At 33.4% G+C, this 72089-nt stretch overlaps 1 protein-coding gene and 1 pseudogene across 1 annotated transcript; both read right to left on the bottom strand.

The window, feature by feature from the left end:
• Positions 1 to 11753: 11753 nt before the first annotated feature.
• Positions 11754 to 37311, bottom strand: LOC118199155 (uncharacterized). The gene is made up of 3 exons (XM_035370957.2): positions 37000 to 37311; positions 22311 to 25020; positions 11754 to 12430 (listed from the first exon to the last, which is right to left on the bottom strand). Exons 2-3 carry the CDS (start codon positions 24997 to 24999, stop codon positions 11868 to 11870), a joined length of 3252 nt encoding a protein of 1083 aa, XP_035226848.2. The 5' UTR covers positions 25000 to 25020; positions 37000 to 37311; the 3' UTR covers positions 11754 to 11867.
• Positions 37312 to 59384: 22073 nt separating this feature from the next.
• Positions 59385 to 59528, bottom strand: LOC146996807 (5.8S ribosomal RNA; annotated as a pseudogene).
• Between the last annotated feature and the right edge of the window lie 12561 nt (positions 59529 to 72089).

The following is a 72089-nucleotide window of genomic DNA, read 5'->3' on the forward strand; positions in this document are numbered from 1 at the left end:
ACGAAAGAATTCAATTTTTTTTAACCATTTTTCAGCTTGCTGTGATAAGTAATGGTAAAATTTGATAAAATACGTTGTCTTTTTTGTAATAGATGAAATAACAAACAGTTATGAATGGGATGATTATCATGAATATTTTGTAAATTATTGATTGAAACCAGACTTTTAAGGTTAATAGATATCGTGAATAAGACAACTAAAAGTCATGGAAAAGGCATTAACTTGTAAATTATAAAGCAAGTTATGAAATTTATAAAATTTTATAAATTCTTGATTGGGATTTATGCAAATTACATTAATAATTTAATGCGCGGAAATAAATGAATAAATTACACAAAGAGGAATCTGAGTACGTTAACAAGGATTACCACTGCTGACAAAAGTGGTACTCTAGTGTAAGAATAATTTGTAATATTAATGAGCTTTGCCAGTTTTAACATCTGGATGCCACTACGCGATTCTGTGATGGGAATTAAAATTCTGTAAGTACATATCCAGTAAGACGAAGATTCTAAAATGCCATCAGTTGTAAAAAAATATCACATATTGCTAACAAATGGGCTACTGAAGTTATTAAAAATAGGCTTGTACAGTCTTGTATTATTAGAAAGCACACAGTATCCATTTTTAAAAGGCTATAGAAGAATTATTTTCTTATCTTGTGAAACAAAACAAAAGTTAGAAGCAGAGTTTATAACACCCTTTTATTTGAACACAAAGAAGTAACAATGATCCATCTTGGGTTTACACAAGCCAACATTTCTGGCTTAACATAAAAATGTAATAGATTATCCTAACGGCTCACAGGACAATTCAAACGCGCAGGAAAGGCTCTGGTTTGTAGAAAATAGGCGAGAGAAACTTAATGGCTAAAAGCACTCAATGGCACAGAATCAAATCGCTAATAAAGCTCAACAGAATCATCACGATACAACGTGGCCTCAAGTAGGCAGATCATGATTAACTTGCGAAACCTTCGCTCTTTTTTCAAATAAACGCACGCTATCACGTTTATACATTCTGGCATGAAAGGCGTGGGTGAAAAGAGAGTGGCAGTAAAGTAATTTAACTTAAAATTAACTGTTAGTTAAAAATAAATATAAATAAATATATAAATCTTCACGGGCTTCAGAATGGCGGGAAAAAAAGAAAAACCCTACCCATTCAACACAAATAAGTCTTGCATCTATTGGTTATAACTTAATACTATATTATTATTAAATTATCATTATCCCTGCGATAAGAAGTTTTTTAATGTTTTAGTTAAAAAAAAGTCTAGTTCCTTTCGTCAATGATATTTTGAACTCAAACATTTTTCACTAAGGTTGTTTTCGAGGCTTCGTTAAAGATAGTAATCTGATAATAACAAATCAAAAGACTATAAGTATTTAAATAAGTACTTCCCGTAAATTTTTGTAAATTTTTGCAGTCCTTCCTCTGCAGTAAATGGCTTCTTGAGATAAAAATGTTAGCCCTCCCTCTTAAATGTGCAATTAATACAAACGTTGTGTTTTGTGGCAGTAAACGAAAGTCTAATCAACTTGCTTTCTACTTGCTTGATGGTCAACCACGAACTTAGCACATTCTGTTCTTTTATATCAAATTTCCTAAACTTACGCTGTTTTCGTACTGGAGCTGATTGGTTCTAACACAATTTTAAATAACACAGACCCGGTAAAAACTTAGTTTTTACAGCTACCACAGCTGCAAGTGAAACACATATATACTTTTTACTAGCTACTAAATATCTTCAGTATTCATATTACTGGGATTAAATCCTTATCTATATTCCCTTCGTAATTCCTTTAATACTTTATTATAACGCTCCCCCAACCGATGTGCTGCGGCCTATGGGTGTGTCGCGAGAAATTCATGATTATGGTGCGACGGTACCGGAGAGATAGGCAGCCGACGGATATACGAACATATTATATGTGTGCAGGCCTATGGCCCGATTCATCCGTTAACCGCTCTATAAATAATTTCCTAAAAAGCCATAACCCTGATGTTCCATGGCATGAATGTTTCAAAGAAAGGAGATGGAAGAATAATGGAGACCTCTCTACCAAGCAGTGAGGATTTCTGAGAGGCAGTTCGAGGGGTAGCACTTCAGAAATGCAAACAGGAAATTAATGAAACAATGGAATGACAGAAGTGTTCACCACACTATTGACAGGCGGAATCAAAAAGTGAAATCAAACTACCTACAACACGAGTACGCTCATTAATTCTATAAAAAGTTCAAAACTAAAAATTAGGAATCAAAATTATGGTCACCTACCGAGTGGTCTAATAAACTTCTCATCTTCCTATATCGATATATATAGCATATACTCGATATATATAGCATATCACGTAATTGATTATCGATAAGTAATTTACAATAAATTAGGCTGCTGAGTGGTTTTCGTTTCTCTTTTTTGCTGTTTTTCTAGCTACGCACATGTGAAAGTGACCGCAAAGAAAGACGTCATTACTCCCTTTCTCACATTCTGCATCTGCGATTCAGATGATCATTACTCTGCTTCAATTTCAGCTCCTCTGTTACCGTGAGAGTAACAACTGAGCGTTTCAAGAGTGAGTTATTTTTTAAAAGCAGCGTTCAAATGGCTGTTCAATGTTTGCAAAGTAATCTGTATAAAATACGTTAACTGTAATGTTTTACTGCGTCTTTTTCTGAATGGGGATTTTAACAAATGTAATAGTTTGTGGAACAAAACGTGAATTAACATTGAACATTATTTGTTAAAAAGGATGCTTTTGTCTGGTATGTTAGCTGCAGATATAATAGTCATACAAGAAGTACCTTCGCATGATAAAATAAGCATTTGTGCTCATTCTTTCGTATTGCATTTTCTTAGCACTCACGAAGTATCTGAGACATTTTTGAGTAATGTACGTCGATATTACGAATTACAAAATGATTAATATGTAATTCACATAGCTTAAGCTTGGAAAGGTAGATTTTATGTCTAACAGGCAATTTTTTAACACAATTTTGCATGTTCCGTTAGTTTGGATACTTCAATTTGATGGCCTCGATTATAATGTAGCACGTTTAATTTCCCGTGATTTATAGCCTTTTTTTCCAGTTATTTCCTCCTTTTCACTCCCTTTTTTTCGGCATTCTGCCTACGTTTTAATTTTATTGAATTTAATTATCTGTTACTGATAATAATTTACTATTAATAATGGAAATTATTTAAGCCAGAAAATTTATCAGAATGGCTAGCCCAAGAAAATGAGCAGAAGAAAAGGTTTTAGGCACAGCACAATCGTAGATTATATAAAGAGAATTATCTGAAGTTTTCAGATGCTCTGATAACATTTTTGTACTTCAGAGTCTCATATACTTAAAAAAGTTATCAAACGGGGAGCAACAGTGACAAATAAATTATATCAACATCATTATATCAAGCATCTTAAGGAATTTAATTCTTTTAAACCTCTTCCAACTCAAATTTATACGCAAAGTTCTTTCATGAAATCAGACACAATGTTATCTAATCAAGCTCTATAACCAAGTTACAAAGTCTCGAGATCGATAGCAAAAACCAAAATGTTTTATACAATTCAGACCCACTTATTTTACCAAGTTTATGTGGAAATTGGCAAAATTATTCTTGAAACCGATGGAAATTTGTGAAATTAAAAAATGTTCCATACAGGTTTATGAATTAATGGATGTTAGCACCTGTTGTCAGCTTTTTCACTTTTTCGAATTCTTGATAAGAATGGTGTGAGAAAGCGCAATTTATTCTGCAAAGAACATTAGAAATAATGAATTTGAAAAGAGTTTAATAAATACCTTGATACAAACTAAGTTTCAAGGAAACGTCGCGTACGTTTATGTACTCATAAGGAGTGGTTATTATGGGAGGGAGAGTCAGAGGCTTTCACCCGAAGCTGATCTGAAAATGCTGATGTTCAACTAATACATTCTTTCTTTCTTCCTAGCTATCATGTCAAATAGTTTACTTCTAGAGTTAAAGTTCACATTTACTGACATACCAAAGATAGTGAACGTGGTAAAGTAAACCACATAAATTTGCCCCCCCCTTTTTTTTTTTTTTTTTTTTTTTTTTTCAATTTTATATGATGAAATGAGATCACAGCATCAATCTTTGTTGCTCCATACTGAAGCCCGTTGGCTGTTAAGAAAAACAGTTCCATGCTAAGTCCATGAGTTGAAAGAGGAATTCTAAATATTTTTATCAGTAACTCTCAGAATTTAATTAAGTTGGAAGACAATTACTGATTGGAAAAACAAATATTCCACTTCGTTGAATCATACACATATGAGGATATATTAAGATTAAGTCAACCTTAAAAATTTATGGATTATAAACTAAACTAAACTTGTAGATGAACTCTTACATATGTTTGAAAAAACATTTGATCACTTCTTTAAATTAACGAAGACAAAGAAATTCCGTTGGATTCGAAATCCATTAGAACTTCATTAAATCACGTGGTATTCGATTTATCAGTGAAAGATTTGTTTTGGCTTGTCAAAGTATTCGAGGGTTATCTGTGTAACGGAAGAGATGCTTTCCTAGAAGGACTTTCTAAGCGAAAGTGCTGCTACTGTGCTACTGTGGTACGGGTGTTTTTTCTAATGGTGGTAACATCGTATATTGTTAGTAGGCTGATACTTGGATGGAAGCTTAACATGATGTCTGTCAGACAACTAAATGCATATTTAGTGGTTTCTTGTTTTCTTTAAAGTTGGGGAGCACTATAACACATGAAACATCTAAATGCTGAATAAACTCATACCTGGTTGTGTTACCAGTGTTTTACAGAAATGTTTCAGGAAAATGTCCGACTCAAGGCAGATGGTGTTAATGTTAATGCAATGAACGATTCAAGGCAGATGATGTAATTAATGTTTTGAAACAGAATATCTGATATTTCTTCAAAACATAAAAAAACTCAGACTTATTTTATCTGCTATAAATTAACTACAAATATGATACTTTCTAAGGAAGAAATACGACATAATATAAGTTATGTTATGTATATGAAATATATTTTATTTGTAGCATATTTCAGAACTGACCCCTTTTTTGCTTTACTAAATTAGTTGATTACAGTAAAAAATAATAATAAAATAACTAATACATATAAGGTTTTATTGAAAAAAATATTTAAATGCTCTTAATTTTATTACTACCATTAAAAGGAATAATAGCAATTTTTAAACATCATTTGTCAAGTTTAATGAGAGAAATTAAATACTTAATTTTAAAAAAATTAAGCAAAGTGACGTAAATAATTTTAAAATTTGGAAACACCTTTGTCAAAATTACTTAGAGCGATGTAACTGAGGTCATAATGGTGGTCAATTGCCCGTTTTAAAATTTTGCTACGAAGTTTTAGTTTACCATTCTCGTAAACATTTACTTAATTATATGTCAAACTAATTTGTTGTAGAACAGATAATAATAAAATATACCGCAAAAATTTTGACCTTAATTAAATATTAACTTACCGTTAAAAACATTATTTTCGGTATAACTAAGTTTTAATCTTTAAATCGGAAAAAGAGACATCCAAATTGTATGTTAAAAGTTTTTCAGTATTAAAATTATGTCCTTATTACTCACTAGATGGCGACACTAAATTCATATTCGCAGATTGAAACATTTTTGAATAACATTCGTTACAATGATTTATTTCATCGATTTTATCCCATTTTCATTAATTATTTAACGCTAGCTCTTTTTATAAATTTTATAAAATGTAAAATCGGTGTTTTCATTAAATATAAAATCGGTTATCTCATATTATTATACTGAAAGATTTTACTTCATTTCATTAATAGATGGCGCCACTCACTAAATTAAAATTTCTTTTTCGGAGAGATTCTTTTTGAAAAAAGGATAATTTATTTTTTCTCTAACACCTCTACTTTAATAGCGATTGAGAGGATTAAAATTAATGTTACAGAAGGGAAAGCTGTAATAAGGCTCTTCGTTCGCTGGTTTAATAGATGATTGATTGGTTTCTAAGCCATATTCAAACATTAAGAAAGAGCGTAGTGGAAGAGAAACCAAAAGGATTACGCTTGTTTTGCAGATGTTGACAAGTATAATCTCAGCTATAAAAAGTCAAAAATGTGAAAAGGAAAAGTTAACTTTTAAAGGATATCTCTCTCTTTTTTCTCTCTCTCTCTCTCTCTCTAGCACGTATGAAATGTGCTAAGCGTATTAAGTACTTCCAGTCGCAAACCCTTCAGCTTTCTTCTCGAACTAGTTTTCTATAGTATACCTCGTTTAAAAATTCTTGGTTTAGAACAAAAGCTGTTAGAAAAAAGTTTGCATTTTGAACCGAGTACAAGCATAACACAATTTTTTTACTTTTTTGTTTAATCCGGCAATCCGTGAAGGGTATTTCATTTTCATAATCTCGAATTAAGAATTTATCTTAAATCTCCTAATTCAAGTCAAGATGTAAAAAATTTCAAAATAATTTATTCTGCATTTCATTAGCAGCTGTATTAAAAGGGCATTTATAATACACAGTAATATTCTATAAAATAAATTTAAATAAAGTGTTAAAATAGGTCGGACAATAATATTTGTGTTTGAAAACAATGATCAAATTACTATGAAATCGATTTTTTTAAATAACTTAGGACGAAAGTTTTTCTAAAAAAATTAGCTAAAGTTACAACTACTCCTTTATGCTCAAAATACTCATATTTGTTACTTATATAATAATTATACATATATTATTTAATCACATTAATTATTATCATATTAATTAATTAATTATAGTTACATTAACTATACACATATTATGCAAAAATACCTACACTGGTATACAATTTTTAATGTAAACTGTCTCTGACATTATTTATAAATACAGTAATGTATACAAAATTATGTTTCTGAAAATAAAAGTTAATAGGAACCTTTTTTTTGTCTCTGTCGTTCAGAATGAATAGTTTTAATAAATCTGTTAAAACTGAAATTAAAATGGCTTCAAAAAGTGATTTTAGAAAATCAGAGAGTTTACTAGAAACAAATGTCGAATGAAGCTATAACTCACCCGTTTTCTCGGCAGATACTAAATATCTAAGATTTATAGATTTATTATTTAAAGACTAATTAAAAACAGCTGTTCTTATTCCAAACTAATGATAAATTCTTGGCATTCAGATTAATGAAAGCACCCGGGTTTCAACCCAATTTTCGAATTACATTAAATAAGCTTTACTATTCCGCCCCTGAAAATTAAAATAACTGAAATTAAACTCTCAGTTGAGCTTTTAACATATTTGATGTCCAGATGCGAGATATCATTTGAGAAACAAAAATTACTTATCACAAAATTTGTCCAAAATATACCATATTAATATCTTAGACATTATAAATTATTTAAACTTAATAGAATTTCATTGACAGATAAGTTATTAACACTTCTTTTAAATTTTTCAAAATTCGTTTTCATGAATGACAATTTAAGTACGAGTAATATTTTTTATGTAAGTGTTTTAGATAGTACTCATTTTGGCTAAATTCTGTACAATCTAACCAATTCTTTAACTTGTAGAGAGATAAATAAACCATATCTTATACTGTTACATTAATTTATAATTTCTATAGATAATCAAGTGAAAAATTGAAAAAAAAAGTATTACAAATTCAAATCATAATTTAATAAAATAAGAAGTATTAACTTTTGTTTCTTCTGTAAGCAACTAGTAATTATATTCTGACCTTACTTATGAAATATATTATTTTATTTATTACTGTCTATCCATCAGTATCGGAGACTACTGGAACATTTTATTTACTTAACATTTCTTCTTTGTTTTTGTAATACATAATGATTTAAATATAAGAAACGAACTCTATATTATACATGGTGTTTTCTAATAAGTACTATGTTTTAAATATGAATGACTAAGGACTGACATTAAGTAATTGAGCTTGGTTGGCTGTATTAGAGAGGAATAAAAATTGTATCAAGAACAAGAAGTTTGCCCTTCGTGAATAATAACATGATGATATTTGACTTTAAAATTTCCTTTAACATAGATCAGTATTTCATATGTGACTGCTTCCAATGCATGTTCATTAGCATTACAGAAATATGGAATTATTGAAGGTGATGTAAATGACTCTCATTTGTTATAAATCCTCGCAAAAGCAAATCATGATGATTAAAATAAGGCAGATATGGAACCTGTCATTGACCCAGGATAATTACAATCGATTATAATTGTCCTTCAATAGTACATCATATTCAATAGAATTATTTGATTACAACAAGGTACAGTAAGGCTATCTGCCTAAAGAAGTGGATGCCTTCCTAAATGAATTTCTACAGAAAACCGACTTATATTCCTGTTACATATAAAGAAATCTATGAAAACTCCCATACAGCCGACCTATTAGTTGAGACTTTGAAACCAGGTCAAGCTACCAGTGTTTAGCAATCTTATTCATTCGGTCACTAGTGGGCTTACCTAATAAGCAAATAGTCCTCAATGCTTATAGACATTAGAAATTGACTACGGCTTGGCAGACATCCTGTAGATTCGAAATGAATGAACAGAAATTGCCTAGATTTTTGAAAATCTTCTTGCGTCACGTCGAATACGTATATTTCCCGTAATAGAGTAGAAGTGACTTGTAGACATGTGTTGAAGCAGTGTTGCATTTTTTTCTGGCAACTAGGCGTTCTGGAACCCCTAATGGCGCTTTGTTCCAGAAAGCATTTATAAAAGATAATGGATTTTTGCTTGGTATTCGAGTCAAAATACCGTAATGAAAATTTACTTGAATAAATACAGAGTTCATTCAAAATTCGATAACATCCTTAAAAATAACTTTAAAAACAAAATCCAGATTGTTCGTATTTACATGAAGCGAATCCAGCATTAATCTTATATTTGCTACGTAAATGAAAACATAATTAAAAATCCTGTATAATCACATGACATGTGCATATATGTAATAAATTTGATCATGCGTTTAAAGAGCCTTATTAGAGATGCTACTTCATTAGGGGAAAAAAAAGGTAATTATTGCAATAAGATGAACTCAGAAAAGAAATGATTAAAATTGCAATCAATTTTAGTGGCGCCATCTAGAAAATAAATAACTAAAAGCAATAGATCGCATACTACAAGATTACCAAGATCTAATACCTTTTTAAGAATAAAACCATTATTTTGTTTTAATGAATGGAACGACTCCATTTATATACGGGGAACTGAAAGAAAACAAAGCTTGTAGACGTCTTTCCCTGATAAATACAACTTTAAACCATGAAAACATTTTGCTTCTTGTTCCTCCGTTACTTAAATGTTACGTTAAAAGTACTTAACTGGTTTCCTGTTGTTGTTCTAAAATATAAAGTAGTTCTATGTCTGAAAAGGAGAAGGTTGTTTGTTCTCTGCTATCTTCTAGCAGTTAGTGCTTCCAAGATTTGTCTTAAAACACGTCCATTCTAAACATCACTGTATGCCCGCGCATTGGATGAAATTTTAAGGGGGGGGGATTTAGGAGATAAAATTCACTCTGAAAGGGTGAAATTTATTCCATCGCATGATGTGAAGCACATGGCATAGTAGGTTCCCAAAACTAAAATATATCCCTGATCTATAACAAGTTTGGATTCGGCTATGAATACTAAACTTTTCTCCCTTATTTCCTTATCCAGCGAGAAATAATAGTAATGATTCCCAATTCAAAGATTGTAAGAAATACTTTTAAAACGACAGTAATTTAGACCATAGTGTATATATATTTACTTGTTCGGCGGATTTTTAGCAACACACAGTTACTTTACAGCAATGAAGTACACACAACATTTTGCTTATACAACTGTCTTTTAAAACTCATTGCTCTATTATACACATTTTATGCATTGTAAGTAACAAGTAACAGAAAATTGCATGTTGAAAGACAATATTGTTACCAGTAGATAATTTGTTTTAAACATGAATGACTAAGGACTGACATTAAGTAACTGAGTTTGGTTGGCTTTATTGAAGAGGAGTAAAAATTGCATCAAAATTGCATGCATTTTTTCTTATCCTATTCTGATCAACAGCCTCCGCATAGGATAACAAATTACCAGGCTGTGTGAGAATCGTGCGAGTGTCTGAAATTAATGAAGTCATTAGAGAGTATAAGAGAAACTTCATCGTGATGGAATGAAGCATGACACGTAGGAAGCAAGCATTTCAAATCATCAAGGTGCTTAGAACATTGTACCGGCATTTGAAATTTCATCACCTTAAAAATGGTGGCTATGTAAGTATTAAATCAAGGTAGTTAAGGAAAATCGAATATCTTTTGAAAAAGATATGTCTGCAGTTACGAAGGGATGATATGAAGACCGAATCGTAATTGCAGAGCGTCTTCCTTCCTCATTTCACAGAATAACGGAGAATATTTTCGTACGCTCGTCTGAGAGTAGATTTTCTACTTTATGACGCCCTTTTCCTTTAAACATGCTATACTGTAATTAACTAATATAGAAAGGATGGATTTTGATGCCTTAGGACCATATTTCTTCTAAAACATGAAAGTGCAGAGTATTCTGATTGCATTGCGCGACTTCCTTTTGCAACAAATGAAAAAAAAAAAAAAAAAAAAATGCAGCATAAAATAACACTGAAATACGCAATGCGTTATAATTTCCACAAACGGAATCTCAAAATCTTTCATACCGTAAAACCGTCCACGGAATAATTTAAAAGATATACAATTCAGCTAGAATATTACCCTAATACGATGACTGGTCATGGTTTTTTCCATTTCCTGTTCTTTTCTTTTTAAAGATTATTTTCTTCAGCTTTCAACTTGATAAGTACAGTATTTGTCCTAGTCATTACGATTTTTGAGACAGCAGACGTGAAAAATGAGCAATGCCCTCACCGGGAATCGAACCTGGACCTCTCGAACACTCGCCGAGAGTTGGCTGCCGCTACACCACAAAGGCATGCAGAAAGGAAGGAGAAAATACTTTATAACATATACATGCGTTTCGAAAAATGTCTATATTGTTAAGAATGATAGAGAAAAAAAAATCCCAGTACAGAGTGGCAGGGACATTTTGAGATTCCAGTCAAGAAAATGGGTCCGAAACTTGGCAGGGAATTTGATTCCCAGTTCAATAGAAAGTACTTGTTAATAATTTTACTTGTTAATTCTTGAGCAACGTTGAAAGGAAAGTTTTTGTTCGTCAGGAAATTTTGGTAATTCTTAAGATATGGTCCACTGTACGTAAAAGAATTTGCAAACCATGGAATAAGAATACGTGCGAAAAAAAGGGGGAAAGCATTTGAATGGTGTTATTTTCAATACTACATAAACATTTGTTTTTATGTTTATAAATACTACATTTAATTCTCCTCATTTTTACACTGAAATTTGTTAATAGGCATAATTCATTTATGTGTAACGTAAGTTTTAAAACCATCAAACTTAGTTTCTTTCCAGGACGCTAAATGTACTGTTTCAAAATTTGTAACATCATCCATTTCAACTAAACTGTGAGTGCATGCTGTACTTAACGCTCAGTTTTTTAAAATTTTCCAGAATAATATTTTCAAGCACGTTTTCAGTCATTCGGAATAGGAGGATTTTGATAGCTAAGATGTATAACTGTCGTTAGAAAAAAACAGATATACTGCAATACATATTTAGAGAATTAATAGTAGCTAATTACCCAAACATTTAAGTGAAAAATACCATATTTATAAAATTATTTTTCTTCTGAATCCACAATTCATTTTTAATCACAAAGAAATAAAATTTTATTTTTAAGTTCATGTATATGTTTATGAAATAAATCTTTTAAAAACACTCATGTAAACATCTCCTCACGTACAATATTCAGTATCACAGATAGGAATATAAAACTGTCACTATCATACATAAAAAGAGCAAGATAACGCTACTGTGAAACGAAATGTTCAATCGATCAGCTTTGCCAACAGGTCCAACATCGGTACACTGAGATTTGAATGCTTCTCGATCCGTTCCTAAAGAATCCACAGCAACAAAACACAAATGATATATTTCTTTTGGTTCTAGATCTCTGAAAATATATTCCCTTTTATTATAAGGTAGCTCCTCTTCTGCCACCAGGGTGCCAGTGAGATTTCTCAAAGTTGCCTTGAAGCCAGCAATATCCTCTCGAGTTGCCACATACCACACCACTCTCAAACCATGATCTTTAATAACTTCACTGCCGCGAATTTTTATATCCGGCTTCAGGATATTTTCCGCCTCGAAAGCCACGCCCTTGCACACGAACTCGTCAATGTCCATAGATGTCAAAAAACGTCCGGTGTATAACGGAGGTCTGTAACAAGTGACTTCATCCCAAGAGGTCGAGTTAGGTTGATTGCTCAACCATGACCGCAAAGGACGAAGGTGGCAGTCACAGGATAAAAGATTACCTGTCAAGGAAAAAAAAGTGATGATAAATGGTAGTGTTAAAATATTTAGCTGAGCAAACAAATGTTACAAAATGCACAACAACACGTTATAAACTTTCGAAAATATTTTTAAGTGTATTTTACCACTCACAGTTCTAGTGAAAAAAATTACCGTTCTAGTATGCGTAATCTATGTTAATATTCCAATTAAAGTTCCATTATAACAATATTTTATTTAGAGACATTCAGAGAAACTGTTCCTCTACTTCTTAAACTCAATCGCTATTCTTTCTCAAGTAGTTGAAAAAACATTTTTACACCCTAGTTTTAGCTTCCAAAGATTTGCTCAATGGACTTCAAGTATCTCAAAGATTCAAATATTCATGTAACAAGTCTTCTTACAAACTAATGTTTAAAAGTCTGAAATCACTTCCGTAAACGATTTTTTAAATTTTATTTCCTGCTTACTGATATTCAAGTTATATCAGCTTAATTTACGAGTATAACTCCAATAAATTAATTACATATTACAGCGAAAAAAAAATGTTTTGTAAAAATGACTGAACAAAAACAATTTACATATTCTTTGTATGTGCTGCCCCTCGTTTCTTTATTTATTAGGCATTTATTCGTTATTTTATTACTCTAAATATTTAAATCTAGCATGAACTGAATTATTATACTGATTAATGAACGTGCTCTAAACCTTGCGTACATAAATTACGTAATGAAGTAAATAGTAGTAGTCATATATGTGCAGCTTTAATGTCATTAATTACCAGGATTCAATTATGGTTATTTTTTTTACCTTAAAAGCATTTGTATTTATATGCCCTTATTCCGTATTTCTAAGAGTGATGGGACAGGGATCGAATCCCGGAGCAGGCATGGTTATAACTGTCCATCCCTTCATAGGGGCAACATGTTATGTACTTAGGACCACCTTGGACGGCGATACACGAAGCAACACGTTTAGATACAGAGTTCATGACACTACGGATGGTGTCCTGAGCAACGGCTCTCCGTTCCCTGTCAACCAATTGCCACAGTTAGTCTTCTGAACGCGGCAATGGTAGGGTTTGCAAACGGCGTCCAGTCACATCCCAAATGTGTTCGATTGGTGAGATATCAGGAGAGGCAGAGAAGCATCTCTACACCTTGCAGGGCACGTTAGTTGATGACAGCAGTGTGTGGTCGGGAGTTATCCTGCTGATAAAGGGCACTGGGCACTCCCAGAAGGTAGGGGAGTGTCACGGACCGCAGCACATCCATGTATCGTGTTCCGGGCACTCTGACGGGCCAACGATCATCCATGTTGGCCCGTCATAGTGCCCGTAATACGTACCAGAGGTGAACTGAACTTATAGGCAAGGTTTATCATTCGAGAAACAGCAGCGTGATTCATCTGAGAACACGACCCAGTGCCATTCCGCCGTTCACATCGTTCGAGCCCGGCACCATTGCAGACGTTGGCGTCTATGATATGGAGTCAATAGCAGTCTTCTTAACGGACGCCACGAGTGCAGGCCACTTGCCACCAATCGACGGCAAATGGTTCTGGTCAATATGGAAATATCCAGGGTGTCCTGAACATGCTTGAGAATGGAGGTAGAAGTGGCTTGCGGGTGCGCCACCACTTGTCAGCGGATGCATCGATCAACGCGTCCTGACGTCACTCTGGCTGCACCGGGATCCCTCGAACTTGCCACATTTCCTTGTTCCAAATATCGTTCTCTCAGCCGGTGCATTGTGGACGCGTCCAGGTGTCTCTCACCTGAGATTTTCCGTATGGACCAACCTGTCCTTTTCAGTCCAATCACCATGCCCCTCGTAAAATCGTCTATCAGCTGGAACTGTCTCCGGCATGGCAATCTCTGCTATTACACGCGTCCTCTGAGACTAGAAAAAATTTTCTACGATGATTTCCTTAATGGAAATAACGGAACGAAAATTGAACCTTCTCCAAGTTCCAAGTTACGCTGATTAGCCGCAAATATCGAACAGATGGTACGACTTGTTCCGTCTCATTTGGGATAGTGCCGCAATGCGTATGACAGTAGTGTTTCTTGAACGATGATTCTCTAGGAGAAAGGCAATAAAGAGTGCAATAGAGGACGCGAGACATTACGGGCCTAAGCAATGGCATAAAGTAGTCTTCAGCGTTCGTTCCCTCATTTTGGGATGGCATACTTTTGTCTTGTGGTGCAAATACTAAAACAAGTTACACTGATAATAAAATTACAAACGCAAAATATACAGTTATTTAAATAAACACAAGGAGAGTTGTGACGTCATAGTCGGAAGGAAACCCAATAGTGAATATCTTGTCGCTGGGGGCAGCAAAATTTGCTGAAACCAGGACAAATGACCTATCAAAATTTACAGAAAAATCCTATCTACATCGTTGAAATCAGTAAAAGGTCCTCAGATTATAGTGTAGGTCATGTCTTTGGATTTCTTGTGGCAGGAGCAGTCTGTGAGAGGCGGTGCTCTGATCAATCAATTCAAATCAGGGTGGAGCTACAATTCGTCGGTGATAGCAAATGTGTCAAAAAATTTTCAAAATGTCGGATGTGTCAAAAAATGTTTTCTAATATCCTAAGATTTCTATTAGCTTAGTAGTGTAACCTATCAAAATGTGTAGAAAAGTTTTACCTACATCGCGAGAGATATGAAAAAGTCATTAGTTAGAAAGTAAACGTTAAATTTTCGTATACGTATGATAGGCACAGTCAGAAGAGTACAGTGCACTGATTGATCAATTAAAATCGGCAACAGCAGACAGGTATCTTTTAACAGCAGGGGGCAAGAATGCGTTATTTCCGTGAAAATTCAGTCAAAATTGGTCAAATTACCTGTCCAAATTCGTCAAAAATTATAAATTGCGCTATGAAGCGCATCAAAAGAACCTACATTCAAGTCTAAGAAAACAGGCATCCAGATAAATGGGAGTCCGATATTGCACGAGAAGCTCCTATTTGGGTACCACGGTTGTAAATACAAACATAAGCAAAGTCACTGAAATTAATAGGTCAAGTCTTAAGGGTTTCGCTACAAGTCCAGCGGGAGTCTGAACACATTAAAATCAGGCTTGTCACGTAGGGAAATTTAGGTTATATGCAAACATATGCGCAGCGAGAGGTCTGAGATACTTGTCCTCATTCAGGAGCTCGTAATGAAAAGTTCTGAAATAAGAGAGGAATTCACACCGCTTAGTACTGGAGAAAAACTTTTCATTTGTATTGTTCAAGTAAGTCTGTGTATTCAATCTTCAGATCATTGCGAAGCATTTCGTTACTGACAAAGTAATGAGCATTTGTCATACATCACCACACTTTGGATTGAATAACTTAATAGTTGCTTGATATCCTTTTCCGCGGCCGCCGCCCATGCCGAGGAGGCAAAAGTCAGAATAGGTCTGATAACCGCTAAGTAAATGTGTCTCATTTTTGCAAGTCCAAGTTTTGAATATCTTCCGATGAATGGAAGGAGGCAGTGAATTACGTAGTGGGCTTTTGATCAGGTGAGTTTGTCATTTAGTAAGACTCCTAGATACTTTTCTTCTCTTACTACTGGAACGCTGAAGATGAAAATATTTTCCTTTACAGGTTTCCGTTTCTTCGTCGGTCTAATAATTAAGAGTTGGGACTTCTGCGCGTTTATGCAAACACTCCATTTGACACCAGTCTTCAATTTGTGGGATGTATCCTTGCAGATTGTTTGCTGCATGATTTGCATTCGTGAACTTTACTGCAAGAGCAGTATTTTCCGCATACTATGTTATCACGGAAATTAATGGAGAGCAGGGTTTAAGGAAGTCCGAAACACAGAAAAGATACAAATTTGGGCCAAAATGCAACTAGCAAACACAATTTTTGAATATCCGAAAAATCAGTATTTGTCTGCGTTTTTATTTTACAGCAAGTGTTCTGTTTGAGAGTTGACAATTAAAAACCATTCCTTTTAAAAATGTCAATATATATTACAACTTTTATTTTCTATAAAAAAAATATCCTGCAGGAATTCGAAGAATTTACTAATTAGCTAGATAATTAACTTTCAGGCGTATTAAATTTAAGTTCATAAAAATGCTCACATTCACTTTTCCGGCAAAACAAAGAGCAAATATATTTAGTGTTAAGACATGCTTTCATAAATTATCACCATTACTAACATACAATATTCTATACCACTAAAAGTTTTTTATTATTATTATTATTATTATTTTAATACATACAAATTCCCCGTTCACCTCAAATTTACAACACGGGCTCACAAATGTAAGTTAATTAACATTACATACTTCATGAGACAGTAGTCTAGACTTCGAGATAAAAGAAGATAAGTTCACTGGCCAGGTTAAACTAGCCTTTCTAAACCACTCTGCAGGCATGACTTACGGCTATTAAAAGTATGATAGAAAATGGTTTACGTCTTGGAATCCATTTTTCAAACAAAAACACGAATCACTCATGCTTAGATTGAAACGGAGCAGGTAGCCGAGTGGTCGACACTAGCGGTAAAGTCGACACTAGTGGTTTGGTCCGGAGTTCGAATCCCGGCGAAGAGGGTGGCTGCATGGGCGTTTTCATGGTTTTCCCCGTGTGTAACATGTATATTATCATCCAGTTTCCCTTAGAAAGCTCTCCACGAAGTCATCCCTCCCTCAGGTAGATAGCCCTCGAATGCTTTGCCATAACCAAATGAACCAAACCAAAACAAACTTCCGTAATGAAACTAGAAGTACGCCTGACGCGTGATAGCTAGATTTCCGCAGTTCGAATCCCGATGAGGGCATTGTGGGTTTCTTTAGTTTCCGGACTTCGGGGGGGGGGGAGTCTGTACAAGTACAGCTCGAACTAAATTCTTCGTCACCACTAGGATTTGGCGATTGGGTCCCCTTATCTCCAGTCGCTCTTTAAAAGAGAACATATATACGGTATTTTCTCCCTCCTTCCTGCATGCCTTCGTGTTATAACAGGAAGCACTTTCAGTGCGTAATCGGGAGGTCTGAAGTTCGAATCACAGCGAGGGAACTGCGCATCTTTCACATCTTCTTCGTCGATAAACCAAATGACTCTTCACTGAGGTACTTAACAATTTTCTTTAAAAAAAAAAAAAAAAAAAAGACTCGTAATGTTAATCTACAGTTAATAGTAGGGGGGAAATATTTTGCAGGCACTACGAAATGGATTTTGTACTTAGAATTTTAAAATATTTCTAAAATTGAAAATGATTGAGCTGATGAAATATTTGTTATAAATTAATATTCAGCTTTTCCCCTCTCATTTTACTCAAAAAATAAAAGATTGATGAATACTGTACTTATTTTTGTTTTCTATCTAAACCATATAAAGTTCACTTTGCGCTTTAAAGTATTTTGAAATAAACTAATACTTTGTTCAAATGTTTGATACAAATTATGCACTTATTTTCGTACTTTAAATCGATAATGAAATGTGCTAAAAGATGCCTTTGAAAAGCAAAATGGAAGAAGTAGCTTCTGCTCATACTAGTTATGTCAAGCTCATTCTATTAAGAATTTTTAATGGCATTTACCTTTTAGTTGAGTTTCTTGAAAATGCGTTAAAATATTTTTCTTTTTTTGCTTTCTCGAACACTCAATATTATAACTCTCGGAAGAAACTCTTTTAATTGAATAAAACGTCTTTTAGAAAATTAACTCAAAACATTAATGAGTTTCTTACATCTTTTTTGGAATTTTACGATGCCTTCACAACGACTGCATCATTACTTTAAAAGTTATTTATATTCGATGTGACAAGGTAGCATTTAAAGGAAAACCTTTGCACCTAAAAAAGTATTATGAAAGATAAAAAGCTTTCGAACATCATAAAAAGAAAGTTCAAAAGTTACAATAAAAGCAAAAGATGCCGGATATTTTATATAAATTTGCGATACAATTAGAATTAAACAAGAACATATAGTTGTAGAGTCATTAAACTTATTGATGCAGGAAGCGTGAAAAATGTGCAAGGCCCTCGATAGGATTCGAACACCAGACCTCACAACAGCTAGCCAAACATATCAATTTACAACACGAAGGTAAGTGCTAAGGATTGGATTGGATTGGATTATTTTAATTATGGCAAAGCACACGAGGGCTATCTGCCTAAAAGGAGGGATGCCTTCGTGGAGGACTTTCTAAGGGGAACTGGCTCGTATATACGTTACACATGGGGAATAAGTGCTAAGGAAGAAGAAAATACTTTACAAAGTCGTTGCTTTAATTAATTGTGGAAGACGTGCGAGAATTATCTGACTTACGAAAAATATTTTTGTGGAAAATTTTTAAAGGAATTCACAATATACAAAATAACTCCAAACATCCCATGTAGCCAGCTCAATTCCTGTAAACGGAATAAGGAACGAGCTATTGACCTTCAGCCCTCATATCGTCTCAGCCGCTAGTTGACTTCAATGCTTTCAATAAAGTCGGCTTTAGCTTTATTTTTATAAGTAGTGATAGTAAATATAGTACACTTCCTATTACATAGTTGCTTCGAATAAAGTATAGAGTTGGAAGAAATATTTTTGAGAAACGTTCGGTAAACACAAATCTAATCTTCTGTGTGATTCTCGCAAACAAACGCTTAGGTAAAATATTTATGCTGCTTTAATAATTTAAATACAAGTAATTCAACACTTTATTTCGAAAGAAGAAGACATATATTTAATAAACACTTTCAAGAGCTAGCTGTATATTAATATCGTACGTTGTTTTACTATAATCCAAACAATATCTTCAAAACAGCAACTACTGTTTCACAGCTGCTTCCTAAATTTGCCCAAAATATCTTAAACTGCAACAGGGAATCAGCGACAGGAATCAGCTTGAGAAAATGAGCTTAGTCAGTTCGCACTTATATACCTCACAGAACTGTAATCATTCTTATATTATTCGGAATTTTGGGGATTCTGCTGGGATATTATGAAAATGTTAAATTTTAATTTTAGAGAGCTCACCTACCCATCACATTCAATTTTACAAGAAGTTTAGAATGTTATTACTCTAACGATAGGCCGGAATATAAAGACAATTTTTGTTATATTAGAACATGTAGCCACATACACATGCGCTAGAGAATATACTTTAGCAGGGATTTCATTGGACAGTGACAGCCATTATCGCCCGAGGCTTTATTGTTGAGGGATAGAAAAGCTTTCCTCTTTTTTTCGTCACAGAAGTCCTTGGTTGTACGGAGAGCTTGAATTGCAGCATGTCGCCGTGCAGAGCGCGGAAAAGCTATCTGCTTAAGAGGCGGTATACCTTTATGGAGGGCTGTTTAAAGTAAAACTACTTCGCATTCACGTTAAAAAGGGAAAACCTCACATAATTCCTATGCAACCAGTACTTTTATCGGCACTTAATTAGGTTGCGCTACTTGAATATGGCAAGGCATAGGAGGGCCTAAGTAAAGGAATATCATCGTGAAAAATGTTCTAAGGGAAACTGACTCGCATTCACGTTATACTTCAACAATACACGAACCGGATCGAAATACCAAGTTCAGTGGTTTTGTTCCCTGTCCGCTGGCAAGCCCACCACGTGTAGTAAGAGACTTGTCATTTTTTAATACCTTCACAAATCCATGTGCATTGATCTGAAGAAACTTTGAGCCGACTGAAAGAACTTTGAACATTTTCTCTTTAGATTTAAGCATATTTTATGGCTAGTAACCTTATGATTGTTACATTTTTTTTTATTTGCGATATTCCTTCATGTTTAGCACACACCCGGTAGTTTTTATAGCGGTTTTCTTTTATTCCGAGCTAGGTTGCAAAATTTTTAAGATACTTTGAATGACACTTTATAAGGAGTAAACGAATAAACTTTATGAGGAGGAAACTATTAAAAGGATATTACTATTAAAAGGAAATGAAATGCACTAAATTAGAGTGGGGTATCGAAAATATGGGAAGAAACGCATCCTCATGAGATTAAGGTTAGCATAGTAGGCAACGAAAGATGATCTACACAACGAAGTACTGTAAGTCTCGAAGAAATCTCGGTTAGATGATAAGTCAGAGAAGGTCGTTTAACCAGATAAGTTGTCCCGGTGGTTAAGACTGAAAACTGAAACACTTTATTTTGTTTAATGGAACATGACAAAGCACATAAGAAATACCTGTTGAGTGAGTGGAATTCTTTCTGGCTTTAAAGAAAGAAATCAGCTGGTATTCATGTGCTAGATGGTGAAAATACCCATTTAGTCAAACGGGATTCGAGTCCTACTCGAACTACTAGTGTTCAGCAGTCTAATCCATTCGGCTACAAAAGGATCGCCGAGACTTTTAAGAGATATATTTTAAATGACAAAAAAAATTGTTCAAAGTTCTGAGAAACTGAAAAAAATTAGACATTAAGAGATACATATAGAATAAAATGAATAAGGACCATGAAAGAAATTCTTAGCTGTTCCCCCCCCCACGTCTCTTTCGTTAGCTTCAAGATAAGATAGCATAACACCATAGTATTAAATTTGAAACTACATCTATTATCATTTACTATATTAAATGTACAACTTTTTTATTTTATTTTTTTAATTTACCAGTGTATTTTTAAAGCAGCTAAAAGGTGATAATTTAAAAATCTCTATTTTCGAAAATAAACTTACATTCTTAAGTAGGCTGCTTGGTTACAATGTAACAAACGAAAACGTTCTGCTTTGAGATACCTTCTTGGAGGATAATTTGGGGGAAATATTAATCGCAGTCAGCAAAGCAGTCGTTTCTCATGATAGCTAACTTGTTTAATGGCCGAAACCGATTTCTAGACAATGCTTGCATTGCTTATTTTATACGGCAAGCACCCAAGGATTATCTGAATTTCATACAAATTACAGACTTCCAATTAACCGGGGCAATAGCAAAGATGACGTCCACGTTAACCCAAAATCAGGTTTATAAAATTAATAGATTACAGTTAACAGGAATAACTTATAATTAACAGAAAAGTACTATTAACAATTTAGCAATGTTTTTAAGCACTTAATCTGGAGAAAACGTTCGTTAGTTACGCAAACTGAATCAGCATTAAAAAAACTTAAACATACCTCATATAAAATCAGGTTTTTATTTACATTACTTTTCTGTTTCGGAAGGACTCGGTGGAGAACAGAAGATAAAGGATGTATACGTATTTGTTTGCCGATTTAGCAGTTTACTTTTAGTGCATGAATTAAGAATGATAATATATTTCAGAATAATTGCAGATTATAATATTATTATAATTTCAGAAATATAGAAAGAATTTTAAGGAAGATTTTAAAAGAAACTATTCAAATTTAAAAGATTTTAGAGAGACAATAATGAAGACTATAAATACAAAGATAGAACTGAAATTCGTCACCAAGACTCAGATTTTGGACTTTTGTTCTGGCCAGTACCATTTTTTATCATACGGCCGGCTTGTGCCAGCTAGGAGGATCGGGGCTGCGCTCTTATAATAATATTCCAGATAATATACAGTTAAACTATGTTTATGCAGAAATAGGGTTTATTCAGAAGAAATGGAAAACCCCATCCATAGCAGTAGTTCTAAAACAAATACTTGAAACAGTTTGTATAATGAGTTTGAAAACGCTGTAAAAACTGTTTTTTAGTGTGAAGATCTCCAGTAAAAATCCACTGTGAAGTTTATGGTGGAAGAAAAAAAATTACAGAAAAAGGAAAAGTATGATTAGTATTGAAAATTTTGAAGTAGTTGTTTTTTTTTTTTTTTTTTTTTTTTTTTTTTTAATACAAGCTACTCTGCTTCACAAATACCTTCACTTAGGATCTCTTAACTCAGTAACCAATTAATCATGCAATTAAACACTGACGAAAGTTTTTAAATATACGTAGCAGCACGATATTAAATTTTAAAAATAACACTTACCCTTAAACAAAACTGTAAAATTTTCTTTCATAATAGGAATCAGTTCCTCATAGAACGCTGTGAAACGATTTTCGCTGAGATCTAATAACTCCAATTTTTTCATAGCTAGAATTTCATCTATATCTATAGATCCTAATCTGTTTTTACTCAGTATCAACTCTTCCATGTCCTCCAATGTTCCAAATGTTCCTTTGCCAAGCTTCTGGAGCTGATTCCCAGATAAATCAAGATGGTGGAGTAAAGTCAAATTCCCCAAGACACCTGGGCGAATTTCATTCAGTATGTTATTCTGAAGTTTCAGAACTTCAACATGCGTCATTCCGTCATCAAATGTGTTAGTGATGATCGGAATAAAGTTATTACTTAGATCTACGTGTCTTATTCTGTACGGAATGTATGGAGATTTAGGAAACGATCTGTCTGAAATGAAAGATAAATGGTTATGAGACGCATTGAAAGTATTCAAAGACAGCAAGTCTTCGAGTACACCATGAGTTTTATTTTCAAGAGAAGATATCTTGTTGTGAGATACATCAAGTAACCGCAATGATACCAAACCTTTAAACGTGGATGGAGGAATAAAAGTAATATTATTATAACTCATGTTCAACATTATAAGTTGCAGCATACCTTCAAATGCGCTTACGCTGATATTGTGTATTTTATTGTGATCTAAACGAAGTTCAAAAACAACAGGCAAGTTACCAAATGCTTTCCGATTAAGTTTTGTAATATTATTTCCATGTAAATAGAGATACTGCAATGCAGACATGTCTTCTAATGCTTCCCAAGGTATTTCTGATATATTGTTGTGACCTAAGGAAAGAGTTCTTAAAGTCAACAAACCTCTAAAAGATCCTCTTTCTAAACGAGTAAGATTATTATGATCTAAATACAGATGCAATAAGGAATTCATTGCTGGAAATATTCCTGGCGGTACTCGTTTTATTAAGTTATGTTGGATGTAAACTTCATTCAGTGCAATTGGTATTATGAACATATTTTGAATTTTGTTATGATGCGCATAAATGGTACGCACAGAAACTAAGTTCGTAAACCCACCAGATGTTACTTCACTTATGTTGTTGTAACTGACATCTAATTCTAATAAAGTAGACAATGTTCCGAAGCTACCATAACCTATCTTTCTAATGTTATTATGGTGCAGAATAATATTTCGTATACTGCCAAATTTTTCAAATGCATTACCACTAACTTCAGTTATATTATTATAGCTGAGATCAATAGTATGTAGTTCGTAGAGCTTCTTCGTGGAAAATGATTTTCGGTCGATAGCGTTTATTTTATTGTGACTTACATTAAATACTTTGATACCAGTTAAGTTTGTTATCAATACTTTCGATAACTCTGTAATATTATTGTGATGGAGCAATAGAATATTAACATCACTAGTTTGGAACGTTTCTGGTAGTATCTGGGATATAGAATTATATGACATATCAAACACAGTCACATTAGACAATTCTATAAATGCACCTTTGCCAATGTACGATATATTATTATGGCTTAAGTCGACGACAACTTGAAACATGCGTTGAAAACTTGAGCTGGCTATTCTCGATATTCTGTTATAACTCAAATCAAGCCTTTCCAACCAATTCATATCTTTGAACATTTCATAACCGATATCCTCCATTACGTTATGTGCTAAATCCAAAGTCCTCAAACGAGTAGGCGTAATCAATGCGCGTTTTGCAATAGTTTTGATTCGATTCCCAGCTAAATATAAATCTCTTAGCAAACGTAAACCTCGAAGAAGATAAGCGTCTATTTCTTTAAAGTTATTGTACGAAGCGTTAAGTACTCGCAGTTGAGCATTTCTTGCCAAAGCTGATCTTGGTATTTCATTTAAGTGATTGCTAGAAACGTTCAGAAACCATAGAAACGACAAATCATTGAAGTCTCTCTTATCAAATTTACTGAAATCATTATGAGAAATGTCCAAGTACTTCAATTTGGCCATTTGCCTGAATACATTTCTTTCAAACTTTTGAAGTTTGTTATGTTGTAAATGCAGTTTTTCAAGAGATCTCAAAATGTTATTAAAAGCTCCAGGGAATATTTTGTTGATCATATTATTATCGACTCTGAGCTCTTTCACATTTGGAAGACCATTGAAAGCATTAGCTGGTAATACTGTCAACTTATTATGAGCAAGGTTCAAGTAAACCAATTTTGAGAGTCTGTTGATAGCAGCTAAAGGCACGGTCTTCAAGTTGTTTCCTTCAAGATTGAGAGACATAAGGCTCTCTCCAAGAGTTTCAAAAACTTCACTTTCTAAATCTTCAATTTTATTGTAACTTACTTCCAAATTTACAATAGTAACATTATGAAATATGCTACCCTTTAATTTTCTAACATAATTCTTTGTCATTAAAAGGGTATGAATGAGCTTATCCTTAATATTTCCCAAACCTAGAGCCATCATTGCTAAATTGGCATTTTCACAATGGACCGTCAGACCTTCAATGCCATCCTTCTCACAGGTGCATGGATAGGTAATCATCTTATTAGTTGGACATGGCACGTGAGGAGGCTGTGTCGGTGCAGCTGTTGAAGTAGTTAGCGGAATATAATCATCTTCCGGTGGTGGTTCATCCATTCCATCCTGACCGCCACAGACGAACACACAGGTAAACAAGAAGACAATCTTTAAGAACAGCTTCATTATGTCCCCTGTTTACTTTTCCTAGAAGAAGAGTAAAACAATGCAATTTACTAATTATTTTACTAGATACAGAAATTAAAGAAATATAATGAGAATCACAAGTGACGGAGAACGGTGGCTGGCTAACACAGGAAAACAGATATTTGTCCCGCGCCTCTCCTCATCCAGAGATATCCACTCCTTGGAACCGCAAGAGGTTGCCTAAGGGGTTTATTGCAAACTACTTCGAAATTACATGACCTTACAAAGGCATAACGCATCTCAGTCATTTAACAGATCTAGGTTATAATATAAAAATGCGACACAAAATTGTTACTATGAAGATACTAGACAGAAATACTGGCGCTATGCTAGCGCAAATTCAACTCGGATAACATACACAGGTGAACATATATACATGAACTACACTAGATATATCATTACTACGGAAATGCACGATGTGATTCCTTAACTATATTAAATAAGACGTTAAACTAAATAAAATATACGATATAAAAGTACTAAATTACATTATGATGCACGTCAATGTCTATACGCGTACTAACATAATGCACATGCTACGTAATACGTACAATTAAGTATTACATAAATATCTATATAAAATACCCTAAAGATCTTAAACTAGATAAATACACAATGCATATATGCAATATTAAATTAAGGTGTCCGTAAAACTCTATATGCATGCTACGCAATACATATGCAAAAATAGCGTATGTAAAATACATTAAAGATACATTAAACTAAGTAAAATACCCAATATGTAGGAAGCAATATCAAATTACGATGCGCATTCGATTCTCATGTGTATATTACCATGCACATACTACGCAACACACACAATAAAGCGCTAAATACCTGTTGTAAGATACGCTCAGTCGGACATTGAAATTCCAGCCACCGAATAAAAAAAATCTATTCAAATCATGCCAGATTCAGTATACAAAATTTTCTTGATGATTAGGTAATTTTAATATGGCAAAGCACACCAGGGCTCTGCCTAAGATTTTCTTTGAAAATATCAATATCTATTCCAAACATTTTCTAGGGCGAGATTTTATACAATACAACATTATCTCAAACTTTACATTTGAAATTTCTGTCTTGAATAAAAATTACAGTTTACAATTCCTTTAAACTTATTAAACCCAGAAATACTTTTCTGCAACACCCATTTCAGTCAATTTATGCAATTAAACAAATGCTGCTTCCCAAATTGATCAACTAATAAATGGCCAAATGGCAAAAGTTTTCACCTGTGGTAGTTTTCACCAGAGATCTAAACTGACGGTTGAAGTACTTGGCGGCAAAAGATTTTCGTAGATTTCTGATGTATAAAGTAAGCCCAACTTCCCTTAGAATATCATTTATGGTCGTCAGCATCCCTCACAGGGAGTTGTTGTCACTAGATAGTGGAAGGCGAGAGACACATGCCTATTTATCCCTGGTAGCCACCAGGCGTCCCCGTCTTCCGTCACCCACCTACCTACCTAAGACAAATAGCTCTGTTGTGTTCTGCCATACTAAGGTAATCACGATAATCCAAACTAATCTAATAATATTCCAAATTAATTAAGCCTGTCAGTCATGTTCTCAACGGTTATGAAGCCCGAATATAATTATTGTCCAGATTTTAATGCACGAGTTCGATTAAACAGCCGAGCGGTACGATCATGAAACTCTAGTAGTTCGACCGGATTCAAATCTCAGCGAGCGTGCTGGCTGAGGATAGTTTTCGCAGTTTTCTCCATGTATAACGCAAACATAGGCCAGGTTTCGTTAAAAACTCCTTTACCTTTTCCATAAGCAGATAGCTCTCGCGTGTTTTTCCATAATCAGAATAATACAATATAATCCCACACGTCTTTATAAAACAGTTAATTTATTGTACAGCATACTATAAAAATACAATATTTTTTTTAATTTTTTTTTAGAAATTTTAGAAATATAGCAAGAGGATTTCTTTATATTTTTCTTGGTTGAAGTTGGCTCAAATAAGGATTTAAATGCAAAATAAACTAAGTAATTAATACTCAAATAGTTTCATAGCAAGAAATGATAACATGCTTATGACTTACGCATACAACTGATACTTTCATTATACGGATTATCGAGGCATACAAGTTATCCAAATCTACAGTGAAAAGTCCATGTGAAAAGTCGAAACTCGATGTCACAATTTTGTGTCTATATATGTGTGTTAGAGAGCGATTCATAATTTCCATTTTACACGTTTTAAGGAAATAATCCTCTTCATCTATTGAATCGGATAGCGAACTAAACTTTCCGATCCCTTGAAAGTTCGCTATAGCGGATTTCGACTGCAGTATAGTAAGTAGACGTATCTTTCACTTGTGGGCTACCTTATAACATTCTTTCAAAATATTTAAATGAGCATTTACACTGTTTTGAATCCTTCTTGCACAGTAAACTTTCTAAGAATGACAGCATCTGAATTTGGTATTGTTTGAATCATGTCGAACTATCAATAGCGTTTAATTAGCCCGTCTATGATGTTTGTATATAAATATTATTCATAATCTAGTGAAATACATGTCCTAAATGTAAATAAGTAGATGTCGATAAGAGTTCTGGCTATTCATTCACCAACATGCCTCCTTTATGCCACCAGTCATACCGCTGTTCTCCAGAAATAGTTCTAAGATGCCGCTATAGATGATAACAGTTAACACAGTACAAACCATAACTATTAGTATGAACGCTGTGTATAAAGTCTTCTTTTTTGTTTTGCTTTGAATATGAACATATAAATTACCTTTACAGTATTAAATTTTAATTTACGAACTTATTTTTACCTTTTCCATAAAAAAAAACTACCCGTTTTCCATAATGATAACGAATTTTAACGAAAACGTTTAATAAAAGTTCATCAGTAAAATACACTTTCTTGTGCAGAAATATTATTATTGGCAGGAATTGCATGGGATTGTTCTGTAGTAAGATTTATTGCGTAACTTATACAAACATAGCCTTCTGTAGCACTCAGACATAAAATGTTTGGGTGAAATATATGTTGTTTCGAGCCGTTAAGTCGTTTATAATGCAGGGATTGTTAACAGATTTTACTCGTTAATGACCACAGATGCCAAGACCTAAAAGACAATTCATCATTGCGGTCAATTATCTGCCTTAGTCTTCCCACCATTGTTTGGAATTAAATGAAATTTTTCTGTTTTCATTGGAAAGAGTCCAAAACTTGTCTTTATCGATTTTGTTGTATCTTACATGCTGTTTTCAGACATTTTTTAAGTGTAATATATTTTGTAAGCAATTCATTTTTCTCTTTCTATTGTTTTTAAGTCACTCGTATCAAGTTTTCTTGAGAATAAATGGAACAGAATTACGCCTCGGTGCTTTAGCAAAAATTCTAATTATACTTTCAGATAATAATTCCAATGTATCTAGATGTTCTAATGCAAGGAATACACATAAGGAGGATAAATGCCTTCACGGAGAATTTTCTATGGAAATCTGTCTCGTATTTACCTTGCACATAATCTTGCTTGAAATCCTCAAGCAGCCAACCCATTCGCAGATACACTGATCAAATTATCAGCGTTTACCCGTGAATTTCACATTGGATGTTACATCAAATGATTCAAAAATGCACTGAAGCACAGAGAACTTTCAAACATTCAATGATAAAAGTTCACTTAATATTCCGAAAGTAAATATTTTTAGCGTTTCCTGTATTTAAATGATACGTTAAATCCACTACGATGAACAACTTGAATAAGTTTTCAGAATAGTGCCATTCAGCAAAACATATTATGTTCAATTTATCTTTCAAATCTGGTTTGGTTTGGTTTAAGTGATTACAGCAAAGCCTCGGCGGCAATCTGCCTATGGAGAGGGATGCCTTCGTGGAGGAGTTTCTAAGGCAAACTGGCTGGTATTACACATGGAGAAAACAACGAAAACACTCATGCAGCCAGCCCGAACCGAACTATAAGGGTTCAGCGACTATACCGCCTCGGCCGCTGATAGGCTCTTCCAAATCTGATTAACCTGTAAGAAACTAAGAGGTTAAAAATAATTCTAGCACCTTTTTTTAATAATTTACGTTTTTGATCATTTTTATAATAATACAGATAAGTAAGGGAAGTATATTAAAATACGTTTAAGGTATCCATCTATATGCATTGAAATGGCCAAATTCGATGGAAAATCGCATTTAATTTCATTACTTTATTTGAGAGAGCACATTTTTACCTTTACAAAACATGTTTATTTCAATTTCTGTGCTAATTAGAAAAGACGATATTGATGATTTTTTTTTAAGTTAGAAGAATTAAAAGTGAGTGTGAGTCCCAGAAAAGGAGCTAGAAGTCTGTCGGACACTAACTTAAAAGACCCACTTTTTGAAATTATACTTTCAGCAAGGTTTGAAATAACAAAAGTAGTTTAGAAAATAGATATAATTAAATATGAATGTATCCAGTACATTTAATAAGCATATCGACTCTAGGGTTAGAGAGAAATGGTTGAAAATAAACTAATGCCATTACTGCTAAAACTGCAAAATTCCATAGGATTGCGTTTCGCAGCAATGCCAATAATCTGAAATGTATACAGAGTTTAAGAACTGAAACATTCCATCGATACTCAAATGCAAAGCAGATGATGCATGGTTAGTGTCTTGTCATCCTCAGCTGTTAGTGCAAATTTTAACAAACTGCAACAAAAGAATAAGTCCAAAAGATGACCAAAGAAGGAATGAACATGATTAAATATGTCTTTAAGAAACTGCGTCATCAAAATTTATTACTAAAATGCTAAGATGACGAACACCAGAGCTTCAAAGGGTTCTGTGGAAGCTCGTCGCCTAACAGCGGCTAGCGATAAAGACACTGAACGCTGGTAGTTCGACCTAGGCTCGATTCCAGGCAAATGGGATAGCTGTGTTGGCGTTCTCGTTGTTTTTCCCCATGTGTAACGGCGACACGATTCACTTTTCCTCAGAAAATCCTGCACGAAGGCATCATTCCTCTCGGCATATAGCCCTCACATGCTGTGTCATAATCAAGTAAACCGAATCTCGAAGCTCATTCTGAAAGGTATTTTTATTAAATAAACCCTAAATTTAAGTTACAGTGACTGTACTACAAATCAACAGAGGTCTTAAAAGGTTTCTTCACATTCTTATTGATACTCATCTGAATGCTTAAATACTGAAAGGAATTTTTAGAGCTGGATGAAAAAGATGTAATGAATCTGGTATTCTGCATTAACTGAGATGAAAATTAACAGGAAATATATATTGGCTAAAAGAGGACAAATGGTTGTGTGTTAACAAGAGAAGTTTATAAATTATAATAGAGAGTTTTAGATATTTAGTAGACTTTTTAGCATAAATACAATAGTTTTAACTCCAAATGAGCTTCTCTAAACTGATCTTGGCACACAGTTTCCTCACTTCAAAAATGATATTTATGTTTCTTGCATTGTGAGAAAACAACGGTACCTAGAGCCATCAACTTTAGAATAACATAGTCTTCCACTCGAATAGGGGCACCTGAAAGCCCGAATTTCATTAAAATACTCAGCAATCTGAAAGCGAGCAGTAACAGCACTATTCTGAATAAATCATTTTTATACCCAGCGCGTGAGACTCTATATCGGAAATTCTGAAGATATGCTGTTTTTAAATATTTTCAGCCCAAGTCGAAACGTGTATGTGTGTGTAAATGGGGAAAAAAAGTCCCTTTCGACGCAATATAAAATCTAAATGTTTTTCAATTTTTTTTAAACGTGTAAAAATTTGATGAAAATTCTTTAATATTCAGTCATCGGAATTTGTTATCGTAATATCCTTTAAATAGTAGTACAACCATCATCAGAGGGAGGTATAAAATTTATTGCAGTGCTACTGTTTTTCAGATAAATCTCTGTTATGCCTTACTTTTGAAATTTTAAGAAATTTCGTTAATGTTTTATATTTAATTCGCATTTACGTGAAATTCTAAGGATTTATTCAAATATTGATTATCTGTCTTTAATAACGTTTCCATCTTTTTGAAAATATTAAAGTGTTCATATATTGTAGTCTTTAAACAAAAATGTGTGTTCTATATTCACATTTGAATAACCTTAAATTATATTTAAACGAAAATTTCGTATAGCATTTCATACATTACTGAAACTCCTAAAAAGTATTTCTAACGTTTTCAAAATAGTTTTTTTTTATTTCAATGTGATTTTCAACGTCAAAAAGAAAAGATATTAATAATATATTCCGCTATACTTCTGTAACAATATATTACTTAATTAAGACAATAACACGCCGAATAAATACTAATTCAGAAGTCAAACAACAAAAATCAGCGTTATATTTTCAAAATTTTGAAAATATAATGCTGTTTTTTGTTGTTTGACTTCTGAATTAGAATATATTACTTATTTTTCACATTCTTTTATCTAGATCCCTTGAACATTTGTACATCTTCGTGGGTCTTGAATTCGTATAATGAAATAGTTTCTCTAATATATTACAATTATATAGTCTTACCATTCATACACAAAAATTGCACATTTTTCGCGAACATTTGCCAATTGCATAATCAGCAATTCACAGAAATAATTCATAATTTCATTTTAAGATAAAATAACTTCGTACAGGAGAATTCTAAATATGCTAACTAATGAATACTACAGGCAACCTGAATATTCAGAAAATCTGCTTAATTGGGTTGTCTTTTTACCAGTAGGCAAATAAGAGAAATTTTGTTTTTTATTTATGGTATTTTATTTCAATATTTCATCCACTAGAGCTAAAAAACGGGGGATCACACATACAGAAAGAACCTGAAAGCTAATAAGAAATACACTATATAAAAACTCCTATTTGAAGGAAGACGTAACGTCACCTATTTACTTATTCAATTTTTACAGAAGGAGCAAGTGTCTTCACTAAGTGGTTGCTTAAATGGCAAAGGAAAGCAGTGCATTACGTAACTAATTTTTTATCACTGCTTATATGCTGCATCTCTCTTTGGTATCTAATCTACGTACTAAATACATTCATCTAAATGAATTTAGTAGTTTTTAAGAAAAATATGTGCTATACAATGAATGAAAAATAAAAATCTGTACGTAAATTAAAAACAAACTTGATTTTGACTGGCATAATTTACACGCAAATTGAGAGATAATGCCAAATGTACTAATAGTGTGGCTATTTTGATTATGGCAAAGTACATTCATACTATATACCTAAGAGAAGGCATTCTTTCGTAGATAACTTTCTAAAAGAAGGTTAGGTTAGGTATCTGCTTATGGAGGGAGGGGGCTTTCCTGAAGGGCTTTACAAATGAAACTGACTAGGTATTTACATTACATACACTTTCTGAAGAAAGCTGGCTCCCATTTATGTTACGCATACTTTCTAAAGCAAATTGGCTCACATTCACATTACGAATACTGTCTAAAGTGAAGTGATTCTAAAGCAAATTGGCTCTTATTCACGTTACACATGGAGAAAACCCCCACAAAAACGGTCATGCAGCCTGTCCATTCACCGAAATTCAATCCGGGTTAAAACTAACAGAATTCAGCGGTTTTACTTATATGACCACTGGTTGGGCTGTGGTTATTTTGAATACCGTATAGCTGGAGTATGGAGATTCCGAGTTCAACAGCATTTTCACTAAAACTCACGTAACGCAATATGTACAAGCTGTTCTCCAAGCGACAAGCTGTTTTGTTGTTTGACTTCTGAATTAGAATATATTACTTATTATCACATTCTTTTATCTAGATCCCTTGAACATTTGTACATCTTCGTGGGTCTTGAATTCGTATAATGAAATAGTTTCTCTAATATATTACAATTATATAGTCTTACCATTCATACACAAAAATTGCACATTTTTCGCGAACATTTGCCAATTGCATAATCAGCAATTCACAGAAATAATTCATAATTTCATTTTAAGATAAAATACACTTCGTACAGGAGAATTCTAAATATGCTAACTAATGAATACTACAGGCAACCTGAATATTCAGAAAATCTGCTTAATTGGGTTGTCTTTTTACCAGTAGGCAAATAAGAGAAATTTTGTTTTTTATTTATGGTATTTTATTTCAATATTTCATCCACTAGAGCTAAAAAACGGGGGATCACACATACAGAAAGAACCTGAAAGCTAATAAGAAATACACTATATAAAAACTCCTATTTGAAGGAAGACGTAACGTCACCTATTTACTTATTCAATTTTTACAGAAGGAGCAAGTGTCTTCACTAAGTGGTTGCTTAAATGGCAAAGGAAAGCAGTGCATTACGTAACTAATTTTTTATCACTGCTTATATGCTGCATCTCTCTTTGGTATCTAATCTACGTACTAAATACATTCATCTAAATGAATTTAGTAGTTTTTAAGAAAAATATGTGCTATACAATGAATGAAAAATAAAAATCTGTACGTAAATTAAAAACAAACTTGATTTTGACTGGCATAATTTACACGCAAATTGAGAGATAATGCCAAATGTACTAATAGTGTGGCTATTTTGATTATGGCAAAGTACATTCATACTATATACCTAAGAGAAGGCATTCTTTCGTAGATAACTTTCTAAAAGAAGGTTAGGTTAGGTATCTGCTTATGGAGGGAGGGGGCTTTCCTGAAGGGCTTTACAAATGAAACTGACTAGGTATTTACATTACATACACTTTCTGAAGAAAGCTGGCTCCCATTTATGTTACGCATACTTTCTAAAGCAAATTGGCTCACATTCACATTACGAATACTGTCTAAAGTGAAGTGATTCTAAAGCAAATTGGCTCTTATTCACGTTACACATGGAGAAAACCCCCACAAAAACGGTCATGCAGCCTGTCCATTCACCGAAATTCAATCCGGGTTAAAACTAACAGAATTCAGCGGTTTTACTTATATGACCACTGGTTGGGCTGTGGTTATTTTGAATACCGTATAGCTGGAGTATGGAGATTCCGAGTTCAACAGCATTTTCACTAAAACTCGCGTAACGCAATATGTACAAGCTGTTCTCCAAGCGACCAAAACAGTCATGGCAAAATCTCTTGGACATTTACGATGCTAATTAAAAGTCTAACTTCAGAAATACGTAACATATTAATTAAGTTTAAATGACCAATAAACTCTCCTTAAAATCCTAAATATTTATTTTCTTTTATAGCAAAGAATAAAATGACTTTGTATTACAATATAAGCATAGCATCTAAAACAAAAATTATTTGTGTTCTATTCAAAATACAAAATGCAATCTGAGAAGAAAACACGTACGCCCTAATTTGTTTCTACGTTCAGAAAGCATTGCACTTGTGATTTAATTTCCGTTTCCTTGAGATTTGTTTCCATTCGAATGACCTTACATTTTATTCCATAGTTTTCCATATTTTCTTCTCACTAGGGACCATTTAGGCCAACCAGCGGCCGAGCGGTAAAGTCGCTGAACACTGGTAGTTCGGTCCGAACTGCATGAGCGTTTTCGTGTTTTTCCTCATGTGTAACGTGTATACGAGCCAGTTTCCCATAGAAAGTCCTCCACGAAGGCATCCCTCCCTTTAGGCAGATAGCACTCGAGGCTTTGCCATAATCACATACACACACTAGGGTACAAGTGCATAAAGACCGCTGAAAAACTGAATAATTCATTTCGATTTTCCAGTCGGGTTCTGACTGGGTTTTGTGGTTAATCTTTGGATTATGGTAACTTGGCCATTTTTGGCGAAAATTTGGCGACCAACCCTGCTACAGCAACCTACTAGTTTTTATTTGGGCGCCATTTTGTTTTCACGAAGTAAAGGCATTTCCCCCCCCCTCAACATTTTTTCCCAACAATCTGCTAACCGAATTACGCTTATGTTAGAACTTTTATGGAACAAAAGTGCTTAATCATGACGAAGATTAGGTGCGAAATTGGGAGAAAGTACAGAATCGCAAACTGCTTGCCGCGTTTTTAAGAATTGCACATACACGGTAACCATGTACACGTCGACCTATTTTCACTTAAAAAAACATCCCAGAATTGCACAAAAATGGCATTGCGCACACTCTTGACTTTATCCATGTACACTGCTAAAGTACTAATAACAAGTAATAAGTAAATAGTAACCTTTATCGCCTTACCAAAATGTCGCCAAACTACCTGTTACCATATTCCAAAGATTAGCCGTCAATTCTTCTTAGAAAATCCTCTATGAAAGCATCTTTCCAAGGTCAGAAGATCTCATCTTCTTCATTATAATCAAATAATCAACAAAACCACATTTAGTGAGGTGTAAAATAAACAAATTTTAAAGATTAAGGGAAATTTTCCGTTATTAAAGTGCATGCGATAAACATTTTTTTCTAGACAGATATATACACTAACTTGATACTTTTAGTAAAAAAGCATACTTCCGTCATCGGGGTCATTTCGACAGCCATAAACGTTTTTAAACCTAAGGCATATCTCTTAGGTTAGTACTCGTATGTTTTCCGCTTCTCTGAGGTTAGATCGTTTTTAAAGGAAGAACGAAATAGAATGATACATTTTAAGAACTTTTACTGACAATACTTATTTTGAAAACTACACCATTTTAAGAGATAAGAGCAATACATTTAATTTAATGGTGGCCAATAGGCAAAATTAGTGTATATGTTTTTCTGAGAAAATTGTTCAGAGAGTGTCATCCTATAGCGCAGGGTTTCTTTCAGTAACTTTTTTCAGTCGCGACTCCTTTTTATCACTGAGATTTTTTCGCGACCTCCAGGACCCCATAATATTTACACAAATTTTGTGGACCCCCATAAGTATTGCGCAAGTCAGACACACGCGTGAGTGAAACTGTCAATTTTTTCACTTGTACTGTAATATACTACCGCAGCTTTAGGTCATTAACTTTAATTTCTAATTTTAAGACATAGAACAATGTGATAGTTTTAAATAAGTAACAGACGAAATGACAGCGTCACGTGCAAAGCAAGGAAAATGAATGTTTATATTATAAAAAGAATGCGTCGAAACGTTTTCGCTTTTTTCTTTGTCTGTATTGTCTTACCTTTATCTATTTTCAGATACATTGTGTAAAAATATTATAATAGTTAAATATCAAAGCTGCTCAAATTTCCCGCGAACGGAAGCGCTACCCACAGTTTAAGAAACCCTGCTATAGCGAGAAAGATGTGATTCATATAATGTATCACAGAATTATATTCAGTAATAAAAATCAAATTTTCATTAAATTTAGATCTAAGTTCAGTTAATATTTAAGCCAAAGTGTGCATTTAAAAGAAGTAAAATTTACCCAATGTAAATACTGTTACTTAAATAATTTTCTTTAACTTTTAATTGGCATTGTAGAGTTTACTTATCAAAAAACGTAAGCATTTTTATATTTATGACCACATACACATAAAAATGACTAAAAATTAAATTATTTCAAATTAAAATAAAATAAGCTTGACGTAGCCTAACGTCAAGAATCGAGTCTCTGACGGCCGTGCTATATCAGCTGATTATTAAAAATGCATCAAATAAAACCTTTTCTTTTTCTATTTCAAAATTTAGAATGAGTTTGCAATAACCGAAACATTTGTAAAGAAACTTTACTAAACTTCATCACTCAAATTTATAACATAATAATTATAATGCTTACAACAACTTTATAGCTTACAACAACACGATGCACTTAAAGGGAAACAAATTTTCACGTTTTAAATAAAACTTTCGTGGGAAGAAAAGCATGCCTACGAATTATTAATCAAAACTAGCTACTGGTTCTATAATTTCGGTAAAAATTGCAAAATCACTTAAAAAAGAAAACAGAATTTTCAGTTGGCTAGAAAATATGCTTAAACGTGTGTTTATTATTGCATGGACTTAAATATTAATTAGCTACTCATAACATCTTAGCATCTATTATACAAAATATTTCACATACATCAAAATACATTTCGAAAACTACATAATAGGCAGGTGTATATACATTAATAATGCTGTCTTACCTATATTTGATCGCTGTTCGAACACAAATCCTTATATCACACAACTCCTTGCACTCATTTGTGATAGCAAAATTTTGATGATAATACTTTCAGTCATGAAAACTATTAGATATATCAAGTCCCAAACAGTTCAAAATACATTTTCATTGAATTATAGCTTTCAATTCCCAGGTTTTTCATTCTTTATTTTCTTTGGGGGAACAGCAAAAATTTGGCGTTTCACCTCAGAAACCACCTGAGTTATTCAAAATAACTGGCATCTGGTTTTGTCCCATGACCTAATTTTACCTCCACGTGTTACGTCAAGTGGACAGACCTCTGGCGGTAGCTAGCAAAGAAAAAAACAAAAATAAAACGAAACCTTAGATAGCTTCAACTCGTTTCAACGCTGTGTTTATAAACTTATCCCCACATTTGGCGCGTTCTGTTGAATGATAGTGAAGTTTTCTTATCTGAAGCTGCAAATTTTAATAATTTTGTAAAATACAGCGAAAACGTAATCAATACTAAACCACATTAAAACAATGATCATCAAGTAAAAACTTTGAACCGTGAAACAGAAAATAATAGATATTTGTTAATATAAAAAAAAAAAAATCTTGCCGTCCGAATAAGTAGTAGAGCAAAGCATGGTACAGCTGTATAGAGTTTGATTTGGTTTGGTTTATTTAAGAATGGACTTTGCTTTCACCCGTCAAAGCGGGAATAGATCTTTAGTATGTGAAATAAGCTAATACTACTGCTATATAATTTCACAAAAGAAATGCTAAGATGTATTGTAAGCCCAAAGTCATCTTTGAAATGCAGCTGTTGAAATGAAATGTTTTACAAATATTGGATTTCAGGTACAGTTAGTCAATAAAGTCTGCGTACATCAAGAAAAGTAATATCAAATCCAAATTTTAAGGTGCGAAAAGGGTAGTTTCTTAAAGTTTTATTTTTTAAATATTTTGTTTCAATAAGAGACTTTGAAATTATTTAATTATAATATTTTCATATCTAATAATTTATGCACACTAATTTTTAAAAGATAAGTGGCCAGAAATCAAAGCCAATAAAGTTTGCGTACAACGCAAAGGAGGCGGGGGATTTCTTATCTAACTTTTAAACTTCAAATTTGAGAATGCAAAGAAGGTTACACTTTCAAGGTCATTGACTTCCGAAGCAAATTTCAGGTTGATTGGAAGTAGCTATTTCTATTTTCTTTGACGAAAATGACAACCAATAAAGAAATTCCTTTAGTTACGAGACAACTAATTATGAAATTGAGATATGAAGGTAAAACTCTTCGTCATATTGGTAAAACCATAGGAAAACCATTTTCTAGTGTGCAAAGAGTTACTCAAAACTATCTTGACACTGGTAGTCTTGTTGTAAAACCAAGATGTGGGAGACCGAAGAAGCTAACGCAGAGAGAAGAAAGAAAAATTCTTTTACGAATTAAACAAAATCCTAAACTCTCTGCTGCAAGCATTGCAAAAGACATTTTTTTAACTAGCAACAAGGAAATTTCTCCTGAAACTGTACGAAAAATGCTGCGAAAGTCCGATTATTATGGACGCAAACCTAGCTCTAAGCCATACATTTCCGAGACAAATAGAAAGAAAAGACTTGCTTTTGCCAAAACATATTTAAACTCTTCGCAGGACTTCTGGAACAATGTAATTTGGTCAGATGACAGTAAATTTACAATATTTAAAGTTAATTGCCACCCTATTGTATGGAGCAAACCAGGAACAGAACTGAATCTGAGAAATTTAAATCCAACTGTCAAACACAGAGTTGGCGGTGTGATGGTATGGGGGTGTATGTCGTCGAAAGGAGTTGGAAATTTTCACATTTTTGATAAAGTCATGGATAAGTATGTTTATCTGGATATTCTGAAGAAAAATCTACGAGACAGTGCCCGAAATTTAAACCTTTCTGATACCTTTATTTTCCAACAAGACAACGACCCGAAACATACAGCTAAAATTGTGAAGGAATATCTCCTCTATCACACTCCAAGACAGTTGCGCACTCCTCCACAGTCACCAGACCTCAATTCAATCGAACATTTGTGGGCAAAATTGGAGAAACGAATTCGAAAACACAATATTACGTCGCGAAATAAGCTAATTAGTTAATTGCAGGAAGAATGGGCGAAATTTACGTCGGATGACACTGAAAAACTAGTTCAGTCAATGCCCAGACGTCTGCAAACTGTTTTGAAGAATAAAGGATATCCTACAAAGTATTGAAGTAATGTAAAAAACTTATATTTTGCCTTTTTTTTTTTTTTTTTTTTTTTTTTTTTGAAAGTGTACGCAGACTTATTGGAGGAAATTTCTGAGTTTTTTTGACAAAATACATTTTTCAAAAAATGTAAAAAGTATTACACTGATATTATTTACTTTTTATTTAAGCTTACAATTTTAGCTAATAGAAGAAAAAAAAATGCAATGATTAAAATACATTTTTCTATGCTTTAAGTGTTTTTTTAATTTAAAATTTAGTCTATACGCAGACTTTTGTGACTAACTGTATGTTTTAAAAATAAGTTTGGCCCACCAGCGGCCGAGCGGTAAAGACGCTGAACACTGGTAGTTCGGTCTGAGGTTCGAATCCCGCGAACGGGCTGGCTGCATGGGCGTTTTCGTGGTTTTCCCCATGTGTAACGTGTATACGAGCCAGTTTCCCTTAGAAAGTCCTCCACGAAAGGCATCCCTCTCTTTAGGCAGATAGCCCTCGTGTGCTTTGCCATAATTAAATACACCAACACCAACTAAAAATAAGTTTGCCTTAGGGGAAATGAGAAAATATAGTGGCAAAGGAAAAACCACTTTTAAAGTGATGATCAAGGATCAAAGATAACGGCAAAGCACACGAGGGCTATGTGTCTAAGGGGAGGGATATCTTCTTGAAAGACTTTCTAAGGGTAAACTGAATGGTATACGCGTTACCCATGAAGAGAACTACGAAAACGACCATTTAGCCATTCGGGTTCGCCGGAATTCGAACCCCGAACGAACTACCAATGTTCATCGACTTTATCGGCAGTTGGTGGGTCTGCTACATAAAGAGAGAAATGTCTTTTGTGGAGGATTTTTTGAGCAAAACTAGCTTGTTTTTAAGACTCTAATATTTCCATACAGCTGGCCTATTCAGCAGAACCTGGAACAAAATAGTAGAGTTTCGTTATTTTAGTCATTGCTGAGAGTTACCTTTACAACAATTTTCAATTTTAAATTCAACATAATTTACCATTCATTACCTATGTATTGAAAGATACTGTAATAATCGTCGTATAAATATTTACATCATTAAATGGAAGAGACATCATCGTAATGTGCACTGTGATTTTCTTAATACTAGTTTCAGTACCCAGTAGTTCAGCAGCGGTTGAGCGATTAAGTCACTAAACATTGGGAGTTCGGCCTAGGTGCAATCCCCCTCCCCTGTGAACGAGTTAGCTGCATGGGTTTTTTTCTGATTATCCCCTTATGTGGACGCCGCACAGTAGTTGTGGTGTTTAGTAACACAAGACCACCAGAGGTGACCACTGACATTAACATTTTCAAAAAAAGATTGACATTGTAATGTCATTCTGGTAAATGCTATCCGCAATAACACCCAAGCCTTGCCTCATTTTGATGATATAGCTCATTTTGATATCAAATATCCGTAACGTAAACGTCCCACATGTATAAAAATGTTTTTAAAAAATTGTGTGTTTATCATGTCTACATATTTTATGTCTTAGATTTACTTGCATTTGCAAGGCTCCAAGTAATAACAGTGTAGAACTTTCATATTATTGTCACCTTGGTTTCTAAATTTATTATTAAATTTCTGACTCCAATTAAACATTAATCGAAAAAATTTCAAAAGTGTTCTAGCGCTTGTTACTTAATTAACAGCAAATTTCCAAACATTTAAAAATATTATAATGAAGGAGTTAGAAATAGTCTTTAATTTATGTTATGAAACGATTTATTTTCTAAAAAGTGGGTTTTATGAAGTTCTGCGTTCTATGCTACGGAGCAGATAAAAATCTAGCTGGATTAAAGAATTGCGTTAGGTTGATAAAATTGTTTACAATCTCTCGTGTTTTTGTATTCGCTGAGTCAGTATCTACAGTCTACCACAGTCGAAGAAAAGTCTTGTAAATTAAAGAAATAAAGGTTTTATAAATTTCATAAAGCAGATCAATGTATAAAACGATACCAAGTAAAGAAAAACTATAGCAGCCGGAAGAAGCAAAATACAATCTTTCTGTGGCAATCATGACCAGTCACCAATGACCTGATCAACGGGAATTTTATTGGAGACCTTTATTGTGTTAAAGTCCACTAGGTTACTTGTCTATGAGAAAAGTACCTTCATAAAGGATTTTCTGAAGGAAACTGGCCCGTATTCGTTTTCCACATAATTGAAAATTATGAAAATCTTACGTAGACGCAGTCCGTTCAACTGCCGAGAATATAACACATAGCTTTTATGGCCTTGGCCATCTAGTCACTAATCGGCCATGAAAAAGACAAAAACGGACCATGTAATGGAACTAAATTAGTCATTTTCTTAATTTTGGTGGTCTCTTCCCACTTGCCGAGCGGATAAAACCTATGGAGGATGGTAGTTCGACCTAAAATCAGCCCCGACAACCGACCTAACTGCATGGATATTTCGGTGGTTTGCCCAATGTGCAGCTTGAATACAACTCACTTTTTCTCAGAAATTCCTCTACGAAGACAGGTCTTCCTTCAGTCGGACAGCCCTATTGTGCTGTCCCATATTCTAATGAATCAAACAACTGACTTTTTCACCCGTAGTGAATAAACGAATCACCACGATTAGGCTAATTAATGGTCTTAGAAATACTTTCTGCGAAAGCTTATTCCCGGTTATTCTAGCAGTCTCACAAGTAAATATCAAAATTTTAAAGAATTCTTCAGTATCACACGTAAAGAAAAAGGAACCATCTAAAATGTATTATTAAAATTAATACATAAATAATTACATAAAATAATGTGCTGTAAATCTGCTTTTATGAGTAAAATTATAATGAAATATCGTTTTTCTTTTAATTTGCTCGCAACTATGATGTATTTTAAATGCTTTATTAACAGTTTTAGGTGCTCCCCTTAAGAAGAATATAATTTTATAATTAAAATGAGCCGGCAACGTTTTGAAGATTACTTGATTAGACATCTAACGTCACAACAAACAACGTCTAATATCAAAACTAATATCTGCATAAACATAGCGAAATTGGCGCTACTACAAATCAGCCAAGCATCGTTATCTTGCCTTTCTCGCCTGGCAACCTTAAATTTCACCTCGTCAAACAGGTTTCGGGTATATCTCAACTTTCCGAGAACCACGCGCTTATGTATCGGTTCAGTTGTTGAAGCAAACTAATCCTGAAAGAATGGAGGGTGGTACGTAAATTGAAACCAGTTTTCAAATCCTCTTGAGTTCATCTTCCAAAACATTCATAGTGTAGAAATACATATTATATTAACATCTCTTCCACGTTTGTTTTCATATATTGGTTCTCAGATTATGGTACGGAATGAGTGCAGTCTTTAACAGGGGATGTGAGAACAGCTGATAAGAGTACAAAAAATATCAAAAGCGGAGGCGGAAAATTTCAGTGTCGAGATATACACCTGGCAGTTGTGTTGACCGTTGTTCACAAAATGTTATTATCCTTTCAAAAGCATATGTATCTGTTATTAAAAGCTAGTTCCTTAATAACTGCAAAGTATCAAGTACGGATATCATTGTCTTTCTTTAGACTAAACAAGCAACTCTATGTAGAATTTGTAATAACTTTTAGGGTTTTTTGAAGTTAGAGAAGGTTTCAATGAAGCATTTTCAAAATTTTTGAAACATTGCGGTATGTTACATTCATTATACTAACATAGCTATATCAGCTACATTATTCCCTTTGTTTTAACAATGCCACCACTACGCGAAATATAGCATTAATTTATCTATGCTATATGCATATGGTCCTCCGCTTAAACAATTTTCAGATTGCTGCCATTCACCGAAATATAAAATATTTAATTTAGCTTTTGAATAATTAATCAGTGTGAAAATGATTAACGAAACCGAATGGTTTAAAAGCAGTAAATATATTTCTTAACAGTTGAAATCACTATTTTACTTTTTAAATATTCCATCTAATTAATGTTAATTGTTCACAGTTTTTTTTTTTTTTTTTTTTTTTGTTCAGTTACTAAAAGTTGTTCCTAATCCCATATATTACATATCTTAGTACAAAATTCTTCTCTCGCTCTCTCTTTTATATTAGTCGCGTTAAGTAAGTCTCAAATTGAGAAACACAAACTTCAAAAAGGATAGTAAAGTGAAATGTTTTTCGTTTAGATTCACGCAAAAAAAAAAAAAAAAAAAAAAAAGTCATTGTAATAAATTAAATTTGGAATCGAAGTTTTATGAGAAAATTTTAGCTGACAACCGTATAACAGGTGACAACACCAGCCATGCATGCGAACCCTTTTGCCAAAAAGATCTGAAAATATATTAATTCTCAACTCTAAAATTAAAAAAATTAGATGAGGAGATAATTTTTTATATTACCTGAATCCTTGAGTCCTTGACATTTTACAGCTACTTTCCTTTCCAGTTGAGGGCCCACCAGCGGCCGAGAGGTAAAGTCGTTGAACACTCTTAGTTAGGTCCGAGGCTCGAATACCGCGAACGGGCTGGCTGCATGGGCGCTTTTGTGATTTTCCCCATGTGTAACGTGTGTACGAGTCAGTATCCCTTAGAAAGTCGTCCTCAAAGGCATCCCTCCTCCTAGGCAGATAGCCCTAGTGTGCTTTGCCATAATTAAATAAACCTAAAAAACCATCTTTCCTGTTGAGCACGATCCTTAATGAGGCAAAATATTAAAGCAATAACTCAAACAACTTTTTTAAAATTAGCATTGCAATGAAGATTATATTGTGTTGTAATATAGTTTAATTTCTTTGAATCTGGTAGTTTCTAAAATTAATTTGTTTACGATTAAAATGGTTAAGTTGGCTAATTTTATAGTAGAGCCGAAAAACGGGCAACGAGGAAGTAATTCATTGACCTTGCTAGTGCATGATATACTAGAAAGCCCGGCCGTCAAACGAAATGACCGTTGTTTTAGATATTATAAATTGTAATTAAAATAATTTGTGCAAAGGTGTCTGTAATTCAAACTGAATTTCCCAGGGCAGGCGGCGAGGATGACCCTTTGCTTACTGCCCTACGGGGTTTCCCCCTTCTACTTGCTTAATTGCTTATAGTAGAGTGCAATGAAGGAAATCACTTGCGATACATTTCTTAAGAGCCACCGCTAGCTCAATAAATAAAAGTGATTTAAATAACAAAATGTTAATTCATATGTCAAAGATCTCTTTGTACACAACATTTCTTGTGTAGATCTTTCCGTCATTTTTAAAGTCGCCTGCCACAGGACGAACAATTATTTTTAATTTTGCGTCCGTTCTTTCACGAACTCTTGAACAGTCAACATAAAGTTGACCGTGTCCAAATGCAGAGTCAGGTTAAAAAATGACAACACGCTTAAACGTTTGTCCCTGACACTTATTGATGGTCCTAGCAAAGCAAGTTTTACAGGAAATTGTCTACGTCTCAATTGAAACGTGCCGTGGCAACTTAACCCCATTGGCTAGTACAGTTACACAAGCAACCAATAAACTATCGGCGACGAACAAACACTTAAGCCGCATAGAATAAAGATATTTATTTATTTCATTTTATTTGTTTTTTCATCGTTGCCGGTTTTTGCCGGTTGCATATTTCAGAATTCTATTATATATAGATGTTAAATTTGATTATTAATGTTAAATGCATCTGCTTTTGTATTTTTAATTTTCCGGCTTAGCTTTCTCATAATATTCGTCACGCGCTGCACTGCACGGGGAATAAAACAATTTACAGTTACGCAAGCAACCAATAAACTATCGGCGACAAACAGATGTTAAATTTATTTATTAAATATTAAATGCTCGTGCTTTTGTATTTTTAATTTTTTCGACTTAGGTTTCTCATAATATTCGTCATGCGCTGCTCTGCACGGGGAATAAAAAAAATTACAGTTACTCAAGCAACCAATAAATTATCGGCGACGAACACTTAGCCGCTTATATATAAGAAAGGATTTATGAGATGCGTCTTTTGTTTTTTGCATATCATTTACGTATTCTCGGATTTAGGTATTCACGCAAAGGAATGTATAAAAAGTAACGTTATCGACTTTATCAGAATTGACTATAAATACTGGAGAACCTATCGAGGAAATCACTCAGAGCCTTCAGAATTTTTAAAACAGTTACATGACTTGACAGAAAATGTACGTATACATTATATACGGATATATGGTTATGTTAAAGGTGTGCAAGGTGCCCATGGCCCGATTGAATTGTCACGCCCTCAGTAAAGATTTTCCCCAGAAACTATGATTTAGAAGTTCAGAAGTTCGATGAGGGGAATTCTCCAAAGAACAGAAGATCAGAGAGGAGAACTTGTCTCGATACAAACTTCGAGAAGTACTTCTAGGAGTGATATTTCAAATATGCAACCATAAAATAAATGAAACAATAGGATAACAAAAGTGTAAAACATCTCATTAGTGACAGGCTGAGTCAATAAGTAAAATCAAACTATGTACTACACGAGCACGCCCACGAAAAATTCAAACTATACAATCCTGTACACAGTTTTAAATTTTCAAACAGTAAGAACAGAATACGTGTACATAATACAAATGTAAGATAAAACTAAGTTTCAAAAAAACTGTGTACTAATTAAACATGTAAATTACAAATTAAACAAACTATAAACACAATAAATTAAAAAATAAATTAAAACAATAAATTATGGAAAATACTGGAAAAATTTACAAGTATATACAATAAACTACCAGTTAGGAAACAAAGTTATGAGCGTGTAACAGGTGAGCAACCGATGGTGTAATAAGCGTAACATATTTCAGTATTGCATAATTAATTACGGATGAATAATTTAGAGTCGAGCAGTTAATTACCACACCAAAGAATCTTTTGTTGGTATTTCTAAGGAGCTCACTAATCAGAAGGAATTTAAAATCCTATGCAACACAGAATTTCTGATGAAAATGCAAGTATTTTTGATAATGAGAAGAACCTATGGATAATTTGCGATTTATATCTGCCGGTGTATTCGCTGCCCAGCCTGGGGTTCATGCATAAAATATGCCTGATATTTAATATGATGTTTAATACATAAAATTCTTTTGCTAAAGTCCAGATTTGATATGTAACCAAATAAGGGCAGGTGCTCATGTATTACCATGCAGCCTGTACTATTTACATAATTAGTATCCTGTTAGGATTTAAGATTGTGAATAAGGATAGCCCTTAGATACTTATCTTTGACGGTTACTGTCGGCACTGCTTCCCCCCCCAGGAGTTGACTCAGGCGAACGCTTGAAGTACTGGTTAGGATCTGTACCTAGGCAGTCTCAACCACGGGGGTATATAATTTGACTTCACAGGACTAGAGCCCGAGTATTGTAATCAGGTTGGTTCAGGCTTGGCAGGGACCGTACTGGTACTGTCGTGTCTGTTCCTTCGGCTGTGGTGGAGCTATATGGAGGATTTATCGACTAAGTTCCCGGGGGAGGTTGACCTCATTTAGTTCTCGTGGCGGGGACTGATAAAGCGGACAGAGCACCTTATTACAGTGTGGTTTTGCCAATGGAGTGGTGTCCGGAGGCAAGGTGACAAAGTATCAACTTCGCAACGTTACTGTTCTGCTCAATGCTTAGTAAAAGCCGGGCGGGGCGTCACCATCGAGATAGATAAGGCCTGCGCTCTGAAACGAAACTGCTTTGTGACGTCACGGTTAAGGGACCCTCAGCAAACTTTGTTGGCTTTTATAAGTTGTAATTTTTTATTCATTATGTTTTAAGAATTGAATTTATGTTTACTTTTGACATCTGAAGCATCATCTCTTGTAATAATTACTAACACTCGTAACATAAAAATTGTTAGCAAAATTTATGATTACTTATTTTAATTGGAAACTAATTTTATATGAAATAACTGTCCTAAGGGGTTGAAAGCATAACACTTATTTCATTACATAATATGTAGAATATCAAATGCAGAGTAAATTTTATTCTTGACAGAGTACTGTGTTCTTAAATTTAAATATCAATGTTTTTTGCAAATCATTAAATATCATTTTATCATGATGAAACTTAAATGCATATGTTTAGCTAATATAGCTTCTGTTCACTTTTATATATGTTATTATCATGCAATCAGTTTGTTTAAAATTTGTTATGCAATATAAATCTTTCTGAGAATGATAGAAAAGTTTCTAAAGTAATGTATGTAAGATTCATATTAAGGTAATTAAATTGCGAAACTGCAAAATGAAATTTAAAAAATGTACAGTTATTGAAGAAGCAGTAGTAATTGAATTCATATGTAGACATACTTGTTTTCATTGTATTTCAATTCAATGCAGTTTTAAAAACATTTTTTTAATTATCTTTTAAATTACAATCTTTAATTTGAGTACGTGGCACCACCAAAAGCTATGTAAGTTAAGTTAAAAAAATTGCTTACATTATACAGAAAAGTTTTGAACATGATGTTAGGATTTATATTTTCTTTTCATGTGAATATTAATAGAAAAAATATTTTCAGAACAGAGGTAACGCTTATAGTTAAATAGGTATGATGTAAATATTTGCAAGAAATTTCAGTTTCTAAAAGTTTTTTAAGTATTTCATATATTTTTAAAATATTTTCAAAAAAATTGTGTATAACTTTACTTTAAAAACTTTTTTCCTGTCTTATTTGGAATTTTAATATTGATAGTCTTCACAGCTATGTAATAAACATTATCTCAATTTAACTACAGATTCTGTCGAATAATTATGTAGCATTAAGAGGAAAACATTAATTGTAATAAAGATTAACATACAATATGTAAGTAAAAAATAATTTTAAGACTAGACTATTTAGTAATTTATTACATTCAGAAAAATTTTCTGACTGATATAAGGCATTTAAATGTTAGTCTAAATATTAAGTAATCTCTTGCATTCGTTTGATGTTTTATAATCTTGCTACATTAATATGATAGATATAAAAAATATGCAATAATTATAGAATGAGAGATAACATGTGTTCCCACTGGCAAACATTTTGTTAAAGTAGTGGGTGAAACAAAAAAATTTGATGCAGCGATGAGAATCAACGAGAGACAGACACAAAGACAGTGCAGAAAAATCAAAGTAAAAATTTTAGCTACTTGAATTTTAAAACCAATTTTTCTTCAAAGAAATGATTTGCTTTTAAAAGCACCACACCATTCTCAAATAATTTTGTTTTGAAAATAAATACCAACAAAAGAAAATGAAAATATTTCATATTCGTATAAGCTTTGTAAAACATTATATTGGCGCTTGTAATTTTGTTTTAGACTGATTTTATAGTATGAGATACCAATTTCATAGAATAGGTTTAGCAAAACGGGTGTTTAGCAAGGAAGCTAAACTGCGCGATGACCGGTGCCCTAGCAGTGACGTAGTAACTCAGCGCGCAGGCCTTATCTATCTCGATGGTGACGGGCGGGGACTGCGGGTTGCGCGAACGGGGTCCCACGGACGTTGGATCGAAAACTCTGAATGGGTCCCGTATAATGAGGACCTGGGACGGAGGTCCTTCGTCCGGTGTATCTGTCGGTACTGCTTTCATTAAACAAATAATTTTTTTTTTAAATTTTTATTTTATTTTATTTTATTTATTTATTTATTTATTTTATTTCACACTTGGTGATGTACCATTTTACTACAAGAAGATGATACTTGCTTCCACTGATTGATAACCTCCATTTCAGTACGAATCTTCAATTTTGTAAATTTTGGCCTGTAATTTTTTAATTTGAAAGTTACGCGAAAATAAGCTTGACGCAGCTGCCATACATAGCATAGCAGCAACATAGTAAGCTGAGCAATTTCAGCATAGCAAGCTGAAAGCTGATAGTAGTCATTTACTGTTTTAGGAAAATCGGCTATGTAAAGTACCAGAGCAAGACAGGAAACTTGTAGAACTCCTGCACAGTAGTTCATTGAGGAAGAACACATATACATAGATAAAGAAAGAGAGATGAAACATTGGATCTATGACACTGGATGATGATGATGACAGCTGAAAAATTACCAGAAAAATGCAACGATAGCGAATTGATATACTTTTCTTTTAATTGTTAACGTAATACTATTGAAAACGTACTTAGATAAAGTGGCAAAAACGTGCACCTTATATTCCGTAATTATAAAGATACATTCACACATTCATAACACTATAAGGCTGAAGTGATAAAAGAATTATCATTTTTACACAAACATAAGAAAAAATGAAGATTATGCTGCTAACATTAAATTATGGATGATGAAGGTATGTATCATATATTTTAACAGATGGACATGTATTGTTTTATCACTGTTGGTTTGGTTAATTATAAGTAGATAAAAGATTTTGCGTTCATTTCTGCCGTTCTGTAAATATATGTATGGGATATCATCTTAGCATAAGAATCGTATAACAGGGGTTCGTTTTGAAATGGTACTTTTCAGAAAGATTTATTATAAGCATATTACTATTCTTAGGATATGAATGAGAATAATTAAATTTAAAAAGTACTTAAATAAGATTTATTTATTTATTTAGGACGCAGTCCGGCCCGCCTGACGAGCGAAGCTCGTCTTATAACACGAAGGAGCTGCGCACTTAAATATATATATGTGTAATATAACTGTAAGGTAATTTGGCGATAGCTGTAATAGATTTGAGCAGTTATTTTATTGCGTAATTTGAGTGATGTGTTTGAGTGATGTGTAGTTTGAGTGATGTGTAAGGAGAAGCTTGCAGATAAATGCGGCCCGTAGATACACATAATCACATATTTTTTTTACTGAATAACTAATTTTTGAGACACATATTCTTCTTCACACATCATTATAGGCACAATATGCAACCACTCTTCACGGCATTCTTTAAAATTTACATCTTTAGATAATGGACGAAGCGGAAAGAAACGCAGCACCGGAATAAACTGAATGCATTCAGAAGCATGGGAGAGACAAAATTTATCTTGATCTGTGATTGGATAAAAGATATCTGCATTGTTGCGTATTACGTAAAGAAGAATGATGTGGATTAATTCATATATTATAGACAGTTGCTATTCTGAGGTCAGAAAAAGGAAGTAGCCAAATTAGAATGAGGAATAAAAAAGGACTATTGCCAATTAAAGTTAGCAGTTTGCTTTCATATGGATAGCAAACAACTTTTTATAGTCTTTTCGGAACAGCCGTAACTCAGTATATTTAAAATACTATAAAACAATAATCAAAGGATATCAAAAATAAGAACTAGATACATCAAAGTAATTAAACAAAAAAGTAATCAAAAGCATTAAAAATAAAACAAAATGTCGCATATTTCATAATATCTCTTCAAGGTTTGCTGCCATACAATAATGTAGTAGGACAGCCACGTTTCTGAAAAACATTATTTTTTTAATCTAACGGCGGGCACCTAAGGCTGGATCGGTGGTCTCTTTATTATGGAAGCACCTGATAGGTGGACTACCATTGCCTCATATGAGGGGACAGACAATTTTTACATCCACGCCTTCTCCAGGATTCGAACCTGAGCCCTTCGATATCGCAGTCAGGCTCCCCTAATCACTATACCATCTGAGAGGCATGAACAACATGATAGATAAAGCGATAATGCCAAGTTTTAAACTGAATTTAAAATAAGTGCAATTATTCGAAAATAATGTAAAAGTAGCTTAATAACTGCAAGTATCTTGTACAAAACTTAACTATAAAAACATTTATGTTATATGAATGAGTAAATATTCCAATTTTTTAAAACAAACCAGATATAAAACTTTAAGTTTGTTTTGAGGTGAATAGGGAGCAATTTCCTTTTGTTTTTGTTTACATTGCAACGTTCGGAAATTATTGTGAATGTTCCAATATCTCAAGATTTCATTCTCTTAGCACTGGTAAGTCGGGACTTGCCTCATAATTTGATTAAAATATTGATAAGAATAAAATATCAGTATGATGGAATTCACCTCAGAACACTGACTGATAAAAGTCTCTTTGTATTTATAACTTGAGGATCTGGAATGCTTACTTAAATGCAGTCTTCTATCTTATCAACAGTTTTAGTATGATAAAGCGTAAAGCATCTTGTCTATTTCATGATACATTTCCGCCAATCAGTCTGAGCTGTCATCCATCCTTTCCACTCCAGAGCGGATAAGTTTGCTGAGTTATAGTAGTTAGGCCCAGGTTCAATTTAAAGAGAACGAGTACGGTGCTTGGATGTTTCCGTGATTTTCCTCATATGCCATGTGCATATGAGCCATTTTCTGTCTAAAATTCCTCCTTCCCTAAACAGATAGCCCTGATATGCTTCGTCATAATCTAATAATTCCAGTCCGATGCAAATGATCCTTTCAATTTCAGGATTTAATTTTAAAATTCTAGTCCTTTATTTCATACAGAATATGCTCTGCAGCACTGCCACAGCTGATTTTTGATAAATCATATAAATTAATCCTAACTACTTTCATTGATTTTTCTAATTTTCCTGTTTACGCAAAATCTCTTTTTATATATACTTCACGGATATCAAGATTTTTGTTGTCAGTATACATTTTTATGACACTTAAAAACGCCAACCATAATTTTATCCTAAATTCATATTAATTTCAATTTTATTTTGCTTAGGAAGATAAAGAGGTCTTTGTATTTATAACTTGAGGATCTGGAATGCTTACTTAAATGCAGTCTTCTATCTTATCAACAGTTTTAGTATGATAAAGCGTAAAGCATCTTGTCTATTTCATGATACATTTCCGCCAATCAGTCTGAGCTGTCATCCATTTTTTGGATTATTGCTTAGATAAACTTTTTTTGGATTATTGCTTAGATCTCTTGAACATTTTTTTAATGTGATAAATATATTTCCTTTCATAAACTATTAATGTAACATCTGATCACGCTCAAATTGGTTATAATTACGTAATCTATTTTATTATTAGATTAACTTCTAAAGCATAATATCTGTGATGTATGCATTACAGTAACATACGATTATTTTAATAAGGACATTTCTTTCAACAAACATATAGCAATTAAAATTATATTTTTTCATATTTTGGATTTTGAAGAACAACACACCGGGGAACAGCTCCTCTTCTTATCTCCAATCAGCAGCCTCTGGAGAGGACTTTTAGCTCGCCGAATATTTCGAGTACCCTCATGCTGCATAGACACTAAACATTTACGAACATCCACGCCTTCTCCGGGATTCGATACTGTGTCTTTCGGTACGGCAGTCAGCGTCGCTAACCACTTACCAGTCTTTGCAGCTCAGTGTTTGAAATAAATGCTATAAATTGTATGCTACAATAATATGAACCGGAGATTATTTGAACGATAACTGATATTTTCATAATCTATTACTAATAGAATTAAAAAGAATTTAAAAAAGAGCCCAGGGCACTTTTCGTGTGAAGCGTTACCATCTCTAAAACCTGAACACGTTATTGAGAAATAAATTATTCCTATAATATTGTAGAGTAATATTTAATATAAAATATATAGTTTTTAATATATGATAAACATAATGTAGTAATAGCATAATGGTGCAAAAAAATCTGTAACCATAACGGAATAAAAATACTTTGAATTCAGAATATGTTTAGGGAATAAGCTATCCGCAAGCTTTTAAAAAATGGGTAAATAAAGTAAATAATTTCTGGTACGAAGGAAAAAATTTCTTTCAGCTTCTTTTCCTGGTTCATATTTCTGTAAACCTTATTCTTTTATGCTATATATTTAAAATTACATCTACGTCCAGAATGGTTTGCTCATCACCGTTTGTACTCAAATGTTCTAGTGCATTTGCCATCCGATTCTTCCTCCTAAATACTCGTAATAGCAAGAGTAGACTTTCACTTCTTAAATGCAACAGAAGATTGTTCCTTTCTTAAACTTTATCCTACCAAAAGTGTTAAATCTATGTTTTATGGAGGCAATGAATATTACCTTCATATTCTTATTTCATGACTAGAAAATAAAATGAAAGTGATGTCAGTTTACGTAATATTACTGCGTCTAGTAAGGCATTAAGAATATATAAAATATTTCGTGATCATTTTCTTAAATAACACCAAATGAAGAAATAAATTCTGTCAGCCATGTTCAGTTTTCACACGCAAAATGTATGTCTTGGTAGGGCGAAAGCGGAAGTATACTTGAAATGAGTTTAGATGATTCTTAAAAGTTCCATAAAGGGATACTTAAAGTTGAAATACTTTTATCCCTCTAACTTTGAGTGCTTAATCAAGTTTCAAACTGAGTAAATTTCAAAGATTTTAGCGATGCTGAATCTTGCAATGCGCAAATCGGTTTGTTTTTTCATTATAAGGCTGTGTAATATTCAGGGGCCGTACACAAATTGGAGACCTAAAAATTTCAATTTCTACATAACTGAAAATAAAATATCAGTTTAGAAAAATATTTTTACGTTAAGAGATTAGATGATGAGGATTTCTTTGCAGATTGTTGTGGAAAATATTGATCAATATGAAGGTTTCTAAAATGGAGATCTTATTTATATGTCTTATAAGTTTTCTTCTAGAAAACGTTGTTAAAGTTGGTTACAGAGTTGAGCATAGCAAATTCGTAATATTATTTGCATTAATTAAAAAGGAAAAATATAAGTTGTTTAATGAATTTTTGTACCATTATCGGATTATGATTCTAAAGTAACAAAACTTCATGAGAATATCAATAACGTATTTTTAGACTTTGTCAACTCATAAATTACTTGCGTGAAAATTCTTTAGGTCTACCAAATATAACAAAACTATAAACTGAAGACATGATAATAAATAAAGAATGAATCTCGAAAGAATATCATTGGATTGCACTCACGGGATAAAAATTAATCCTGAGTTATTCTAATTTACTTAATAACTGACCCCTCAATGCAAGTTAAAAATGGAGTAAAAAACTCAAAGTTTTGAAATTAAATATTTAATTTTCAGTCATGTTTTGTCGTACCAGAGTTATGCGTTTTGTGTTCTGTTTTCTACAACGAGTAAAACATTTTCCTAAATTTAAGTGTAGGAAGGAACCAAAGGAACCTGTAAAAATTGAGATTTTGAAATGTTCACAAAATTTATTTTTTTCGTAATTTAAAAAAGCCGAAGCATGAATATTTGCATCATTTAAAACATTTTTATAAGAGTAAGTATATGTCTCCGACCAACGGTTGTAAAAATAAAGGCCTGTTAAGAACTTTCATGGACACGGTGGTGTATATATCTATCTGTCTATCTATATAGGTAGACAGATTCATACAGGGGCGTAGCTAGAGTTTCCAGCGCCCGGGGACAACTGAAGAATTTGCGCCCCTTTCTGTGTGCCAAGAATGAAAAACATTTCATTAAAAAATTTCCTAGCATCAATTTGGCGCCCCTTGGATGCTGCGCCCGGGAAGCATATTTCACAAGTGCACATCAGCGCAGCCACTGAGGGAGGGGTTTCGAAAATGGACCAATGAGCTGCTATTGCTCTTGTGATACTAAATCTTCGTGCATGTGGGCGTATGTTGTTTACGTTTTAATTTGCATTTATTTCGCAGTTATAAATATATGACGTAATAGTAGAAAATCTCGTGGTGCTTTCGTTTTCTGAATTTGATTAATCGCTGACATTTCGTTTTCGCGATTTTTATCACGCATTAATATTAGGATTGACGTTCACGGCATATTATGTGGATTAAGAGAATTCAAGTATATATATTTTTTTTAATTGAGCGGAGAATGACTGAAAGTGTTGAATCTAGTGTTTTCTTATTTCAGTGCTTGCATTCTTTTGATTTTTAAAATGTAAGATTCAGAATACATATGATCTGATTATATCCATTGTTTAACATTAAAAATTATATGTGAAAAAATTGAATATACTCGATGATAAATTCCCTCTGTTTGATGAGTATTTCTTGTGTAGACAGTACATTTAAGAGTTAGCGTTTATTAAATGAGAAATTTAATGCTCTAAATGTATAGGAATGCAAATTAGTAAAGTTTTATGTAAAGATTGCATTTGGGCTCAGATGTTTATCACATATTTCTTTCTTCATCTTATTTACTACTTATTAAATAATATTTCACATCGATATTTTTGCGAAGTTTCCAACATGTGTTTGTATTTATTTCAACCAGATAATGAAATCTTCATAAATTCCTATATTTCACCTAACTTCGCAATGAAAAGTTTTAGAAGCAATCGACGATGCTTTAATTATTTTGTAAAAAAAATTGCGTAGCAGAATATTTTCAGTCATCTTGCTTAAATCTTAAAGCACACGAAAGGTCATGTGACATGACAGAAATATTACTGGATGATCATTGGTCCACCCTAGAAGCCACTCCCTCGGTGGCTACACAGATGTGCACTTGTGAAATATGCGCCCGGGAACAGATGTCCCCCCTTGCCCCACCCTAGCTACGCCACTGGATTCATAGGTAGATGGAAGGAAAAAGGCGTAACAATATTGATGGCGCAGAACGCAGGTACATAATGAAAAGCAACCTGGCAACCGAGGCAGAATGAATCTTCATTTGTTTTCAGTAAACATGTTAGGCTACAAACGACTTGGCACACTAGTTGTGCCTGTTTCAAAATGTTCACAATTTTTATGGCTTTGCAGTAAGAAAGCAGCAACGCAGCAGTCCAGCTAAGCTGAAGTGTAGAAAGCAGGAGCAGTCGTGTTCAGGAAATCTTAGTTCAGGATGGTTCAGTTTTGATTCTCAATACATTTTTATTGGATAATTAAGACTGCTGTAAAATTATTACTGACTGTTAGAAATTTATTTCCATTTACATTATCAGTGTTATGTAAGAGTCATATGACATGGATTAGCATTGAAATGGCGCAGTGCAGAAAAAAATTACTGTTTTTAGAATAGAGAGGAAGTGATAAATTAAGCATAAAGGGGCTATTGCTAATAGAAATTATAATTTATCTTTTATATCTATATCTATATGCAAACAGCATAGTAAATAACTAAAATATCTTTACGAAACTAAGAAAATTAAAATGATTGTAAATTCAGCTTCCTAGACGATTACTTCTCAGACGACTCCCAGCCTCCACGAACATACGTTAATTTAGCAGTTTTACGTTGAGGTCATCTCTTATAATAGTATTTTAATGCTGTAATAATAATTTTAATGCTGTAATAAGAAAATGAGATAAAATAAAATGCAAATTTAGTTCTCATTCCTCCCTCAATATATATATTTTCCTTGCTTAAATTAGTATGAAATATTTCTTGTTAGCACTGCTCATATCCTGAAATAATAGAAACCAAATACATTCGTAAACATTCGTTGCTGCTCGCAAGTACGAAGTCCAGATAGCGTTCAGAATTTAGATGGGTGTGATTATATGCATTTGTGTGTATGAAATTTCAGATAAATTCATTTACATTACTTTGAAAGATTGAAATACGCTGGTAAAATGAAGAAATATCTTTTCCATCAAAATTGCTGCTCGGAAGATTATTCTTATGTTCAGGAATTAATAAAAAAACTTCATATTAAAAAGTCTTAAATGCTATACATTTTATTTCACATCCTATAGAATCATTTCATTAATTAATCCCGCTCGCCACACACCTATAAAAGGTGTTACTAAGAAATATAAAATGCATAAGTTTTACGTTTTCTCTAATATCAATAGATGGCGCCACTATATGTTTCATCTCCAGTTATTTGAATTTTCCGCTCAGCGAATATTTCATTTTTCATTATTATTATGAGTTAGCAGCTTGCATGACCACTATCTTTACCATAGCCTCACCTGCCCTCGAACGACCTCTTAAAGTGCTATGCTTCTAGGCCTAGGGTATGCAAAACCTTAGGTTTGCGGAGTTTAACGTCCAATGCGATCAAGTAGGAGTAAGCTCCTTTGAGAAATCGTATCCGACCAGTGCCTCCTAGATATAAAGCCGTCGGACTGGTCTGTGACGTCACGAGCACTAGGCCGTATAATATGAAACGGCGGAACTTCCGATAGCGATTTCTCCGTGCATACGAGTATGAATTTGCGTTAAATAATGAACTCTCAGAATAATCCAGAAACTATATTTCCGCAATAAAAAATTTATTTTACTATCGGAATATCTTTGAACATTACAATGCAGGTTAAACAGGTTAAAAGTTCATTAAAGTCTGAAAATGTCCTCGATTTATAATACTCAGCAGCTGGTAATTTACTATGAGCAATAGCTTTCATCATGAGGTTTGCTTCTCGTTCCATTTTTTTCTTATTCGGACTTTTTCTCGAACTACCAGCTTGTAAAGATAAATACGATGGACAGCCATCAAATATGCTAGGAAAAGCGCCTTCTTTTAGTTTTGGTCTCTGCAGTGAAGCTTTAATGATTTTCCCATTTTTTTCATCGAAAGCTGATGTTTCCCAGATGAGGTCATCAGGTTGAAAATGTTTATGGCACACATATTAAGTAAAAGGAAGACATCATGTTACTAACTTCTTAAAACAACCAACTGTAAAGCAAGATTGAATCACTTTCCTTATAAATAAAAACATTCAAGCTTTGGCAATGCTTTGGGCAGGTTAAATTTTAAATGCATATATGCAAATTATTTTTTTTTTTCAAATATTTAAGGATCAGTTAACACTACATATAAAAAATCTGATCATGACAGCATACGACCTCCTGCCTATTCTATGGCTTATACAGCAACGAGCTTCGAAGTATCATTAGCCCTTGATTGTTTTTAAATTAAATGTAATTTGTTGATTCATCAAATAGAAAACTATACACTGAAACCTATTTATACATGTTGGCGGGAGGTAAAAATTATAGCTTGCAGAAAGTTTCCATAGCAGACTAAGAATATTCTACCAACAATTTATTGAATCTTAATAAATTAATTAGGATTACACCTACCCGGGAATATGGAGTTGCTGAGAAGTCCTTCCTAGGTATATTTCTTAGCCACCTCTCTCTAAGAGCATCATTTTTGGGAAAGAAAAATGTATGCACCTTTTCAGTACCTTTATAATTTCCCCGACAACCAGTTACACAGCATTTAAATGGCATATTTTCTGTAAAAACAGTACAAAAATCAGTTATATAAATACTAAATGTTATAACAATTTAAATTTGCATAATTATACATTGAAATTCGATACACCATAAACCAACGGTGGAGAATTTCAAATGTCATTCAAACATTTGAATAAATGAGACTTCAAGAAATTCGTATCTGAAGAACACCTAAGCTTCTATTAAGATATCTATTATTATACTGAAATTATTACTCGCATCAATGATGATAATTTTGATATTTAAAACATGCTGAAACAGTCAAATGAAAATAATATCAAACTTCAGGCGAATCATGTTTAGAATATTTAGAATATTGAACAGTAAAATATATACGTGAAATCTGAAGAAAGACTTTGTTTGGTAAACTAAACACTATTTATGGAATGTTAAGATGAATTTACTGCTTTAATATTTAAATACATTGTATGCAAATACACAGTATAAATTTAGAAACCACATAAAATACATCTTTCAATATTGATAAGTTAATACATAATTAAACTCACAATAAAACAAACGTTTTTACTAGACTGTTCTTCAAATACTGAACGCTTTGATCACATAACTTTAAAAGTTTGCCATTCTCACTTATACTTACACTCATTATACAATGCACTCACATATTAGCTATTATATTTATTCTACACACTCACATATTAGCGTACATACGTTTGTTAACTGATATACGTAATTATTAATTTAACTAGATTTATTATACGTAACATTAGATACTGCACACATAAAATTAAAACTTCGGTGATGCACTTAAACAAAATATATTAAGTAAATTCAGAAATAAGATTAATAATAATAATAATGGCTAATCAATACGGAGATAAACATAATAAGTATACGTGTGTTACTAATAATTAAGCAATTAATACTTAATTTAATTCAACATTAGTAATAGCAAGCGTTTATTTCAATGAACAAAATATAAAGTTACATTTCAATAAATACGAACTTACCAAGTATTTCTTCTCCCCGACAGCACGTGCTAACATTCCAGTCTATGTACACCGCAAAGCAATGGCTTCCCAATTGAGAATCCAAACCTCGAGAACATCACGTGGGCCTACTAACTTTGACGTCACACTTGTTTCTACAACCTGTCCATTGGCTTTATAATCTAGGAGGCACTGATCCGACCCTCAGCCAAGCGAGATTCCAGAATCACCCCATACCGCAATGCGCATTCGAAAAATAAGTGTCCTATAATTAACTCAAATTCTCGCAGCTGGCTGCGCTCTTCATCCACCCGTGAGTCGAGTGATCCACTACGACGTGATCCACACGAGTTGTCTTAGAAAAATTAATTCTGCACTAGATAGAGATGGGAATTTCGCCCAGAAACCATGGACCTTATAAGAAATAGACTAACCCAAACGGGTTTTCTCCCTCGTTGTGAGGCGTTGCCGGCTGTCACCTTGATCACATCCGGAGGAGTAGGGACGACTTGCAGAAATTAAAGATTGTTGCCTATTGCAGCGTGTATAATTGTCAAGAAAGAGCTGGTTGTAGCGTCTCATTTCAAAAATTATAATTTCTACATATTTTTATTTTTGAAATTCAGATTGATTTTTAAAAATTTAGCATATTTATCAAGCATAATTAACGTTACAAATAATTATAAAGCTATTGCATGCTTTCAGGGCTGGATATTTTTTTAGCTTTTCCTATGCTGTAAGGAAATTTGTTACTACTTCTTTTAGAAAATAATATTTTAAATCTGAACGAATAGAAAATTTCAAACAAGCAATTTTTATGTTTTTTTATTGGTGTAAATAAGTAAAAAGTACTAAAATATTTAAAAACGAATTTTTGAATGCCAGGAACCATGGACCTTATAAGAGATAGACTAACCCAGTGGGCAGGGCGCGCGTCACCGGCATGTCGGCAAGAAAGAGTAGGGACGATCTGGTTTACTTTAACACTGAAACCTATGGCGTTTTTATCACATAACTGTTTTTAATTATTAAATGTGATACGTTGTATAGTGACGAGATTATGAAAGCCACAGTTTTTTCCAAATAGGATTTAATACATCTCATTAAAGCACTTTTTACTAAATTTCGCGCATTTTTTTCACGCGTAATTCTTGTACAAACATCTTTACTTTGGTAAAAGGTAAAAACTCTTAGCACAAAATTTATGAACTTAATTTTGCGTAAAAATAAAGTAAAATTAAATAAGATTGATAGTACGTGATGCTTTGAAATAAATAAGGTAAAATTACACAAGATCTGATATTTTTTTTTTTTTTTTTTTTTAAAATTTAATGAACATTTTCAGGCAGTGATTTTCCAAATTATAATAACATTACAAAACGATCATATTTATTTGATTATATGATCATTAGATTATTAACATTAAAGTGGATTAATTATTTTAATAATTTATAAATTCGGAGCATAAAATTTTCTGAGCGTAATGAAGGGGGGAAAAAAAGATAAAATAAAATCTAGAAGCACTCAGATTTTATATTAAGCCCAAAAGGAACCTTTTTTTAAAGTTTTGTGTGTAACCTATATATATTAAATATCATGTTCTTCGCCGGTAAACCACATACATTTGAAAACAGCATATCTTTAGAAACTAACGATGAAATTCGGGTTCGGGTGGAGGATTACATTATTCAAAATTTGATGGCTCTAGATACTGTCGTTTTTGTCACAGTGCAAGAAACATATATGTGTTCATACAAATTCTTCATTATTTAATTTCTTTACATATAATACAGGGCGATAATATTTGGTAACAACAATTTGCAAGGAGACACGGACACATATAGTAAAACAGTGCAAAATACCGCTTCGAAACTAACAGCCTTTCTAGGCTACCGCCGCTTTGGGCTAATAAATTAAATTTACAGTAAATAAAAAAAATCTTATGCCGATCTAAAAATAAATTTAAAAAAAATAATAATTATAAAATACAAGCAAAATTAATTATTACGGTTAAATACAATTTTAATATTAGAATTAAATGTATACAAATTTTTAAGAAGTCATAAGTGTTTATCACTATGATGTATTATGAAATATAATTGGAATAAAATTCTCTTATAGAAATTGTGTTATACTCATCTATAATTTTAAAAAAGCAGCACAATTTAGAATTTTAAACAAAACTTTCAAAAATTCGTTTTTAAATATTTTAGTACTTTTTACTTATTTACACCAATAAAAAACATAAAAATTGCAAGAGAAAATTGCTTGTTTGAAATTTTCTATTAGTTCAGATTTAAAATATTATTTTCTAAAAGAAGTAGTTACAAATTTCCTTACAGCATAGGAAAAGCTAAAAAAATATCCAGCCCTGAAAGCATGCAATAGCTTTATAATTATTTGGAACGTTAATTATGCTTGATAAATATGCTAAATTTTTAAAAATCAATCTCAATTTAAAAAATAAAAATATGTAGAAATTATAATTTGTGAAATAAAGCGCTACAACCAGCTTTTTCTTGACAATTATACACGCTGCAATATGCAACCAATGTTAAATTTCTGCAAGTCGTCCCTACTCCTCCGGGTATGATCAAGGTGACAGCCGGCAACGCCTCAGACGAGGGAGAAAACCCGTTTGGGTTAGTCTATTTCTTATAAGGTCTATGCCAGGAACCCGCTGACTATGATTCATTATTCCACCGGTAGCCACTCAGCGTTCTCAAAACCCTTTTCGAATGGGGATCACTTTTATAAATGATAATGTTTTGCGGACCATATTAATCTCTTCCCCTTCGAAAGCAATTTTGTTTTATTGTATGTAAACTTCTACCTTTAAAACACATTCAGTTAATTTTATATTGGATTAAATAATTAAGAAAAATTTATATTTGTTTTTAATAATTCGAAACTATTATTGTTTTAATAATCTTTATCCTATTAACTAAAATTAAATAAACTTTTGCAGATATATTAATGATATGAATGAACCTGCCGATTTTTTGCGTAGCTGTTCTGTTTTTTCATATAAACACCGCTGTCGCATCGCCATAAGTGGTGGTTGATACTGTCAAGCACAAAACATGAGTTTATGTTCAAGTTCTGTTTTTATAAAAAGGTTGTTTTAAATCTTTTCAAGACTCTGTTGTTATTTCAGACACAGCAATGATTCGCTCGAAGTCTGTTAGGTGTTTGAGACTAGTTTATGCTACCAAAGAAAGTCAAATTCTACAGGTTCAACTGTGATAAATGCAATTTAAATTTTAAGAAATATTTGACTTGCGTAGATATCATCGATAATGTGAAAGATTTAGTAGTCGCATTTATTGCGTGAACATTAAGAATATTGTCATCAGTAGCCGTTATTTTAGAACTCTACCAGTACTGCTCTATAATTAGGACTTAAATTTAAGCGCAGCTCACTGAAGCCTGGCTTTGCTACTTCTCAGTTTTTGAGTGGAACCCCAAATAAGATGAATTTCAATACTTTATATAACTGATTCCTAACTATCACCAGAAAAAATGTATCATTATTATTAAATGAATTTAACATGTAATGTCATTCATTACCATTTTTTTCCCCCTGAAGCGTGAAATACGTGCAATGCCCTTGCCGGGACTAGAACCCTCGACCTCTTGAATATGCATCGAGTGTGCTTCCAGTTGCACCACGAAAACATGTGAAAAGGAGAGATAAAATACCTTATAAATGTACCAATGTTTTTTGTTTGCTTCTTACATTTTATTTTATTTTATTAATTATGTGTAATGTCGATACTTAGTTGTATAACTAATTCGTAAATATTACCAGAAAATGTTAAGTTAATTTTATGTACAAATGCTTTTTGTTTGCTTCTTTGCATTTAACTTAATTTTAACAGCTCAATGTTTGTTGTTTTATCTATTTATTTTTGTTTCTATTTTTAATGGTTTTTCAAAGAGCTTAGGCACTTCTAATTTTAGAAATTTAGCTATTGCTGTAATACTAGAGAATGCTGTAGCTGCAACATTGCCAGAAAGAGTATCCATAGAAGTGCAGAGAAAACCATGGAAGTAGAATAGACTTCTAATTCCTCCTTCCACGGAAAAACTCTTTACACGAGATCTTTTTATTACGTAGAAAACTTTTGAAGCTCTCACACTCACCAAGCTTTATCCTTTGGAAGCATCTAAAAGCGGAAATAGTCAAATATGAACTGGAGAACTCTATTAAATTGGATTGGACTGAATTATTTAGGTATGGCAAAACACACATAAGCTATCTGCTTAAGTCTGGCTTTAAGTTATAAACTTATCTGGGATGTCTTTTTGGAGACTTTTTAAGAAACACTTGTTCGTACTCACGTTACTCATGGGAAAAGTCACGAAAACTCCTATATAGACAACCCTTTCTCCCAAATATGAATTCCGAGTGAAGCTGTATAAGCTCAGAAATTCAACTACGCGGCCGCTGGGTGGGCAAATCTCAAAGACTGAAGAACTCATGGATGCATTCCGAAATAAATTACAGCAGTGCTTCAGGAAATGAGGTGGCCCGTGAAGAACTTCGGAGTTAGGTTTCAAAAAGTGTACGGAGTGAAGACAAGCACTGATGGTATCATTTGCATTGCGAGACTCAAGGTAAACCAAAACCAAAGCAAGAGATGTTTGTTCACTTTATGCAGTCCACCTGATATAATGATGCTGGTTGGCCACAGTATATATCATGTGAAGATGCAGCTTACTGGCAAGCACATTGTAAATCTAATCATTTAAAATGTTATAAGAAAACAATGTCAATTGATTTTAGACGTAATACTGTATTTTGTAAACAGGATTTTACTTTTTGATAAAAAAATGCAGTGAGTTCGAAAAGTAACTGATCACCTGTAATTTATAGTCGTTCTTTTAATAGTTTCTAGACTATAATTCTAAAGATTTTGGTTATGCTTTCTATACCACTGCCGCATAGTTCCATTTAACGGTGCACGTACGGAATTCACGTTTACACACTGCCCACCTGCCGTGCATGAAATTCCTTTATGTTCCTTTATTAAGTCCGATATGCGATTTGCTACAATTACTAAAGAAAAATCTCTTTAAAATTTCTTCCAGAAAGTAAATTAAAATCGTCATTGGAAAGTACATTCGTCCTTTCATGGAAAACATAACCAAGGATGGAATTAATAATGCTTCGATTCAACAAGATGGCACGATCTTGCATACCATCAGGCTTTTCACGAAGTTAATCTAAGAAGTCTTCGGAGATCGAACCATTTAGGGCTTGTGGCCATGTCTTATTCCTTGTACGCATATTAGGATATCCACATGGATAATTTCTAACAACTACTGTAAGAGCAAATCAATGTTACTTATTGTGATATTGCAGAACACTTGGATAATTTCTTTTCAAACGCAGTGTACAATAACCTTATATACAATTGCCATATCTTAAAAATAGTATCTGTTGTAAATAAAATGTCATATTTTTTGTGTTACGATAGAAGCTGCTGTCATAAATTTCTTTGGTAAAAGAAATTTTTATGTTCTCTGAGAAATTTTAATTTTTTAATAAAGACTGGAGCATTTTTAGCACTAACAGATTCAATTATTTCCTTACTTTTTTCGTTCTCGAATGGTAAGCTACCCCAGTTTTCTAATTTAATTAATACAGATGGTTCCCAAGCTTTTTGATTCATGAAGCCCTTTATATAACCAATTTTGTACGCTAGAGACATTTGGGCAAAATTTATATCTTCCAAGTTATTTATTAAGTTAGTATTTAGAAGTAGTGTTAGGGAAAAGAAGAGGAGATACCCAGTAAATGAATGCAATGTAAAAAGATGCTTAAATAGTTGCACATTATCCATGCAATGGAATTAGAATTTAGAATTTACAATATCTCACTTTAATCTCAATCACCAAACAATACCCTAATGCTTCGTCAAAATTTTTCCATACAAAAAATAAACAAGTAAAATATTTTAAAGTTGAATAGAACAAACTATTTGCGTTACGACGGATTATTTGTGAGAACAACAAAATACATCCATAAAATACACACAACTCTTTCAGATTAGTCATTATAACCGATTCGACTGAGAAAATATGCACCCTTCGTTATTTGTTATTCAGCACTTTTTTATACCGTACAGAAAATTTAATTTTGCTAATCAGAGTGCATTAAATTGCAATGGTAGGCCTAAATTAACAAAACTAACCTATAAGCGTTTCATGAGATACATGTAGTAGCAGTATTCGACAAATGTTTCTTATTTTAAGTTTAACTGACAATAATTGTAGGCAAATGTCTGGTTCTGTATTTTGGTTTGATACCTAGTTTGGTGGAGAAATCTCCTTGTTGAGGTATGAGAAAGGCAACAATATTGATTTTGCTTTCGCAGACAAATTTACGAATACCAAATTTCGCTTTTTCAGGCAAGATTTTAAATTCTTCTTCTAAATACAATCAAAACTCTGGTAGACATTAGTTTTGACAGACGATATTTAATTCTCTGTGAGATGTCAAATCTATGAAGACCTCGTATTCTACTGAATTAAAACTGGATGGCTTTTTTTGTTCATGCTGAACACATTCAAACTCATTTAAATTTATCAGGTTCCTGCTATTGAACCGTTGAAAAATAATATTCAAACAAGTCTTTCAAAGCTTAGAGATGCTCGCGGATCCTTTTTAGTCAAAAAGGGCTTTGTCCCTGAAGGACTATTATTTTCGTTTTCCGATTTTGCTATAAATATCCGTTTTCCCTTTTGAAACTGTTGCCACCAAATATTAGAATCCTGCATTATATTTGAAGAAATTAAATAATGAAAAATATGTATAAATAAATGTATATTTCTCGCATTGTGATAAAACAACAGTACATACAGCCATCGAATTTTGAATGACGTAATCCTACTGCAAATACTATGGGCATGTGAAAGCCCAAATTTGAAATTTAGAATTTGTTTTATTATCAATTTCATATTTCGTAAAACTTTAACGAATTTTTGATTAACAAACTCAAGGATTTCAAAGCGAGCCATGGCAACGTTGTACAGAAAAAACATTGTTATCTCCAGCGCGGCGAAAATCTGTATCGGAAATTCTAAAGATATGCTCAATTTAAAACTATTTTGCGATATTGCTCTTGAACTGAATTTTATGGTTTAAGTGCGAAGAACATGATATTTAATAAATAAAGGTAATAGACAAAATGTTTAAAAAAACGTTCATTTGGACGCAATTTAAAATCTGAAACTTTTTTTTTTATTTATTTTCTTAAATTTTGATGTAATTTGATTCAAGAAGCTTTGTGTTAGAAGGAAGCAATCAATATCTTCCTTTTCCATGTCCTTCAACCAATATATATGTCTCCTGTTCAAAGTAGACACTTAGACGTTTGCTTCGAAAACTGTGGCATTTTTTCTTTGCAATGATAGACTCATTTTGGTTATTTTTCTAAAACTATGTGCCCAATATGCCAGTTTGTGTATCATAGCTTTATCATTTGCATTCATCACTAGAAGAGAATAACTGTCTATCAAATACTTTGCTGCCTGTTCAGGTAGTTCAATTAAACCTGTTAACGCGTTTCCTAAAGAAATCCATCTTACTTTATCCTGTAGCAGGAAGGACTCACTGATTTCTCAATAATCATGCAGTAGCATGTAAAGCCTGCTTTTAAGAGTTTGTAGAGACATAGGTATTTTCTTGGAAGCCGGCAAGATTAAAAATGAGCAATCTTCTTCGCCGGGAATCGAACCGCGGACCTCTGGAATACCGGCCCAGCGTGCAGAACCACTACACCACGAAGGCAGGTTAGGAAGGCGGGAGAATTACCTTATAAGGTAACAATTCCATTTAGTTTTTAATTTTTATAGTGTCATTCAACAGTGTTATAAGCTTAAAAGATATTTTTTTAGAGTAGTGCATGTCTGTGAAAACTGCATTGGTTGCTGCTACCTTTCTTTGTTTTATCTTTAATTTTAGGGATGTATTGTGACCCATCAGTGCCTCGGCAGCGTCAGTGCCTACATGTTCACAGATTTCCTATGGTATTTAATTTGATGAAAAGAATTCATCCTCAAAAGTGTAAGCATTTCACTTTCTGATAGATTGCTTAATTGGCAGCAGTCTGCAAAGAAGAAGCTTCTGTTGATAGCTTTGTAAGTAAGCATAAGGAGCCCTTAAAGGGCCTTTCATATTAGAGATTGTCTGAGTTATCGAGATATATGGCACAGCCGACGTTGCTTCACGGTGTTCAAACCAAAAGGTTTTTCTTCAGTTGAAAATTCTTAACGTATAACGGAGCTAGTCGATGCACGGAACCGTCTCCATTAGCTCAGATAAACACCAACGTAAACGGCCGTTAAAATTAATAACCCGGCGACGTCATTCGAATCATTTATTTGCAGTTCAGATTTGTGCATCTGATACGACTGTTTCTTTCACGTTATCAGTCATATCGCTTAATTGTCGAACAACAGTGTTATTTGACAAACGCGGACACCGTGACTAAAATATGGTACAAAAATACCTAGCCGTACTATGACTGGATTCTCTAACTTATCTACCCTAATCTGACCGCTTCATACATAAATTAAAATTATGGGCATTAACATCTTCCTTTCTTCCTTTAGAATGAGGGGGGAAAGAGATCTTTCCATGCTTTCATCATTTAAATTGGCAAAAACATATCACATTTAGTTCTGTCCACATTTAAAACAGATTCTTCTTTAAATAGGTTTTTGAATGTATTTTCCCCTGCTCAACTACTTCTTTATTATTCCCTCGGTCTTGATCTTTTTTTTTTTTTTTTTTTTTTTTTTTTTGTCAAAAACGTGTTGGCAAGGTATCAGCAAATTTTCAAAAGAAAATATATTCATTCATATAATACTGGTATTTCAAATTTCAAGCTTTCGATCTTTATTTTCCTCTTCATCATTCTGTTAAAAGAATTAATTGTTTTAAATATTGCGCCACAAATATAGCATTGCTATATAAATAAAGTATCAGCATTAGAGTTACATATATTATCATCAATCTCTGCAAAAACTAAGACTGGCGGAATCTGCACTAAGATTATATAAAACTTTTACCTAGATATTGATTTGTTTACTAAGTTTTACTGTTTTGTTTACTGTTCACTTACCTTACACAGAAATTTCACAAAACTCTATTATTAAAGACCTGCAGTACCTTCGTACCAAATTATTTCAGAATTCTGGCTGTCATATTAAAATTTAAATGAAGGGGTATGATAGATGTTAAAAACGGTGATCCAATGAGAGTTTTACATGCATTAAATACGAATTATACAGTGATCTTGACACACAAAACAGTTGCTGTATCCACATGGCTGACAGTGTCACAGTCAGTCAATATAGCGATGCAAGATAGATTGCAAAAATTTCAATAAATATAAAAGTGACGTATGACAATTTCTGTATAAGAAAATAATGTGCCACAGTCCCAAAAGACAAAATAATTGATAAATAAACTGTAGAGATATTAGGTTAATTGGAAGCAGGAGAGATGACAAATGAGCAACGCCCTCGCTGGGAATCGAACCACGGACCTCTGGAATACGCGCCCAGCGTTCAGACCAATACACCACGAAGGCAAACTAAGAAGGCGAGAGAAATACTTTACACAGACCCACTTTTTAAAGGGCAATCGGGGTTTCCAGGGGACCCAATCGCTAAATCTTGGTGTGGAGAATCATCATCCACCAAACTTTTAGTTTGGGCACCACTGTAGAGACAGGTGACAGGTGACGGAGGACGGGGACGCCTGGCGTATAACATAGGTAAACAGGCATATGTCCCACGTCCTCTACTATCTCGAAGAAGCAACTCGCTGGAGCCCCGTGAGGTTGCACCGGGAGTTTACATGGCCATACAGGTGCTAGATGTCGGGTAGTTTTTACATAAGACGTTGTTAATAACACAAAGTAACTTAAAAAAGAATATAAAGGATAGCATTAAAACACTAAAATACTCATATAAGCTGAAACACATAGATATACAAAATTAAACGTAAAAGCATAAAAACACACTCGTAATTACGTAACATAAAGACATAAAAACACACACGAGAAAGCAGGCAAGATGAGACTGAAAAATTAGCAACGCCTTCGCCAGGAATCGAACCACAGACTGCTGGAATACGCGGTCATTGTGCACACCACTACACCATGAATGCAGGCTAAGAAGGTGGGTGAAATGCCTTATAAAACATCTAACTTTCCACCAACAGGTGCTCTCAGGTTAATCCAATTTGATGATAAGTTTTTAATTTTAAAACAAAATTATCACAAATTTTCAGACTTCGAATTCACTGTAAGCAGATTTAGCAATTCTAGAAGATACCGAGGGGAATTTGTCAGGGCTGTATCCGTTGGCAAGTTGGAGAATTGTATTCCTGACACCTTTGAGGGCGATGCACAAGATAATCTTGATTAAAAGACAAAATTAACCACAAAGAACTTCAGTAATATCTGTACTTTTTGCATACGAATTAACAAGATTTATTCATTTTTTAACATATCTTGTTCATAATACTTTGCAGCTGGAGACCTTTCGTTTTTGACAGGATAGGTATATATTGAATCAAGGCAAGCAGTTTTGCGTTCCGGTAGGTATATAACAGATATCTCCTGACATTGCGTACTAAAAAGCTTTTAATTTTGAGGGATAATACCCCAAGAAGCGGTCTTCCATCCCTCTTGCCCTACCATCGAAATCTCGAGAAGACTTTCGACTCGCTGTATATTTTGAGTGTCTCCTTGCCACACAGGCGTTATACGATTGCAAAATTACATGTGTTCTCTGGGATTCAAACCCGATAGCATTGACATGGCAGTCAGCGTCCCTAACCACTATACTGGTTGGACTTTGCGGGATGGTGGACAGGACAGTTACAGGTAGAAGTGGGCGGGACGCCAAAAATTCACCGTTGGTCTTGCAGATATAGTCCCGTCTCACTAGCTAGGCAGTTCCTCCCAATTTTGAGACACGAATACATGAAACTGCGGTTCGATAGCCTCCTACCTCTCTTTCCTTACCATCAGCCTCTTGAGAAAACTTACGACTTGAAATGCATTTTGAATGAAACTCTCTTCGGTAATATACTTACAAAATATCCATGCTTTCTCCGGGATTTAAACCCTGGCCTATTAGTACAGCAATTACTGTCCCTAACCATTATACCGGCTAGGCGGTTGATCGACGAGACAGCAAGAAGTGGCTGCTGGAACACCGAAGATTTGGCAATAGATGGGACACTCTCTTCCCCTACCCTCAAATTTCTCATGAGAGCTTTCGGCTCTCCATATTTTAAATGACTACATGCCGTAAACACTATACATTGCATTATATGAGATTCGAGCACAAACTCAAAGACCATAGCCAGCATCGCTAGCTGTTAACCGATAAGGTTGATAAAAGTAAGTATGATTTCAACAAATCGGTAACTACCGAGAGTCTCAGTAGTAAGTCTCATGTCATCCCACGTAACTGCTTTTGTGGTGTACACACAGAATTCCTCCATTTAATCCGTTGTTGTCTTGTTGCTGTACCGTGTTTTCTTGCGAGGGTTCAGAGTTCTTTCTTTATGAAGCATAGCACATAATTTTGTAAGTGTTACACATGATTGTTGCAGAATATCAAATTTGTTCTCCATTGTGTTTTTGCTTAACACTCATTTTGAGTTTTCCGATAGCGCTGTAAAATCTGTTCATGTTTCTTAAAATAAATGTAATCATCTTTATTTAGTGTACATTAGTGCTTGTCATTTAGAAGGGTCCGACAGAAGTAAAAACGACAGAATATTTACATATAAACCCTTCAAGGCAGAAATTGTAGCTTCAAAGATAAAATGACCAATTACTGTTCAAAATGTGTAAATATTATTTAGGGTCATTCTATACGTATTTTAACAAGATTAAAGATCTATCTTGCACTGTATTTAGAATAATAACTTCATTAGTTTTACATCTTGCAGCGCTAGTCAAAAAGACGAAACCCTGGACAATCAAAATATATATTGGTGCGTGCGTACGGGTTCGTTATGAAATGAATGCACAAGTACGATGAAAAATGAACAAAAATTTATTATTATCACAACAAAAATGCTTAAATTTTCTCAAATTATCATGCAGTGTTACAATATCTCACAGTAGTTTTCTTTTAACTACTCAAATGTCCAATAGAACGTAATTCAAAACAGCTAAAGAACGCTAATCCGCGAATTCGCTACAATCAACAACAGTAGTTTTCTAAACAACAACAAACTAAGCAACTACTACAAACTGAGATGTTTTCCTCCTTTTATAAGATTTTAAAATCACGCGCTAGAATTTTCCAGTACTTTCTCGAAATCAAAAAGAGATATTTATTTATTTAATGCACGCGCTCTTGTATTTTCAATTTTCCGGCTTAGCTTTCTTTTAATATTCGTCACGCGCTGCACTGCGCGAGAAATAAAACCATTTAATTTATAATTGAACTAACATTAGCTTTTTAAATACCAAATTCGTAACACTGCCCCCTTCCCAAGGACTGCACGTCCCGGGCAGTACAATCCCTGGACAGGAAGCTAAACTTACAACTGTGGCATTAATGCATTAATAAGCATTACATTACAATAATAAACAACATGAACAATAAATGCAATACATAAAACAAATCAAATGCTATCAAATACAAATCAAATACACATTTAAAAACAAAATGGACCATGGTCTTATACTATTTACAATTATTTACATTATGTACTATGGCCATAGTAATGAGCTAACCTGTCGTAATGAAGGACTTTAGGTTTAGAGTTCGAAGACTTACGAATCCGAACCATGACGTCATTTAGTCTGTTCAGCACTGTATACGGATCATCCGAAGGTGACTGTAATTTAGGACTCA

This window comes from Stegodyphus dumicola, chromosome 6 (assembly GCF_044657685.1).
Source record: "Stegodyphus dumicola isolate Sdum_Otavi_A_Nest chromosome 6, ASM4465768v1".
Taxonomy (NCBI): domain Eukaryota; kingdom Metazoa; phylum Arthropoda; class Arachnida; order Araneae; family Eresidae; genus Stegodyphus; species Stegodyphus dumicola.

Bases quoted from the DNA above. Each gene is read 5' to 3' on its own strand.
- LOC118199155 (XM_035370957.2), bottom strand. From the start codon at position 24,999: ATGAAGCTGTTCTTAAAGATTGTCTTCTTGTTTACCTGTGTGTTCGTC. The intron at 12,431-22,310 runs GTAAGTGTTATT...TTTCCTTGACAG, and splicing joins TTTTACAGTTTTGTTTAAGG to GTAATCTTTTATCCTGTGAC.